Here is a 72089-nt window from a genome sequence, read left to right as displayed (position 1 = left end):
CCAACCCACACTTCCTCAACATAGATACATGGAACACATCGTGGAACCTAGACAACTCTAAAGGTAAGGCAAGCCTATAGGCCACAATGCCCACACGCTCAGTAATCTCGAAAGGTCCAATGAATCTCGAGGTAAGCTTGCCCTTTGCTTCAAATCAAATCATGCCCTTCATAGGTAAGACCTTGAGATATACCATGTCCCCAACTACAAACTCAAGGGGTCATCGCTGACGATTAGTAAAACTCTTCCACCGGCTTTGAGCTGTGCACATCCTCTGCCTGATAATATCTATAACTTCTGATGTCCACTGCACAAGCTCCGAACTTAGGAGACGACGCCCTCCAACCTCGATCCAATAGCTAGGAGATCTTCAGTCTACCATATAATGCCTCAAAATGAGTCATGTCGATAGTTGCTTGATAACTGTTGTTGTATGTAAACTCGACAAGGCGCAAATGCTCGTCTCAACTACTAACAAAGTCAATCATATAGGCTCTGAGCATATCCTCAAGGATTTGATTGACTCTTTTGGTCTGCCCATCCGTTTGCGGATGATAAGCAATACTAAAATGTAAAGTGGACCCTATCACCTGGTGGAAACTCCTCCAAAACTGAGACTTAAATTTGGAGTCTCGGTCAGATACGATTGAAACCAGAATGTCCTCGATAAAGATCCTCGCCAACTGATCCATAGTCCAGGAAGCACACTTCGGAATGAAATGCGCCGACTTCGTCAGACAATCAATGACAACCCAAATGGCATTGTGACCACGCTGAGTCCTCAGCAGGCCCATGATGAAATCCATTGACACATGCTCCCACTTCCAAACTCGAACGCTCAATGGCTGCAAGGGACCAGGGGGTCTCTGGTGATCGGCCTTGACACGCTGGCAAGTGTTACACTTAGCCACGAAGCCAACAATCTAGCGTTTCATCCCCAACCAAAGTACTGCCTCCTCATATCTTTGTATATCTTCGTGGAGCCTGGGTGGATGGTAAGTCTCGATCGGTGTGCCTCGGTCATCAAATCACGATGCAACTCTGATACGTCCAGGACACACAATCAGCCTTTGAAGCATAATCCACCATCGGAACCAATCTGTCAGTCTGATTACTCCACGGATGCCACCTCTGCTCGATACTCTTGAAGTGACTCATCCGTCTGCTGAGCCTCGATCAACCTAACAACCAAAGGGGGTTGAATCGACAAGCTTGAAAGTTGAACCATGGAAGAATGCAGACCGAACTCAAAGTCAAACTCCGAAACATCCTCGAACATCTGCCACTCTCAAACCATCATCTTTGCCACCAGGCCTCGTGGCTAACGGCTGAGCACGTCCGCCACCACATTCACCTTACCTAGGTGGTACTGAAGGTCGAAGTCATAATCCTTCAATAATTTTATGCATCACCTCTGTCGTATGTTCAACTCAGATTGCAAAAACAAATACTTCAAGCTCTTACGGTCCAAGAAGAGCTCAAACCTAACCCCATAAAGATAATGCCTCCACACCTTTAGTGAGAAGACAACGGCTGTTTGCTCCAGATCATGGGTAGGGTAGTTCAGCTCATGGACCTTGAGCTAGCGCGAGGCATATGCCACAGGCTTCCCGTGTTGCATCAGAACAGCACCTATGCCAACTCTAGAAGTATCAATAAACACAACAAAACCATCACTCCTATCAAGAAGAGTGAGGACAGGAGAGGACGTGAGGCAGTCTTTCAACTCCATAAATGCCTCCTCGCATGCGTCACTCCAGACAAACTCAGATCCCTTCCGCGTCAACAGGGTCAGCGGTACTGTAATACAGGAGAAACCCTCGATAAATCGTTAATAATATCTCGATAGACCAAGGAAGCTACGGATCTCAGACGCATTCGTGGGCTGGCCCCACTAACGCACTACATTAACCTTCGAGTGGTCTACAGCGACACCCTCCCTCGTCACCACGTGACAGAGAAAATTCACCTCCTCCTACCAAAACTCGCACTTTTCCAGCTTCATATACAACTAGTGGGCATGAAGGGTCTCAAACACAACCAGTAAATGCATCACATGTTCCTATCGGGTCCTCGAATGAACTAGAATATCATTAATAAACACAACCATAAACTGATCGAGGAAGGGCCGGAAGTCCTTGTCCATCAGCTGCATAAACACAGTGGGCGCATTGGTCAGTCCGAATGACATGACCAGAAACTCAAAGTGATTATAGCGCGTCTGAAATGTTATCTTCGGTATGTCCTCTTCTCAGACCCGAATCTAATGGTAACTGGAGCATAAGTCTATCTAGGCAAAGAACTGAGCACCCTACAGCTAGTGGAACAAATCATCTATCCTAGGAAACGGGTATCTATTCTTAATAGTGACCTTGTTTAGCTCGTGGTAATCCACATAGAGCCTCAACGAGTCATCTTTCTTCTTCACGAACAACACCGAGGCTCCCCACGGTGAATTGCTAAGACAAGTAAAACCCAACCCCCAGAGCTCATCCAACTACTCCTACAGTTCCCACAATTCCATCTGTGTCATTCAGTAGGGGACCTTCGAGATAGGCGCGATACCGGGCACCAAATCAATTTGAAACTCAATCTGCCGACGTGGCGACAAACCTACGATCTCCTCAAACAAGTTCGGCTAATTGCAGACTATTGGCAGCTACTCAATACACCCTGACACAGACTCCTCGGCAATACAAGCTAACAAACTGGACAACGACTCTCCTCTAGGCTCGCCAACGAACTGGAACACTGACAAGCTATGAATATGAAACATGACTGTCCTCGTAGCACAGTCTAAGATAGCATGATACTCAGCAAGCCAGTCCATACCCAAGATAACATCGAGCTCCGCCATCAGCAACACAAATAAATCGGCAGGCAAGAACATATCGCCAACCAAAACCAGGCAAGAAGGGCAACGACCGCACAAAACGACGGACTTCCCCAAGGGAGTCGAAATGGCCGAAGCCTCAGACGAGGACTTGGATAGAATACCGGTCGATCGATAAAACTACTCGACCATGAAAGAGTGGGAAGTACCAGAATTAAATAGAACATGAGTAATACAAGCAGAAATAAGGAGAATACCCTCGATGACTCCACCAGAAGAAGACTGCGGGTCCTGGCCCTGCGCCTACTGCACAGAATAGAATCCTTCCTGAGCTGGCAAAGGAAGCAAGCTCGAAGACTGTGGATCCTGACTCTACACCTACTGTGCGATAATATATACTCGACCCAGGGCCTGTGGGGGAGGTACAAGTCCCTTCTGCTGCTGCTATCTCTGTTGCTGTTGTGGCCGTTATGGAGGCTTGCCTAGTTGTCTCTGCTACTGAGGAGGAGGCTTAGGAGCAGGAGCCTAATGCTGTGTTCACTGCTGATGCTACTGTTGTTGAAGAGGATGGGGAGGAGGCAACTGCGGTGACCTCTGCTGCTACAAGGGAAGAGGGAAATCTCGCCTCCAATGCCCTGTCTGCCCACATCCATAGCAAACACCGAAAAATGGCCCGAAGGAAGGAGCGGCTAGCTGCGCTGATGATGATGCTGCTGACTGCACTGCAGACTGCCTAGACTTAAATTGACCTCTCCGCCTCTGCTGACGGTGCTGTCTGTAGCTCTAGGAAGGTGCCCTCCTCTTCCGGTCTCTGCCAGAACTCTGATCTCAGGTCCTCTGGGACATGGCCCAGTCCTCCTCATATAACAACGCTCTGTGGATGACCTGATCAAACGTCGTCAAGCAATGCCCTACCACGTGACTGCGGAGAGCGGGACACAAGCAGTTCTGGAAACGATGAGCCTTCCTCTTCTCATCGTTGGCGAGATAGGGAGCGAATTTGGAAGGCGCTACAAAATGGGCCTCATAATGAGACACTGTCATATCACCCTAGACTAGGGTCTCGAACTCCATAGCCCACTGATCATGAACATGCTCAGGAAAGAACTCCTGATCGACGTGAACCATGAATTCCTCTCAAGTCCATACAAAATCGGGCCCAGCCATCCTTGATACTGATGACCACCAATGTTGGGCCTCGCCCTACGGAAGGAAGGTAGCTAATGGGACTCTCTGCTTGCTGATACACTGAATAGTGTCAAAAATCTTCTCCACCTCAGTGCACCATAACTCGACTGCCAAAGGATCTGGCTCACCCTTAAACTACGGGGGATCATGCTGCCTAAACTCTCAGAGTAGCGCGCTCGCTAGCAACTACTGAGTCTGCACAGGGGCCTCAGGGACAGGCTGATGAGACAGAAGGGCAGCAGTGACGGCCTGCATCATCTACTGAAAATGCTCAATCCCTATAAGAACCGTCGAAAAAACAGGGGCGGCACTAGCCTCAGGTGGAGGTATAGGAGCGACAAGAGCCTCAAAAACTGGAATATCAGGCTCAGGTGGGGGAACAGGTGCCATTGGGGCTGGAATCACAACCTCAGGTATAGGATCAAGAGTAGGGTCCACAACAGGTGGAGCAAGATGTGCTCGGGTCGATCGGGTCGCTGGAGCAGAATGAGAACCATGGCCATGGGCACCATGGCCACAAGCACCACGGCCACGGGCGCCTCGCTTAGGCGGTATCACCTACAAAACAGCAATGACAATGGGCGCATAGGGATCAGAATCTTGCAGGCTCAGTGGAACGAAAGGAACGTTCTTAGGACACTACTTGTCTTAAGCTCGCAGTAGATATACAATGTTATCCCAAGTCATTCTGAGAATACTTGTTATACTTTGATACTAACTCTTATCATGCCCCGGACTTGGTGACTAGATTCACAAGGAACCTGATAGTCGGTTCCAGCCGCAACATCCTCCATAGTACTCCATTCTTGGTTCCTGGCTCAGGTTCCAATCTTGGGATCTCACAAGGAGAATTTTCATAGCATAAATCTAATCTGATAGAGCACACCTAAGATCATAACATAGTAATCTCAGAAAGTAACCATAAGAGCGTATTGCAAAATTCACTAGAAATTTAAACTTTTACAGGTACATAAGGCTCAAAAGAAAATACATAAGGTAAGAAAGAAAGAGAAAAGTCTGCAACGAGTCCTCAGCACACTCTAATACAATGCCCCACTGGTACTGCACCGACCTAGGATCACCTGCATGCATCAATCATGCATAAGCTTATAGAAAGCTTAGAGGGCGATGAAGGTGTGTGACAGTGGTGCTCAGAAGAATATGGGGGAGAATACAATAGGAAACATGAATGATAGAGGCCGTACCGAGGCTAAACTATCAATGTAGTAAGCCGTAACCAGGGCTATGCAATGTAATACGTGAGTACTGAGTGTCATACCAAGGCGATGCAACATAAGGCTTATACAGCTGAAGCCAATGCAATGCAAAGTAATGTCAGTCCTCATATCTAATCCATACATCAAGTACACTTTTATCATAAGGAATCCACCGGGGTCAAATACACTGTAGGATGACTACCACTTTCCAAGACTCACACAGTCAAACGAGTGTAGGAGACCTCATTACCCGCCCGTGGACAGCCAATCACCAGCGAGGTTCGATGGTAGTGGACCCATTTACAAGCTGGTCAGACTCAGCCTAGCTATGCCCCCTCACTCAAGCGAGTAAGGCCAAACCCCATCTCAACCGACCTTGCAACAGTGGGAGTCACGGCCTAACGGTATAAGGCACTCGGGTGCTCATGATTTCCACTCTGTCTCGCCATTGAGGCATCTCCTCGGTACCGTGAAGGTTTAGGGGCTTTCACCCAGGGACATCCTATGCACCCCAAATGCTCAAGTATTCTTTCGAGTGTCCATACACGGCCATCCATGATATATCTATGGAAGCTACAGCCTTGATGAAGCAAGGGCGAATATTCACATACTATGCAATGACAGATGCATGAATCACAGAATCACCCATGCATCAATCCCAAGCATCCATCGTGCTCAAGAGGAAAAACTCCATCCCTCGGGGAGATAACAACGTGTCCTACAAATGGCACAACCATGGCCAATCATACCTCAACTAAGCATGCATATGATACATATGAGAGTGGGCCATGAAGATGAATAGGGGTGTCAATGAGGTGAAGATGAACTATCTACCTAACCATGAAGGGTCTAGGTACAAGCTAAAGAATACGAGCATTTGGCAAATAAGTGTCTAAAAAGGGACAAGCTAAAGAGAAAAGGCATGTTGGCCACATGGGATGAATCATATTGCTCTGAAGCTTCTTCTAAGTCAGATGATTCTGAACCCGAATCTTCTAATGAGGTCAAGGCCTTAATGACTCTAGCCAGAGTCACTTCCTCAGAGAGTTGTGATTCAACTTATGATGAAAATCTGAGGAGTGACCCTGAAAACGATGAAGATTTACAAGATGCCTATAATGCCATATACAGGGAAAGTTGTAAGATAGCTGTAAAATTTAAACTTCAAAAAGAAAAGTTCTTAAAAGTTAAAAGAAGATTTTGAAAACCTGGTTTTAGAAAAATCGCGTCTTTCTAATTCTTTTGAAAAGACTAAATGTGATTTAGATTTCAAAACGTCCCAAGTTGAAAATCTAAAATCAGAAAATGAAAAACTAAAACTAGAAGTCTCTTCTCTCTTGAGTTTGAAGGATACTTGGAGGTATGCCCAGGGTGATCCTAAACTAGAAAAATTGTTAACTGAATCTAGGAAATGTGGAGATAGATCTGGTCTGGACTATGATAAGAATACGCCTCTAAAATGTAAGTCTACTCCTCCTAAGTTTGTTAAAGGGGGCTCCTCCAACTCAAAAGGGAAAAGTCTTAATCAAAATAGTTTTAAAAATCCTAAAACTTTAGAAATCAGAATTATAACCCCTTAGCTAAGAAAATTGTGGATCTACTCAAGGAGCTTCTGAAATCTAACTCCAATGGTAAAATGTATAACAACTACAAGCATAGAAAAACTAACATTACTCCAAAACCAAAACAGTAATGAAATGGGTCCCTAAGGTTACTTGTTTGGTTGCCAACACCACTTTCAAGCCTTCAAGTCAATCAAAGTGGTACTTAGAAAGTGGTTACTCTAGACACATGACAGGTGACAAAGATTTGTTCACCAACCTTAAAGATATGATTGATGGTTCAGTCACTTTCGGTGATGGTAGCAACTGTAAAATAATTGGCCAAGGTACGGTTCAACTCTTCAATCTTCCTCCTTTTGAGAATGTTTGGTTTGTAGAAGGTCTTAAACATAATCTCTCAAGCATTTCTCAATTTTGCAATAATAAACATAGTGTAAAATTCACTAATCAAGGATGTGAGATTTCTAATGAGAAAGTTTCTGTGATATTGATTGGTCGCAGAACATCTGAGAATTTCTATATAGTCAGTGACTATATCTTGTCTAAATTATCGTGCTACATGGTCTAAACTAATGAGACCGAATTATGATATAAACACCTTGGACATGTACACTACCATAATCTTTATAGACTGAGCAAAGGTGAATTAATAATGGGTCTACCCAAATTAAAGAAAATAAATAAAATTTGTGGCAAATGTCAAATCAAAAAATAAACTAGGAGTAATCACAAAAAAGTGAACTCCAGTGCCATAAATAAACCCCTTGAACTCCTCCACATGGATCTCGTTGGACCTACCAGAATGGAAAGAGTCGAGGTGGAAAGAAATATTTTTTAGCAATTGTGGATTACTTTACCAGATATTCATGGGTAGCTTTCATGAGAGAGAAGTCTGAAAGTCTTAATGAAGTGAAAAGGATACTCAAGCGTATCCAAACTGAGAAGGAATCAAATGTTTTGCAAATTCGAAGTGACCATGGATCCGAATTTGATAATAGCAATTTTGAGAAGCTTTGTAGCGATCACGAGATATGGCATGAATTTTCTACACCTAAGACACCTCAACAAGAAATCGTGTCCTTCAAGAAATGGCCATTGTTATATTAAATAGCATAAAATTACCTAAAAATCTATTGGATGAAGCTGTGAACACTTCATGTTATATAATAAATAATGTTTATACTAGAAAATCAAATGATAAGACTGCATATGAACTGTGGTTCAATAAGAAGCCCACAGTCAAATACTTTTGAGTTTTTGGCAGTAAGTGTTATATTTTGCATGACCGTGAAAATTTAGGGAAGTTTGACACTAAAAGTGACGAAGGGATTTTTCTAGAGTATATTCTAAATAGTCGAGCATATTGAGTTCTCAACAAGAGAACCGGTGTTATTTAAGAGTCCATTAATGTGGTTATAGATGATCACGTGAATGCACCTGTCTCTAGTTCAGAAGATGATGAAGTCTTTATATTTGATAAACTAGACTCTTCATCCAGTCAAAATGACACTGAACTGCGGTCAATTAAAGATCATCCAACTGATCAAATTCTTGGGAACCCTCTCACTGGTGTGCGTACTCATAAATCATTAGAAAACATATGTAATTATGTGTGCTTTGCTTCCCAGATTGAGCCGGCTAATGTAAAAGAAGCACTCACTGATGAAAACTGGTTTGTGGCTATACAAGATGAACTAAATCAATTTGTAAGAATGATATATGGTATTTGGTTCTTAGACCTAATGATAAATATATAATTGGAACTAAGTGGATCTTTAAAAATAAATCTGATGAATTAGGAAATATTATAATAAACAAGGCAAGACTGGTTATACAAGGGTACACTCAGATAGAAGGTATCGATTATGATGAAACCTTTGCCCCAGTAGCTTATCTTGAAACTATCAGATTATTTATATCGATTGCTTATTTCAAAAGTTCAAAATCTATCAAATGGATGTCAAGAGTGCTTTCTTGAATGGTGATTGACATGAGGAAGTATATGTAGAACAACCTAACGGTTTTAAGACTCTAAATACACCTATGGTTTAAAACAAGTTCCTAGGGTATGGCATGAGAAGTTGACTAAGTTTTTACTAAGTCATAACTTTATAATGGGGAGTGTTGATATGACACTATTTGTAAAGAAACACAATGATCACATACTTATAGTACAGATATATGTCGATGATATTATTTATGGTTTTACATGTTCTAACCTGTCTACCAAGTTTACAAAATTGATGAAGTCCAAGTTTAAAATAAGCATAGTTGGAGAACTGAACTACTTTTTAGGTAGACAAGTGAAACAACTTGAAGACGGGATTTTTATTTCTCAAACCAAGTATGATTTAAACTTGGTGAAGAAGTTTGGATTTGAGAGCGGCAAAAACTTTGATACTCCTATGAGTACGACTCTTAAACTCTCTAAGGATACAACAAGTAAAAGTGTAGATCCTAGGTTGTATCGCAGTATGATTGGTAGCTTATTATATTTAACAACGAGCCAACCTGATATAGCATTCAACGTAGGTATCTATGCTAGATATCAATCAGATCCTAAAGAATCTTACCTGATTGTTGTCAAGCAAATTATGAGATATGTCACAAGTTCGACCAATCTTGGCCTTTGGTATCCATATGATACTAATGTTTAGTTAGCTAGTTATATGGATGCTAACTGGGCTAGGAACATAGATGATCGAAAGTCTATTAGCGGTGGATGTTTTTTTGTCATGAACTATTTGGTTTCATAACATAGCAAGAAATAAAATTTTATTTCACTATCCACTGCTAAGGTTGAATATATTGCAGCCAGAAATGCATGCACTCAACTTGTGTGGATGAAAAGGATGTTAAATGACTATGGATTTGTGCAAGATACTATGGTTCTTTATTGTGATAACTCTAGCGCTATCAACATCTTTAAAAATCCCATCCAGCATTCACGAACTAAGCATATTGACATTAGATATCATTATATTCATGAATTAGGAGAAGATAAAATTATTTCATTGGATTATGTTCAAACTGAAAATCAACTTGTGGATATTTTCACAAAGCCACTTGACAGAAACAAGTTCGCTAAATTGAAAATGGATATTGGTATCTGTAATGTGATTTAAGATTATTGTGTCTTCTTATATCATATTGTATATTATTATTTTTACAAATTTATTACATTTCAAAAATTAATAAAAATTACACATTTTTAGGTCTACACGACCAGTCGAGTACACACTCGACCAGTTGTGGCACAACTGGTTGAGTATGTACAAGACCAGTCGAGTAGTGCATGTAGGGTGCCTTTGAGATGAGTAAAACCACTTTTCCTTCACTTTCTTCGTCTTCTCCAACAACCCCTTTCACAATGATTTGAACCAACCTTCGATTGTAACTTGGTTAGTGCGTCTTTTCCATTTTCCTTTCGAATTTTGGTTCTTTGCACTTCTATTTGCTTGATTCTAAGGTTTATTTTAAGATTTATAGTGGTTTTTTTCCATTTCTAGCAAAAAATTTGATTTATGTGAAACTTTTAAATCTTTCTTGCAATGGAAGTTAGATATAAGAAGAGAACCACTCATGGTCCTTCTTCTTCCTGTTCCACACTAATTTTGGTGCGTACTCTTCAACCACCCGAAGAGGACACAGAATATGTGCGGGATATTCATCTCTGCAACGTCATTGTTGAGTGTATTGTCAATTCCAACCATTGAGTCCTTTCAATATCATTCCTCTCCTTGTGGTTGTAGGATGGGCTAACATATTGAATTGGGGCGGACCCGCATATTGGTCCATTGCCCAGGCCATATATGCATGCATTAATGATGTGTCTATTGAAGATTTAACCTTCACTATTACGTTTAGAGAATGTACATTTCCAGTAGATTGTCACTTGATTTCTAACTTGATGGATATACTAGTTAATGATGAAGGAATACCAATATCTACATTGGTTGCAAGATTGACTGAATCTGAAAAATGAATGTTAACCAGAGATTTATGCAACATGAACTCGGATTGAAATTCTGGGATTGCGCTCTGATCCAATCATATGTTACCCAGATACAGAGTTCTTCATCGTATATTTATCTCGAATGTTTACCCAAGATCTGATAACAAGACTGAATTAACTTCTTTCATGGTGCACATTCTTCACTCTGTTATTTCTGGTACTCAAGTGTGTCTTCCATCTCTAATTTGCTATATGATAATTCAATTTCATCTCCATCCAGGCCATAGTGATATACCTTTCGCTTACTTGATGACCACCCTTGCTACTCATTGTCTTGTGATCATGCCAACTGGAAAAGCTCCTATTTCTCATCATCCCTTCAACAATTCCAACATTAACAAGATGAATCTGAAGTTGGCTCCTGGCCAAGTTGATAGGGATGCTGGAGGAGCTATTGAAGAAGTTGGAGAGGAAGAAGCACTACCCCCCTAATGATGTCACTATGGATAATATCTTTGATGAATTAGAATCTGATTCTGACGTTGATCCTGATTATCAACCATCTGATTTTGATGAGCAGTTGAGAACCTTAGAGGAAAAGGTGGAAGGTTTGCATGTATCCCAAGCGACTCAATTCAAATATATGCGTAATACCTTTGGTGCATTAACAAGGGATTACATCAAATTGAGCAATCTATTCCTACTCCATCTTCTAGCTCTAACTAGTTATTATTTATGTTGAGTTTGTAATAACTCCTAGCTTTACTTATGCTTAAATAGTACTTGGACGTGTTTGGTTTATTCTTCATGATGATCTTTTAATCTTGTTATTATGCTTCATGATGATATTTTGATACTAATCTACGGACATGTTTATGTTATTCCCTCTCTTAAATCATACTCTTCTCTTATATATTTTTTTAATCCTCTCATTCATTTTCTTTCCTTTGTCATATTGTGACAAAAAGGGGGAGAAATGTGGTATGATTCTTGATGGTATATGTATATGATGATCGTTGCGGATGTGCGATTGTAGAGATATATGGAGATATATATTTTTTTGGATATGTATTTGATTAATACAGGTACTTTACAAATCACTTCGCCTGGATTGAGAGGGAGTATTGGATTGTGGGGGATTTGTAGTGAGTTGTAGTAACATGGTTCTTTATTGAACTAGTGCATGATTCTTTATTGAATTGGTGCATGATTCTTTAGTTGGTTTTGTCACAAATTTGACAAAGGGGGAGATTGTAAGTGCTATATTGGAAATCCAGCACCTCGATTTGTCAAATTTTGTTGTGTCAAACCATTTAGAATTAGTATCATGTTTTGATAAGTTAGAAAGATCATTTTCATACATTTTAAGTTGTCCACGTCATCGTCGAACTTTTCTACATATTCAACTTGAAGAACGTTGACAAAGTTCAAGACTACAAGCTCAAGTACAAGAACAGAAGCTCGAAGCACAAGCTAAAGTTCAAGATAACTTCCTTAAGTCTAGCTCAAGTTCAAGACTTCAAGGACAAGCTTCATGTACTTCAAGTAATCGAAAGCGATCGATGTTTCGAAGTTTCAAACTCACAAACAAGGTATGGATGACCCTAGATTGACCATAGGATAGGTCATATTGATTGCATATTGAATTTGGATCAATGTATAAGTTTATAGGCTTTTGTTCGACTAGTCCTAGTCATTGTTCAACTAGTCCAAGCACTGGCTCAACCAGTCTAAAGTGTTTCTCGACCAGTCCAACATTTGTTGAGAATTTTTAATAATTTTTTTGGTTGTGGCTTGACCAATCATGGACACTACTCAACTAGCCAAGTGAATAGTCTCGACCAGTCGTGCAGTACTCGACTCAAAGTCCAGCAAGCTTTTCTATTCCCACTCGACCAATCGAGCAAGCTACTCGACCAGTCGAGTAACGGGCTTATCTTATCGCACCAAAAATTTTAAAAATTGGTTGTTGCTTTGACCAGTCGAACCGACCCTTAGACCAGTCAAGGGAACAGAATTTTAACCTATAAATAGATGACAAATCTCAGAGTTTTTCATTCATTCCAAACCTAATCAAGCCATCACTTTGAGAGATAAGTTCCTACATATTGTGAAGATATTACTTATTCATTTTAGATTCTATTTATAGCTTTTTATATTTGGTTTAGTAATCTCTATTCAACTTTATTATATTAAAAATGAAAATTATGATTTACCCTTTTGAGATCAAAATCAAATCAAGCTAGCCCAAGTTGATTTAATTTAAAAATCATTTAGACTTAGAATCTTTTCATTTGTGAGACTGGACATTGAATATCTACATCTACATCGAATTGGTTCTACCAAGCTACATCGGAATCTTCAGATAAGTATTTCAATTTTCTGCATTTTTGGTTTGTGAGATTTAGCTAGGAAAAACTCATTGTGGGGTTTTTGTGATTGTGTAAAGCCCATTTGAAAGAGAAAATTGTGAAGGCTTTAAGATGAACCTTGGAAAACCTTATTTCTTAGTAAGAGCCAATATCCCGTGGGTGAGGATATTGGGAGTGGAGTAGTTGTGTGGCTGTTCTTGAACAGATGGTGTACACACACGAACCACTATAATTCCTGGTGTTTTGTTGATGTTGATGGTGATGTATGTGTGGTGAATGTTGTAATTTCTTTTTATGCACTTGTGGTGAATGTTGTACTGAGTTTATTTCCTTTGCCCCTTTATTAGTTTGAGTTTTTAATACTTACCAACGTTCTAATAAGGTTGTCCTTCCATAAGCCTTTGGTTTTTGGTGTTAGGTTGTCCTTAGAACCTAGTTTGTATCAACCTCTCAAGACTAGTGTATTTGAGGTTGCTATTTACTTGTGTTATTTTATTATTTATTTGTGTTATCTATCTTTGTATTTTGCATTTATTTTTTATTTAGCATAGTCCTATTGACCCAACCCCCCCCCCCCCCCCCAAGGACTTAGAGCTCTGCCTTTTCAGTTTGTCACAACAAAATTTGACAACTAAGGGTGATAAATATACAATACAACACTTACAGAACAGATGCAGTAAGTTAAGAGTTTTCTGTGCCGAGGACTCATCTTATTAAGAAAGCTAGGAGGATTTTTACAACCATCTTTCCGACCTTAGTCACTTTTCCTTATATTTCCTTCTATGCATAGTAGATCTTTAAATGCTCGGCATTCCATGAGTGTGGCAAAGGTCGGCCCTCTAGGTCTTCCAGTCGATAGGAGTCGGGCTTGTTCATGCTGACTACTTGGTAAGGTCCTTCCAAGGTCAGTCCCAAGGTCCCTTCTCCAGGCACCGTAATGTTTCGGAACGTCCTGCGGAGGATGAGATCTCTTGGTCGAAACCACATGGTCTTGACTCTTGAGTTACAAAATCGAGTGACTTACCGTTGTCGAGTCATGATTTTGAGCTTAGCAGATTCCCTTATTTCTTCAAGGAGGTTGAGACACATGGCCATTTGCTCGGTGTTCTGATCCTCCAGGTAAGACTGTACTCATGCTGTAAGGAAGCCTATTTCGACCGAGACGACTACCTCAGCTCCATAAGAGAGGGAGAGCGGAGTTTCTCCTGTTGAGGATCGAACTGTAGTCTTGTACATCCATAGCATGAAAGGGAGCTCCTCGGCCCAGGTGCCTTTGTCTTTCTAAAGTCTAGTCTTGAGATGATTCTTGATTATCTTATTGATTGCTTTGACTTGCCCATTCGACTGAGGGTGTCGAGGTGACGAATACACATTTCGCATGGCGTACCTTTGGCACATGTTGCGAAACCTATCATTGTCAAACTGTCTTCGTTGTCTGACACGATGGTGTGTGAGATGCCAAATCGACAGACAATATTTTTCCACACGAAGTTGGTTACCTTCTGCTTGGTGATCCTGGCCACAGGCTCAGCTTCCACCCACTTCATAAAGTAGTCAACTGCTACAATTGCATGCCGAGTTTATCCTTTTCCTTGAGGTAACGGTCCAATGATGTCGATGCCCCACTGAACAAACGGCCATGGTCCACTCATGGGGATTAGCTCTTCGACAGGCTTCCTAAGGATGGCCGTGAATCATTGACACTTATCGCATTTTCGAGCGAAACACTTGTCATCCTCCTAGAGAGTCAGCCAAAAGTATCCTTGTTAGATGACCTTATGAGCCAATGCTTGGCCACCAGAATGGTTTTCACAGATCCCTTCATGAATTTCTTGCAAGACGTAATCCGCCTCTTCTTGTCGGAGACATCTGAGATAAGGCAAAAAGAATCCCTTTTTATACAGAGTATCATCAATGATCATGTACCGGGATGATCTAAGTCTCAGTCACCATGCTTCCAGCTTATTCTTGAGGAGTTTTCCTTCCTAAATGTACTCCACAATTGGGTCCATCCAGCTTGAGGTCATATGCACGGGCTGAATGACTTCATGGTCGATTGGATTGACGCTTAGCCCGATGATAAATTCTATTGAGATAGTCCTCAAAATGTCTCCGTTAGTTACAAAGGCTAGCTTTACGAGGGCATCTGCCCATGAGTTGTCTACCCTTGGGAACTGGCTGACACTGCACTTCTAGAATTTACTTATCAACTTTTGAGGTTCATTCAAGTATGCAATCATTCGAGCTTCCTTCACCTGGTATTCCATTAATATTTGGTTGACTACGAGTTGTGAGTAGCATCGGACCTCGAGTGCTCGGACTCCTATGGTAGCTACTAGTCTGAGCCATGCCAATAATGCTTCGTACTCAGCCACATTATTCGAAGAGGGAAGTTGAGCCTTATAGCATACTGGATGGTTGTCAGGTCAGGGGCTAGGAGGACGATTCCTGCTCCACCGCGCTTAGAGTTGGATGACCCGTCCACATAAAGTGTCCAATTGTCCGAATCCACCTCTTCTACTTTAAATTCCTCAGCTGACTGGATAGATTGGAGGACCCAGACGTCTTAATCGGATCTCTCAATGGGTTTAGAAGGTTCTTCCAAGTTGGTCATGCTGGCATCATTCCCTTGTGAAGAAAGCTCCATGATGAAGTCGGCCACTACTTGGCCTTTGATAGCATTCCTGGGCTAATATTTGATGTCGAATTCACTGAGTTAGATTGCCCATTTGGTCATCCGTCCTGGTACCTTGGGCTTCTGAAGCACTTGGAAAAGAGGCTGGTCGATGAGGACTACTATAGTGTGGGCTTAGAAATAGAGCCGAAGTCGTCGGGAAGAAATTATCAGGGCTAGAGAAAGCTTCTCCAAGCTCAAATATTGAGTTTCGACCGCAACTAGTGCTTTGTTGACGTAGTACACCGGGTGCTATTTCCCCTCGCATTCTCAGACAAGGGCTGAACTTACCACTAAGGCGGATACCGCTAAGTAGAGTAGTAGGGGTTGTCCATCTTCTAGTTTTGACAATAATGGGGGTGACCCCAAGTACTGTTTTAACTGTTATAATGCTCGTTCACAATCTAAGGTCCACTCTACCTTCTTATTACCCTTTAGTTGTTGAAAAAATGGAAGGCGCTTGTCAGTTGCTCTAGAGACAAAGCGGTTGAGAGTGGCTATCCTCCCAGTGAGGCATTGAATCTCTTTCATTATTCGGGGAGACCCCATGTCTAGCAGGGCCTTAATCTTATCAAGGTTTGCTTCAATTCCTCTCTAGCTTACATGAATGCGAACAAATTTACCTAAGCTAACCCCAAACGTGCACTTGGTTGGATTTAACTTCATCTTATATTTCCTTAGGATAAAGAAGGTCTTGCCAAGGTCAGTCAGGTGATCGGCTACTTTGACGCTTTTCACTACCATGTCATCGACATAAACCTACATGGACTACCCGATTAGCTAAGAAAACATCTTGTTCACCAACCACTGATATATGACCCCTGCATTCTTCAGTCCGAACGGCATGACCTTGTAACTATAAAGACCTTTATCTGTGACAAAGGTCATCTTCTACTTGTCAAAGGAGTGCATCACTATCTGATTATATCCTGAGTACGCATCCATGAATGTCAGGAGCTCGTGCCCAGCCATGCTTTCGACTAGCTGGTCAATTTTGAGGAGGGGAAAGATGTCCTTGGGGCAAGCTTTGTTTAGATCAGTATAGTCGACGCAAACTTGCCATTTCCTATTGGACTTCTTCACCAATACCATGTTGGCAATCCACTAGGAATTGTATACTTCCTCAATGAACCCCGCATCTAGGAGTTTTCTGACCTCTTTGATGAGTGTGGCATACCGCTCTGGCTTGAACATTCTTCTTTTTTTCTTGAATGGCCTGCAATTTGGGTCCAGGTTCAACTAGTTGACCATCACTTTGGGACCGATGCTCGGCATGTCTTGATGAGACCAGGCGAACACATCGGAGGAAGCACATCATTCGCGCATGGTGGTCGAGGGTCAATGATGACCCGACCTAAACTATTCTGGTCGGGTCAGCCTAGTCAAGAGGAATGGTCAGGAGATCTTCTATTGAAGAACTTCTCTTTGAGGAGTCTTCCCTGGGATCGAGTAAGTTGATCGTGAGGGCTTACTTGGGCATTCCTTTCCGCAATGCCATCAAGTAACACCGCCGAGCCTCCGGCTGATCTCCTCGGAGGTGGTCGACCCCATCATCGGTGGGGAACTTCATCATGAGGTGGTATGTGGATACCATAGCTCTCATGTAGTTGAGGGAGGGCCACTCGAGGATGATGTTGTGGGTTGATGAGCAGTTTACTACCAAAAAATCAACCATCGTGGTGACCTGATTCTGCCCTTCTCTGGTTGTGACGGGGAGGAGAATAGCACCCTCAAAAATGACCTTATCCCCTGCAAACCCATGTAGCGGGGTCTTGATGAGTCGAAGATGCGATCTGTCGACTCCAATCTTGTCGAATGCTTCGAAGAAGAGTATGTCGGCTGAGCTGCCCATATCGACTAGGATGCAGTACACCTTGCGGTTGGCTATGGTCATGGCTATGACTAGATCGTTGTCATGCGGGTGCTGGATGCCATGGGAATCTTCCTCAGAGAATGTCAAGCTGCACGGGTTCTTTTGCTACTCCTTGTGTGGTTTGTTTGTAAGGTGAACATAGTGGTTTGGGTTGGTACTCCGAGCATGAGCCTTTCGAGCACGATTTGAGTCTCCACCACTTACAGGTTCACCGCAAATGGTGCGAATTTCAAGACTAGTGTCTGTAGCTCTGCTCGACTGCTCATCCTTCCGAGTTAGGCATCCTTCCTTAACATACTCCCATAGATGCCCATTGCGAATGAGGGTTTTGATCTCCTCCTTGAGGTAGAAGCAATCGCTGGTGTTGTGGTCGTGGTCGCGGTGTAAGCGGCAATACTTTCGCTTATCCCATTGGTCTGCATTGGTCTTCATATAGCTCGGCCACCTCAGCAATCATTTGTCTCAGACTTCCAGAAGGACTTGCTCTGGAGAGGCATTGAGGGGGTGTGTATGAGCTGAACCAACTTTCGGGACGTCTGCTTAGTCATTAACCGCGCAAAGTGTCTTCATCTGATCTCTTCTTGTTAGAGGTCATCTAGGGTGGCGCTTCCTCTTTGCATTTTTTATCTTTTGTTGAGTTCTTGGTATTTCATGTGGATTTTCGGGAACTGAAGAGATCTTTGGCATTTGAGTACTTTTGAGCTCGGTTCATGAGCTCTCCCAAAGTGGTCAGAAGGTTCTTCCCGATCGAGAAGAGGAACCTTCCTTCCCTGAGACCAGATATCATTGCAGTCAGCTTAATTTTATACGAATAGTCGTTGACTTGCAGTGCCTCCCCATTGAATCGCATAATGTAATCCTTCAACATTTCTCCCTCCCTCTGCTCGATAGTGAGCAGATGAGTGAATGGTTTTCATCGTTCTTTCCCAATGATGAATTATGTCTGCAATGTTTTGTTGAGGTCGGGGAATGATCTAATTGACCTCAGCTTTAGTTGCTTACACCAGCTCCGAGCAGCCCCCGTGAGGGTTAGGGAGAAGGTGTGACACATGATTGATCTGAATGCTGATTGGAGTTCCATCCAAGATTGGTAAGATTCCATATACTCGGTCGGATTGCCAGAACCTGAATATGGGGAGATGGACGGCATCCGAAACCTCAAGGGCATAACTGAGCTCATGATCTTGCTGGTGAATGGAAGCTCTATCTCCTCCATCATTGCCTCTCTTATCGTTGGAGCTTGCACATGGTAAGCTCGGCGCATGGTGCCAATCTAGCCCAGCAATTCGTCAAGCTGAGCTTCCCAGGGGTCCCTATTCTCAGCGATAGTCTCAGGGGCTAGATCTTCTTCAGGTGCTTTCCCACACCTTCTCTTCTCTAACTCATGATGCAAGTCAGAGGGCACTAACACCGACGTCCCTGATATGTGGGACGGCGCCCGAGTACACATGGCTCGAGATGCTTGTCTCTTGGATCCAATGTGTGCAGAATCTTCGACAACTACTAGGACCACCACCTCTTGGTTAGGGAGGGGAAGTTGTCTTTCTAGTAATCGCCTCATTTTCCTGAGCTGCTTGGCTAATGTTTCAACCTAATTCTACAATGAAAGATATTGTCCTCCTTAGTTTCGAGATCATTGCATTGGTCCTATAGGAGCTGATTCAGCCTAAACCTGAGAAGATGAGTTATGTTGTCTAGCCGATTCGGGGCTAGTAGTTGTGGTTAGGAGTGTTTTGTTTCTCACTTTCGCCATTGCTTTCTCTTAGTGAAGCAGGAACGACTTTCATGTCATTTCCCACAGAAGGCGCCAAAATGTTGATGTAGAAATCCGGTTCACCCTCTCCCGACCTCCGAGCACTACATAAGAGGAAGATAAAGGAGACCTTGACTAGAGCAAGGGACTCTCCAATGCTAAAGTCAAGCTAGGAATCTGGGTCTAGTGGTGTTGAGGGGTTTTGGGTGAGAGATTTTGTGTACCTACCCTTGTAAATGGGTTCTTATTTTTAGTGTTCGAGGGACATGATGGTCCGTTATTATAGGCATGATCTCAGCCATTATGCAAGATGTACGCGAGTGATGATGTTGTCAGTTACTCTACGATCATGCGTAGGGTAGTTATTCTTATCGTGCGTTATTGGAGTGGATTCAACTTTCCTGGTCAGCCGAGGATTATCTGAACTGAGCTTGCCTAAACTGAGCTTCATTAATCTACTGAGGACGGCTCAAGCTGAGCTTATCTAAGCCGAGCTTCATCAATCAGCTGAGGATGACATGAACTGATCTAGTCAGGATGAGACTAGCTCGAAATTCAGCTTGGGCGCGGTTCTTTGTCTGACCTGCTCATTCTTGGTGTCCTTTCATGTAACACCCCAGATTTCGAGGGTCGAGCAAAGCTCAACTCCCGAGATCTAACGCATCACTTATGCAACATAGATAATAATGTTTAAATGTTATCCATATTAGTGCATTAAACATGAGAGGGATTATACTAAATCAGCATATCATACTCCAGAGTTAATATAATTAAGCAAGCAGAAGACTAAGATAGATATATAAGGTATATGTATGTGTTTCACAACCTCTAGAGTATGAGTATATTATCGAGCCGAATGTATACATGTTTTAACTCAAAATATACAAAATGACAAAATGTAAGTGTCCGACTTATCCATGTATTCCTAAAATCCCATCGAAGCAGCACGAGGTCTACATAGACCTGCCAGAGAGTTGAACATAGGAGAACTCTTCCTCCTCATCTGCGAAGTCCACCTCTTCTACATATACATCCTCATCACCTACATCAATAACAAAGTCTGGTTGATGTTTTAAAATACCATCTCAGAGTGAGAGTGAGTGATCAACTCAGTGATACTATAAGATAAAGGTTAACATGTTAGCAATTCAATCAAGTAGTAATGATAAAGCAGTACAACAATCATTCCTTAACTATTCTTATTAATGCAGGGATGGTATGTAGTAATGATGTATGCCCTCACATAATACTCCCTCAAGCGACTACATCAAACATTCGCGCATAGCAAACTCCCTAGAGTGCACTTCATCACCAAAGCACATGCAATGCGGTGCATGGTTGTATTAGCAAAGTATTTAATTGGGCTTATTCATACAGCAGATTCGAGAAGCTAAGTTACCTCCCTTTATATCATTTTCCCAACCGAAAGATCCATCTAGGGTCTTCAATCCTAGTTAATCACATACGATAAGTAAGTTGTAGGGCATCACTCCTAATGAAAAGTAGTGGATAGGTAAGTTCGAGAGTTTATACTCGTGATCACTACGGGGAGGCTCGTCACCTCAGCGCAGGCTGACAACTCGAATATAGTGTCCCATACCACCATATTCGGCTCATGAGTTTGGGTTGCTCACTGGTCACTACGGGGAGGCTCGTCACCCCAGCGTAGGCCGACAGCTTAACCATGGTGTCCCATACCACTATGCCCGGCTCATGAGTCTTAGTGGATTGTAGTACCATAGTTGAAACGGGTTTTTCATTAGTAAGTGGTACTTTAGATTCAAGCAATGATATCGATACATGGTAAACACACAATAGGCCAATCAGTTTATTAGAAAAGTTTGATTAGTGTGAGCGCACGCCGAATTAATCGATATGGAGCACATAAGCACTCCCCGTGGCCTAACCACTATCGACAATCGTCGTATGACCCGGATTCACCGAATGTATCAATGTGGCGAGACTAGTTCGGCTACTCAAATGGGAATCGTTACCGACTGCCTGGACTACGTTGTAGTCCCAATCTTACTCAGATATAGCATGTGGATACATGTGATAATCATGTAAGAATTTAATGAACAACCCAAATACAACACTTATTTAAGCATTTTATCAAACACATGGAACATGTCGCTAAGCACTTGCATTAAATCCATAAGTCGCATAGCGGCAATATGATTTCATGAAGAAGCCATACATATGATTAAGGAAATTAAGAATCTTATCTTATTACACATAATAAATACCAACCATCAACATTTCTCATTCAGGCATTTTATCAAACACTTAAACTACACCTTACTAAATACATAGACTAAATTAGTTACGACATTCACTACAATAATTCATTTCACAACATCAGTTATAAAGCATATAACACACATGGATCTTAGGTTAGAAATCATGACAAGTACAAATTAGGACTTCACATTCATTCAAACATTTCAACAAACACATGGAATGCATATTCATACAACATAGTTCATACATGTGTAATATATAGGACTCGACGTGTCTAAGACGACATGGCAGTAGTCAAGTCAAACATAAATCATTAGCTGACATTGAAAGTCTTGAAAACCATAACCTAAACGTTTATAGTCCGCACCTTTCGTCGAAAAGCTCGATTTGGACCCGGTTCAGACTGTACATTTCTGAAAACGAGACGACAAACACCTACATGACATAATAGGTTAGCTAAGTCGATAAACTACCAACCTGGATTTCTATAATGAGTTTAGGGTTAGGATTTCTTACCCAAATCATAGTTGAAAAATGATGGTGTAGCGAAACGGGAGCGGTGATTCAGCCCGTGGAGTAGTGGGAGTGAATCCCAGCAATGATCTCCCTATCCTCTCTCTTCTCCTCACTCTTTTCTCCTCTTTTCTCTCTTCTCTCTCCTAGGGTTAGAGAAATTCGTATGAAATGGGAATGGGGTGGTTTAAGGGCATTATATAGGCCCAAAACTGGTGTAAATGGCCCCAAGGCCATGGTATACTTAGGTTACAGCCAAAGGGTGCCTATTTCGGGCAAATAGGGCTCATATGGAGGTCCATTACTCACCTACGGCATGGAGAAAATTCTCTAACCATGGATCTATACCAGGTTATGATTTTGGTATGATCGGATTAGCGGATCAACCGTGGAGGACCCATGTCAGATCAACGGTCATTGTCGCTCGATCAGGGCATTAAGTATCAGATATGTGTAGGGAAAATTCCCTGATCTATGGGTGAAGTTCGGTTAAAAACTTACGGTCCAAAATCTTCAATTTTTCCTGCAAGCGAAAGGCCCAATTTACTTAAGTTTCAATGCATTTTCCAAAGGTATTCGCGTTTCTCACACACTTTTCTCAGGACTCAAGTTGTACATTTTTGGATACTATTTGGGCTCGATTCTCACATTGGTCATCAACCCTAATAAGGCGGTCATAACCCTATAGTTTCGTGGTCATCGGACTTTCGATGTGTGGTCCAGGTCTGATATGGAGTTTCAATGTGCTCCCGAGAGCAACTGATTTTTAGGATTACTCCTAGGTTTCTAAGTAGTGATGAGTTAGTGATTCTAACAGTTTTGGGTCTTGCCATTTGTATAGATAGTGGTTCGAGCCAAATCCATCGATTATTTAGTTTAGTACTTAACTAAATTTTTGTCTTATTTCTAAAGGGTACGGTTCTTAGGGATCTCTGCCTGAGGTGGTACTTAGGTCTTTATACGGATTTTTTTGAGATGTTACATTTCAATTCTGATGAACGACTTCGCCTTTGAGGGTAATTCTGAGTAAGAGCTTAGAATTACGTACTGCTCAGAACTGTTCTTGAGGGGTCGGATGCTGGCTTTACATTTCTTCCTCTAGTCGTGATATCATCAAGCTGACCTAAGAGTGGTCAAACTACATTCCCCATAACAATGATTAATATAAATTACAATTATTCAGTCACTCGTTGACCGCTGCGACCTTCACGTGGTATTCTAATTTTTCACTAGACTCAATACATAGCTGATAGGAATGGGAGGAAAGATTTCATGCTCAATTTTTCTTCAAAAATAGGGACATAACTATAGCTGATCGCACACAATTCCAACAGTTACCCGATGAATCTTGTCAAAGTTATATTATACGGTTCAAGTAGGCAAAAAGCTGTTGTAAGGTGGACATGATCGAGGAAAAAATCATGTAGCTTGTACAAATTGGTTTAGAGTACAAACTTTGTAAAATATTCATAAGCACGGAATTTGCTAATTTAGGAAGGGGCTACACAAGTAAATTCGTCAATAAGAACATATTACAACAATCCTAATTACGAGATTGCGATCGCAGAAGTGGTAACTAAGAAACCATTAGTCTGCTCGGCATTGGTCAAAGTAGAATCGACCACCCTAACAACCCAGAAGGCCCTGAAAGTATATACCTTTGATATTACTTGGGCCGAGGAAATTTTAGACTTTATGTTGGAGTCGAAGTTTATCAAAGCTCCTATTAATCATAAGATACCTTCGGCCGAGGAACTAAAGAAGGTCGATGTTGAGTGTCAAATATTGCATATTCTCCCCTATTTATATATTGGTTTTAAGAACATGATAGTTCTTAATGGTATACTTTATACATGTTTGTGTTGCAAGGTGAATCTGAGAGCTTGGATTGAAATGAATGCTAAAAGCATGGATTTGAAACTCAAGAATTACCTAGGCAAAGAACAGATCTTTGGAGACCAAGAGTGAAGAAATCACATGTCAAAGATCTAAGAAAACCTTGTACAAAAGCTAAAGAAAGGACTTGAAAGATCGCAGAATCTATAGCAGAAAATAGACAGGTTCGGTCTAACCAAACCCATGTTCGGTCCGATCGAACTTGCACAAAACAGTCCAACGACATACGATGGAATTCAGAAGCTAATTCGGTTCGACCAAGATAGACAATTCGGTCTGACTAACACCCAGTTCGGTCCGACTAAAAGGAGGATTCGATGTGACTGAAAGTGCACAAAAAGCTCCAGCAAAGAACGATGAATTTTTGAGTTAATTCGGTTTGACAAAAGATTAATTCGATCTGATAGACGACTTAAATTCGGTCCGACCGAACCCATCTCGGTCTGACCAAAATCGGGCAACTGGTGAAACAGAATCCTTTCTAAATTCGAACTCGACTTCAGATTCGACTTCAGTCCGACCGAAGAGTAATGCGGAAAAGCTGCAGATTGCATAATTCATGTCAGTTTGTAAAAATTCCAAGTCAGTGCGTAAGGTGGAGCTTCACAAGTATAAATAGGAGTCTCTAGGATGTTCCTAGGTATCATCTAGGGTTTAAGGAGTGAAACAAAAGGGCGGAGCCACCACTTGGGAGTTTTTCTTCTTCTTTCTTAGTTGGACTTTTTGTTTTGTTTAAGAGTTCTTAGTTCAATCATGTCTATGGTTGGCTAAACCTCTTAGCTAGGGCTAAGAGGTGAAGCTTCTAGTGTGATTAGGATGTTTACTTTGCTTTGATTCATGTTTATGTTGAACTTCATTGATTTCTAGTTGATTTTGAGGAATATTTTCAATGTTCAACGGTTTGTTATGACTCAAATTATAATTGATCTGCACTAGCTTTAGATATCTTCTTTTCTTAATTGAGATTGTGGGATTGGTAAATCCTATTGTTTGCGATTGTCTCCAGGGCATGGTTGGGTGAAGGAATCCCTTCCAAATCCTCACAATTCTCCTCCTTTGAGACTGGATCAATGAGTAGTTCAGAGATTTTATCATCTCTCTTTCCAATTGGATAAGATAGGACTCTGATTCCAATTGGATCTCTTGAATCAAATATGGTAACTTCCCAATATCTACAAGTGGATCCTTGGCACCCTAGTTCCCACCTTTAAATTCACAAGTTTTCATTACATCCTTCACAATTACTCTTCCAATTATTCATATTTAGATTTATATCTTCTTCTAGTTCTACTTCTAGTTATCTTTCAAAATTGTACGTGATTAGTCCCTGTGGATTCGACCTCAGTCTTACCGAGATTATTACTAGATCGCAACCCTACACTTAAGGTTGTGAACAGTTGACTATTGTAAATGGCATGGATCTCGTTCCCATTTTACTAACAAATGCATTATTTTTATGAATCTCATTCAAGATCATATTGACCACGGATTACTGAAATTTTCAAAAAAGGAAAAGGAAGCCATGTTGATTAACACTGATCTGTTCCCAACTGGCATGGAGATAAACACTATTACAACCGACTTGAGGGATCGACCTCGATTGAAAATGGAACTCGGTCCAGGAAGTCTGCATAGAGTGAACGGTCAATACGTTCCCAGATAGCGGTGGGCATCCCAATATCAGGACGTACACGGATAAAAGAATCATCGGTTATGTGACTGTTGCGCCTAAGAGATCCCTTGGCGACCTAGAGACTGTCTCACACCAAAAAATTACAACCGTAGCTCCAGTTGACATTGTCAGCGGTTGAGGTAGACAGCGTCTGATTGCCAATTGCAATGGGGACTGCCTTCGACTTGGATGGTCAAACCCCCTACTCCCCGAGGAGTATGGAAACAACTTACACATCCAAAATTTTTGGTGGTACCAAAGAATCTGACTAGAACTCAAAAATGTCGTTGGTAGAGAAATAGGGTCGTGATAAGAAGAGAAAGAAAAGAGGGTGAAGTCCCTTCTTAACCAGAACCCAAGTTACCACATCCGTTCTGGAAAGTTCTCTCACCGAAGGAACATGTAACAATAAATAGAGCTGGGCATCGAGTTGAGTCGATCCGAGTTAGGGATGACTCAACTCGATCGGGTTTTGAAATAGGCCTAACCCAAACTCGATCTAACTCAATACCGAGTCCAGCATGCCTGACTCGATCCAAGTTCAGTCTAGCCTGGATTGATCCGGACCGAGTCTGATCCGGTCAGAAGAACTGAGTAGGGTCGAGTTGGCACCGAGTTAGATTAAGAGTTGAGGGAGGGAGGGAGTGGAGAGGAGAGAGAGGAGGAGGAGGGTGATGGTGGTGGGTGGTTGTCGGGCTTGTAAGAGGAGGAGGATGAGGGAGGGAGGAAGGGAGTGAAGAGGAGAGAGAGAGAGGAGGAGGAGGAGGAGGAGGGTGATGGTGGTGTGTTGCCAGGTTTGGAAGAGGAGGAGGAGGGGGAGAGAGAGAGAGAGAGAAAGAATTTGGGATCGAGTCAGGGTAGGGTGCAGCGGGTAGGGTTAGTGTAACATCCTGAATTTTTGTGGCTCGAGTAAATACTTGTGCGCGAGAATTCTGGGTGTTAATAATGTAAAGATCTGGATGCTTCAAAATCTTACCTTGATTTTCTTTCCATTTAGATTACATCCAGTTACATTCACGAAGGTAACCATTCACGAGAGTAAAATCAACCGTATTTATTATTCCATTAGATTAAAAGAATTTAACAAATTATCAAATGCTCTCTCAATAGAAGCTTATTACATTATTGATTTTGCAGTGGAAATATAAATAAAATTAATCATAAAACTATCTTCTTATTCATTCAGTATAATCTTCCATTAGGAGATGGTCCTCTGGGTCTTCAATCTATATGGTTGGAGATGATCAACGCCCTACTCATAGTGATGGTTATCCTTTAAGATTAGAAATAATTCAAGAGATTCATAAAAGTAATGTAAGGGTTCTGATACGTCTTGTACTCCACCACTACGAGAGGTATTAGCATGTGCAACCAATATATATATATATGAATACATGCCTAGTAGAGTGTGTGTGGCTCATTATACGTAGTGATCATCACAATGTTAAATATAATTCATAAAAAACCTGACTCGCCTCGCATCTCATAACTACGAGATTTATCGGCGTGTCCAACGCTACCATGGATTTACGTGAACACCTCAAAGCGGCACAACACATAAGTCAGATGAATTAAGTGACATGATTTGTTCATGAAGCGACTATTTGTGACATCTAATCCCAAAATTGATGTAACATGCATTGCGAATTACTTACATCGATTTGTGCACTACTACCCAAACCCATGGAATTACGCATCGACCAAGAGGGTCTCTACCCAAAGCATATTATGTCTACGTTAAAATATTTGAATCACTAGCTGTGAGACCTCTAACACATCGCTTGCACTAAAGAAAAAATAAACTGAATCATGGGAGTTTTGAAATTCTAAGACAGATGCCCAAGCCATAAAGGGAGGTAGCACAAGGCTGACCTAATAAAGGAGAAGAGTAGCATTAAGCTATCTCAATAAAAGAGAAGAGTAGCAAATAAGCTATCTCAATAAGAATAAGGAAAGATGAGTAAAAGGCCAACTCCATATATAGTGGAAGCATGCGTCGCTCTCAAAATTGGCAAAGGGCAAGGCTTATATACATCGTCCCACATAAATTCATAAAGATCACGTATAATTAAAATCATCCATTAACCATAATTCCCAAAATGATAAATAATTGATAGTGGTAAATCAAACAATTACAAGGAGGATTCACATTAATATGGAAGCATGTAAAAATAAGATAAATCATATAAATTCAAATTAATGTAAACTTAAAGGAATCCCTCACCTTAGCCTTAGATCTAAACCCTAGGAAGATATATTCATGTAGGAAAGCTTCTACATGAATCATGATATCGCTTGAGCAAGAGGGAGATACCACATGTTTGGAGAAGGAAGTGGATGATGGACGTCTAGGCTTCTCTTTTATTTCTCTTTCTCTCTCTCTCTCCTCTCCTTCTCCTTCTCCTTCTCCTTTTCTTTCTCTTTCTCTTTCTCTCTCATCCTTAGGCATTGGGAGATTGAGCATGTGAGTAGAGAGGGGAACACACACCCCTTTTTAAAAGGAGAGGGCATGTGAGAGGGGTGTGTTTCACATCCCACTTGGATTGGGTTTCTCTAATTTTTTATTTTCTAACGATCTTTCTTTAAATCTAATTCATCTATTGTGTCAAGCTTGTCGAATAAAGCAAGGGTATATAATTTTCTTGGTGATCTAAAATTTAGATTAGCCTGTCTTGAAAATTCTCCTAACGGGTGCCAAAATAAACTTGATCTCAATTAACGATCCACACTTAATGATCAGGGCCCAATTTTGGGCAAAATGTGCAGTCAGGATAGGTAAACGGTTTGACAAAATTTGGTGGTTGATCGATGGTGGAAAAAGCTTAAATATAAAATTTCACCTTCTGTACCAAAAGGAATAAACTGGCTTCAACCTTCAACGGGGTAGGATCATAGGTTGGGGACTAAATTTTATGTAACCTCATAGTCATATGAGACCAAAGTATGGTCCAAATTTTATTTGTGATAGATGGAAGGAAGTAGTTAAATTGAAAGATCTAGATTTATAAAGAGTTGGTAGGCCTTGACAGGATAACTTCGCGCCTAAGGAAAAACATACCAAAGTAGGGTCTTCATATTTCACACTTGGTTTATATGATGGAAAATCTAAGTCTTTCATATGGAAAAAAAAAATCCTACTACAACTACCCACGAGGTTTCTTCACTCGATGGACACCAAAATCAATGATTAAGGGGTTGATTTGTCAATTGGGACACTTTTACAATGATCTAAGGGCTAAATTTTGACATGTATGGTTAATTTATGATACATAGGCATGGTATAAAATTTCACATCAAATGGATCGTGAGAACCATGTGATCTAGAATTCAAGGGTCTATGTTAATGGCATTTTCGTACTTATTGTTGATATGAGAGTTTTGAAAAATCTAATTGTTCTACATGGTTATATACATGTTTCTAAGTAATTCTTAAAAAAAAAACTTATATCTAAATTATTATGAATAAAGAATTATTCACCAAATTAATTAAGGGAATGTACATATATCAACCAACATAATGGATGGTCAGATGACATGTTAAGAATAGAAAAACTTGATGGTTAGTACTCTAACCATATACGTAAATTAGTATACGGTCAGTTTTTTAACCAGATGATCACAAGTGGGTTTTTGGAGTGATCATGAGGCAGAACATGTATACCGTTAGATTCAAGTAACTTGTTCATATGTATAAGTGTCTCAGATTGTATTTTTTATGATGGGTTAAGCATTTTCATAGGTGGTGAATAAGATGAATGGATCAGAATCTCAATTTGATATGTGTAGGACTGGATGCAAATATTAAGTAGTTAATTTACTATGATCGGGTGGTCCAAACTCAAAGTAGACGCTCAGATATCTTTACTTATCGGTGGATAATTGGCTGAACGGTTAGTTATGATAGACAAGTAGGAATACTTAGATATATGATGATCTTGTCTTAAAATCAACAGTTGAATGGCTTGATCTGTGGATGAAGATCATTCCCAACAGTCAAATTTGTGTTAGATAATAGATATACGGTTAGGATGGCTAAATTGGTATTGTACACATGTACATAATAAGCTAAATTTCATAGTAACACTCAAGAACTTTTAATACTCGAGTATTGAAAAGTTCAGGGTGTTACAATCTACCCCCCTTAAACAAAATTTTGTCATCGAAATTTAATTACTTCTATCATTCTCACTGATTCATTATGTTTAAGTTTTCAATGTACTCCTCAGAAGGTAGATATATATGTCTAGGTGCATGTATAATTGGCTACAAGAAATCGGGACGCTACAACTACCCCCCTTACATAAAAATCTTGACCCCGAAATTTATATGCGTATATTTATTTTATCTATTTAAATATTAAATTTTATAGCAATTCACATTTTATTTTCCCTCACATCCATAGTAACATATATACATACATACATACATACATACATACATACATACATACATACATATATACATACATACATACATACATACATTCATACATACATACATACATACATATATATATACATATATATATATACATATATATATATATATATATATATATATATATATATATATATATATATATATATATTGTTCATAGTGTTTCGGAGCAACACTGAAAAACGGTCATAGTATGGCTAATCTTGATACACTGAACTCTTGTCTAGCCAGGGTAGTAAGTTCTTTAGTATCATCCATTCCAAGTGAGTTTCGAACTTCTTTATGATCAAAGCATTGAGTTCATCGGAAAGCACCCGGGATTTGGTATATGGATCAAACCGCTTATCACTTGCTTAAATATGGTTCTGTAAGTCCATGGTCTTGATCGTTCAAGATTCTTGAGAAATATCATGTACTTCTCTCTCTTTTTTTCATCATAAAAGTACCCTAGGTTTCATAAAGGATAAGCCTCAATGGTCCATCACATGTTGAACCTAAGCTTTAGTGTTATCATTTATATGGATAGTTGTAAATTCCCAAAATTCTTTAATATTAACAGCCTATCACTCCCAGAATTTTAATTTCTAAACGATATATCTGATTTATCTGAAATTTTAAACCTAAGTCTCTGACTTATTTCTAAGACTTAGTAAAACTTTTCGAAGTAAGATTCCATAGTTTGGCAAGTCTTTCATCCCCATAAGCTGAAAAAAGACTTGCTGTCCAGCAGTATTTTTCAACAAATTTTGACACTATTGGAATTTTCTAGAATTTTTGTAAATCCAATAAAGCTAAAATTTTAAAGCGAGGTTTCTGGAGTGCTATTTAAGATACTAAAAAATTTTCAATTTTTTCCGATAAGTCTACCTACTGAGACCAGCGAAAGTTTTCTAACATGTTAATTTTCACCGAAACGACAAAAAATAGGAAAATTGGAAAATATCCAATTCCGGTTTGGGAAATTTGTTTTTCTTGATTAAGACTCCATTTAAAGATGAACTTTAGTTCATAACAAGTTTATTTGGAATTTTGAGAATTCTTTTTTTTTCTAAAGGTACCTAGATTCATAGTCTCTAAATTCCACATCTAACTGAATATTTCCAATGGGGAAGTGTTGGTACAAATACTCCAAAATGATGTCAGAGCTAGAAAAAGAGGAATATTGGGGAAATATTCAGAGAGAAAGCTTAATACATTTGAAAATACCGAGTTCTCTCCATAAATCCCTATGTTGGGCCAATACTCTATTAAACCAATCTTCCCATACAAGAAGGGGTTTCGGCCATAACCTCGGCATTTTAAATGTATTAATTGCATTAGGAATAACTCCAAATTGAATTACAATATTACTCCCTGGACATATTGGGAAGAATGGATCCAAAGGCCGCAACACTTCAGCAGAAACCTCTGGAGAAAATGAAGGACCTAGACCAAAAGCATCTTCATGAATCAGGGACCTGAAAATCATCTCCTGTGAACATTTTCCAAGAATAGATCCATCATAGACATGATATCTTTCTAGTAGAAAGTTGGTTCAATGAAGAAGAATCTATGATTGAAGAAAATGAGCAGAGTAATGGAAATCAAAATAAGAAAGAAGGAAAATATGAGTAGTAAGAGATGCGAATGTGAGGCCGCATATATATAAAGGTAATCAAGAGGCGGCATTAATTAGGAAATCATTCCTTTCTACAATAGAACAACTCTTTTTAAGTCGTGTGTCCATTCGGATTTCATCCGTCGTTTCAAATCGGCATAAATTGATGATGGCAATAGCGGTCAAAGATATTCTTTAGTTGGATGACACGTGAGTATTTATGGCAATATTAATAAAATCTCAAACATCACAGTCTTTTCTCCAAAAGGACAACAACGAGGGAGCAATGTTTGTACCCTATCCGACTAGGCCATTTTTTGGTCATTCAGGATCATATGCGTGTGAACTACGCATGCACGTGCTTAACGGTCACAAGGTTACTCTAGATATGTACAAATGTATTTCAAGAAAGGACTATAAGATGTCGAGCGCATTGGAAGTAATCGACAATGGTGCGACCGAGTTCGAACAGCTAAGAAACCGACTAGCAATGGATAAGTTCGCATGAGTGTTGATCACAGATGTCAAAAGATTAGAGAAACCAAGAATGTAGGAAGGATATGAAAGCAGAAAGCGTGAAAAAATTGTTGCAATAACCGGCAAAACGTGGGAAGCATATAGAATAACAAAGAAATAGTATAAATGAAAGATTAAGCAAGTTTAGAAAATCATCTCACACCAAACCAAATAAACCAGCAAATCAATTATCTTCAATTATCTTTAAATTATCCTGTCAAATTTACATTTTGTAGTGTAATCAATGTATTTATCAATATATTATTTCCCTTAGCGTAACTACTTACTTTCCGCATTTATTGTTTACATTCATTAGTTTAATTCATAGCGAAAGTATAGTAGTTGATAATCGTAGCTGTAATCAGAGCATTACAGTCGATAGCGATCGATCTTAATTTCCATTTCTTGTTCCACTTCCCCTGCATTAAAAAGTCATTTCGTACAGAAGGCAAGAAGAAACCCATCATCAGAGGATGAAGTACCCCACCCCCTGACTATCACTTAATCTATTTTTACACTTTGAGCGAGTGACTGAATAGCCGACTGATCTCCTCAGATATCAGTCATACCTAGTGCTTGCCTGCTTCGGTGCTTGGAGTCATTGTTGTTCAATTTGAATTGGAACCGTAATCCCAATTTTAGCACGTCCGCGCACTCAACACCCGTGTTAGAGAAAGCATCGACAAAACTGCGGCAAGCAGTGTGTACATGAATTTTTTAGTAGATTATAAAGGTTAATGGTAAACTTATAGAAAACTATATGAGATAGTGAAATCCAAAAGACTCGAATTTTAGCTCATCATCTATGAGTGAAGTAGGGATTTAGTCAAACTACTATAAATTATTGTGTTTGCGATTGTCAATGTGTATGCAATTCTATTTAAGGATGTGATTTGATTTGTTTATTGTATGGATGCAATGAATAGATTGTATGTTAAGTGTTTAGTTTAATGCATATACTCTTGATATTCACATCTCACATCATAGACCATTTTACACATGTAATTGTATCTTTTATAATTTATGATTTTGAACCCAATTCACTTTGTGGCTGAATTTGTCTATATTGGTAAATAATTTAAAAGGGTCCTGTTCACCACCCCGAAGACTTAGCCATACATTTAAGTTTCCTAAAGCTTCCGCTACACGCTACACGGTATCACGTTGGATAACCACGTAATTTCATACAATAGCGTACGACACTGTTTCCGTGCGGGCTTACACTTCTAATCATTGGATTTGACTCTTGGTCAAGGCCTAGTGTTCTAACGCTGATCATGTGGCCCATCTAATGGACGAATTAGATTTTCAAACAGCGTGAGATCAAGAAGCTACGATGGTCGTCCTTGATGAAGAAGATGATGAACGCTTTAATGGTGGATTCATCTTCCACAATTATTTCTTCGAACTGATTGTATTGGATGGCTCAGATGGGCCTCACGGAGCAGGTGGACGACAGAGTTCAAAGCTTCACAACTATTTAATCGATGGGTTCTCAGTAAAAACCATTTCAGCCTCCGCCACTCGCTGTCGTGTGAACGCAGAAAAACACGGAGAAGACAATGTGCGCAGTCTAGTTGGAGTCCATCTCAGATTTGGAGATCTATTTGTTATGGATAGGCTTCAATCTAGAGTTCAGAGGGTTCGAGTTTAGAAAGTTTCAGCCGTTCTGGAAGATCTTTGGGTTTTCAGTGCTATGCACGCACTCACGGACTAGCACTTGAAACTTCAGTTTGAAAGTGGGGCAGCTTAGGGATAATATAATTCAAGATAATTGATCACACTAACCACCAACCCACTCAATAATCAGGTTTGATAATTGAAAATGGATTTTGATTGTTTAAATCAAATTTGTATGGATTTAAAAGATGGAGTTCGAAATTCAATGGTCGGATGATTTTTAATTTACAGATTATTGGACTATGGGGCTCCATTAGGGGTGTTTAGGTGTAAATGAACGGTTGATCTTTCGACCAAAGGGTCGAATCAGAGTATTTCAAGTAATGGTGCGCTATGTACATTGTATATGCGACTACCATATCTTGGATTCATATTAATGGTCTTGAATCTATGGAAATAGATCCAAATGTATTCCCGCGTGAAATGATGTAAACCGATATATTCGTCGGGATTATCTATGGTTCGTATTGATAATCTTTTTCTGATTTTTGGGCGTGTCATTCAACAGATACGATGAGAAAATCTTTTCCTGATTTTGGGGCGTGTCATTCAACGGATATAATGAGAAATTTATTGGACAGTGGATTGGGTTAAAGTAGACGTTGAGATTGAAGATATATAGTTTAATTGAGATGAATAAGGATCTTTACTCTTGCTACGGTGGTAGACTCCCAGGAGTTTCAACACCCGGTCAAGGGTTCGACCATCCATGAGTAGTGAACTCCCAGTACGTCGTGAGTGCGTGTGCGCATGTGTATTTAAAAACTCAAACCATTATAAATCGGTTTTGTAAAGGGTAGCGTCGGGTGGGAACAAGTACACCGTAAAATATGTGAAAAGTATTTATAATCATTGAAATTGAATTTTAATGGTGCAAAACATCCCTTAGTGTATCAGAAGTAGGACATAAGGTTCAGTGACATTGATGAACGGTCATCAATGGTTGATTTGGTGAACGATCCCATATATGGGCAGATGTCAATATTAATAGATGAATAACCTATTAGTGATAGGATAAGGATTGTACACTTCAATTTGAGGTGAGAATGGAGAGATTAGTTCATCTTCATGGTTGGATGATTTTGAACGGTTTAGACATGTTATCATGTCTTATCGGGCTCATCTAGATCATAGGTTCAACATCTCTTAGTGATATAAGTCCATGTGAGGATCATTGGTCAAATGACGGCAGATTGATCTCTAACTCTACGGAATAGCTAAAATTCGAGATTAAACCGTTTAGAAGGAACCAATTTGATGTCCAAGTGAAAAGTCTACTTGAATAGATTTTGCGTAGTTAAAGAATCTTAATTGAGTGGTTTTGATACACGTATCCTAATCAGGCACGATTAGTGTGCTATCAACGGTTAGATTTAAGTTAAATTAAGGATGAACCGATATCTTGTGAGTGTAAGTGACAAGAGAAGGTTATGTGTGTGTGTGGGAAAGGGTTCCATGTGGTCCACCTCATGGGAACTTCCCATGAGGCCGAGCTGTGTGGGCCCCACTGTGATGTGTGTCGAACATCTACCCCATCACTTGGATGCACCATTCCATGGTAGGCCTCAGGCTTAAAAATCAAGTCAATCCATGTCTTGGGTGGGCCACACCACATACAACAGTTGAGAGCAGTTACCCTTCCATTAAAACATGCATAATCATTTTTTGAGCCCACTGAGATGTGGTTCACAAATCCACCCATCCATTGTGTGTGCCCCACTTGGATGAGGGTTCATACCAAGTTTCAGCCTCATACAAATTTCAAGTGGGCCTCACCAAGTGTTTTTATATGTTTTAGGCATGTCTTCACATGGTTTTAGATGGTATGGCCCACCTGAGTACCGTATACGGCTGATTTTTGGGATATCCCATAATCTAAAGGGGACCCATCAAATTCACGATGTTGATGTTCAATACACATCATGGTGGGGCCCACACAGCTCGATCTCATGGGCACCTTGATGCGTGTTGAACATTTACCCCATCACTCAGATGCACCATTCCATTGTGGGCCTCAAGCTTAAAAATCAAGTCAATTCATGACTTGTGTGGGCCACACCACATACAAAAGTTGAGAGGGGATACCCTCCCATTAAAACATTCATAATTATTTGTTGGGCCCACCGAGATGTGGTTCACAAATCCAGCCTATCCATTATGTGTGTCCCACTTGGATGAGGGGTTAGACTAAGTTTCAAATGCATTCAAATTTTAGGTGGGCCCTGCTAAGTGATTTTATATGTTTTAGACATGTCTTCACATGATTTTAAATGGTATTGCCCACCTAAGTTCTGTATACAGCTGATTTTTGGGATATCTCATAATTTAAAGGGGACCCATCAAATGCACGGTGTTGATGTTTGACACACATCACAGTGGCGCCCACATAGCTCGACCTCATGGGAAGTTCCCACGAGGTCGAGCCCTACCCCAGGCCCTGCCCATTTATAGCCCCCACAACACACGCTATCATCCATTTTTCAAGCTTATTTTAGAGCCGACCCGATGGGGAGGGAGACCCGTGGACCACATGCGGGAAACAGTTGGAATTGAACATCAACCATGGAAATCGTGTGGGGCCACTGATGTGGGACCCACCGTGTTTGCACGTGCCACCTAACCTGTGAAAAGGTCACATGGATCTGGACGTTAGGAAACATAAATTTCAGCTTTGATCCTAATGTTGGTGGGACCCACCACCTGAGCAACTAGGATAATGACGTCCAAGGTTGAAACCTTCCTAGAGTCCACGTGTGTATGGGATTCATCCCACCATCCATCTTGATGGGCCCTGTTGATGCAAGAATCTGGACCGCCCTCCTCCGAACTCCGAACACCAGCACAGGAAGAAGACAAAGGAGACCCTGTCTAGACACCAGCATAGGAAGAAGACAAAGGAGACCCTGTCTAGAGCAGAGAACACTCCAATGCCAAAGTCAGGCTAGGAATCTGGGTCTAGTTGTGTTGAGAGGTTTAAGGCAAGGGATTTTGCATACCTCTCCCTGTCGATGGTCCACTTACTTACAGTGTTTATAGTGTAGGACAGTCCATCAATTTAATGAATGATGTATGTTGATGTATTAGCACATAAACATGGGATAGATTAAGCCAAAACGAGATATGATTCAGGGATAAGTGAATAAAGCAAGCGGAAGACTTATAGTAAAATATGTGTACAAGTGTAAGTCCTTGAATTACATATACAACCAGATCATGTAAAGTGTTATTTATCAAAATTATAAGTACAAGTTACATCATTTCATTCCCAAAATAGTAATCCCATAGTTCCCACAGACAGAGGCTCGCTAGAACCCGTCCAAAAACTGCATATAACAGCCTCGTCATCATCCGGCTCCCGCTCTGCCTCAGACGCCGCATCCACATCTGCAACATCGGGGCCTAAGACAGAGTCTGGTGGTGTTAACACCGCCCCGAACGTGGGAGTGAGTGATCAACTCGTGGAATAATACCGCAAAAGTTAACATGTTATCTAATCAAACAGTAATGATAAAGCGGGACAATTAAATAAATCCTAAGTACTCTTGTTAATGCAGTATGAATGCAATATGATGCGTGCCCTCACGCGTACACCCTCGCGTCTTCATCTTACGTTACGCATGACATCGCCTCACAGTGCGCCACATCTACAAAGCACATGCAAATGCGGTGCATGGATATGATTACCAAGTTGTTATTAGTCCAATTCATACCGCAGGATTGGGAAGCTAAGATACCTTCCTCATATCACCATCCAACAGTGATCCATACTAGGGTCGTCAATCCTAGACATCTCATACGATCATATAGTTGAGGTCGTAGAAAGGGCTCGTCACCAATCAATGCACGCCTTTCATGCCCTTACTACCACGATCGGCTCGTCACCTCCTTGCGGTATCCGGTATGCTCGAGGTCACTACAAAGGGCTCGTCACCAATCAATGTAGGCCGGCAAGACGAATATAGTGTCCCATACCACCATAATCGGCTCACGAGTTTAGTTGCTCACGGTCACTACGGGAGGCTCGTCACCCGGCGTAGCCGACACCTCGACCACGGTGTCCCATACCACCATGTCCGGCTCATGAGTCTTAGCGGATCGGTACCATGGTTATTAGGATTTCACTGGTAAGTTCGGTACCCTAGATTCAAGCAGGAGCGTCCATACATGGTTAACATACACTGGACAATCGGGTTAGTTGACGAACTCGACTAGCACGAGCGCACGTTGAATTGAACGACATAGAGTGCGCAAACACTTCGCGTGGCCAAACCACTGCCGCCAACTCTAATACGACTCGGGTTCGTCTAATGCGTCTCACGTGGCGAAAGCAATCTCAACCACGACCAAAGGGTCAATTACCGATTTCCTGGACTAAGGCATAGTCCCAAACATCCTACACTACGACAAATATTCATATGGAATGTAAAACAGTAATGGAACAACCACTCAAATCATGGTGCATACACATCTGAAGAATATCAATTTAACATAAATGTAAGCATAGGAATGCTTGAATTTAAATAACTTGGAATGTAAATGCATAAGGAAATCATGCGCATCCATATCAGTATTGAGAATCACTTCTCAACGCCTGCATTTAGTGTAATCAGTTACACGTAGGTCATTCATGCATCTCTACAAACACTTAGCATCCATGGAACAACATACATGACGCATGTTGAAATACATGCACTTAGACAATTCCTTCTTCCAAGGAGTTGTCATACATGCATCTAGCATACATACATGACCAAAAATCATGGCAAAAATAAGAGCGTATTTTAAAAGTATACGGTACTTTATAAATACACTTAGAATAAACAAAAATCAACATAGCACATGCATATGAAGAAAGCAATGTAAACATAACATTTGACATGTGCAATCTCATCCATAACAAGAATAAATCACTCACTGGGATTGAAAGCCTTGAAAACCATAACCTATACACTTAAAGTCCGCACCTTAAGCGAGGAAAGAATAGCCGAACTGATTTAGACGAGTTGTCTTCGTCAACGGCGCAAGAATACCCTAAAATAAGGATAGAAATGAGATACAACAACACCAAGTCTAATCTAAGCTCTAACACAGGTTAGGGTTAGTTTAACTTACCCCAAAAGAACTCAGAATCTTCAGAGGATCGATTTAAAGTAAAGGTTCAAAGGTGAAGAACAACAAGGAACAATCAAGATGATTCACCAACCAATCTCTCTCACTAACTCTCTCTTTTCCACTCTCTTTCCAAGCTAGGGTTAGAGAAAATTCGTATGGAAATGAGAACTAGGGTTTAAGGACTATATATAGGCCTTAAATTGATGGAAATAACCCCGGGTCAAGGTATACTTAGGTTATAACCAAAGTACGCCTTTCTCGATCCAACGAAGCACTTCGTGGGCCTATAACCACGAAAGGTCGGACTTAAGCTCACGACCATGGATCTAGGTCAGCCTGAGTTTTCGTACCGCGGCTCTTCAGATCACCCGTGGCGGACCACACTCAATTCAACGGTCACAAAATCGATCCGGTCCACAAGCACTAGGATATGCCTGGGCCAACCATCCGGTCGAGGGTGAAATTGGGTCGAATCCAACGGTCGGATAGCTTAAAATCGTCGCGGAGACACGACTCAATTTCATAAAAAGCTTATTAAATTCCAACCGTTCTCACACTCTTCACTCCGAACTCAACCAAATCGACCAAGAACATCAGATCGACTTGATTTTCGAGGTGAAGACCAAGCCCAACTCAGTGACCGCAATAGCCTAAGATCATCGCCATCGGACTTTCGACGCGCGGTCCAGATCCGATCCAGATCTTCCAAAATTCCCCAGAACAACTGGATTTAGCGATGGATCCCAGATTTCCGAGTAACGTAGCGCTCACTAATCTACACGTTTAGAGCCATGCAGATACAATTTAAAGTGATTGATGCGAATTTCACAAGCAATCAAGTAAAGCGCTAATTACCCCAAAAACAACTACTTAAGGAAAGATTAGCACAAAAATTCCAAGGTCGTTACAATCTACCCCCCTTAAAGAAAATTTCGTCCTCGAAATTCATACCTTCATATAATCCTCGAGGATCGGAGGGTAGGTCTTCCCGACCTCACCGATTCCCAAGTAGCCTCTTCACGCCATGATGCGACCATAATACCTTCACAAGAGGGATAACCTTGCTACGCAGCACTTGCTCCTTTCTATCCGAAATACGCGTCGGTCGCAGACATAAGTGGCATCCTCACTTAACTGCACCTGCTCCCAACGATAATATGCGAAGGATCGGAACGTACTTAATAGAGATATGAAATACGTTATGCACGCCCAAGAGGTGTGGGCAAAGCAAGGCGGTAAGCTACCGCTCCCACTCGATCCAACTTGAAATGGACCAATAAATCTCGGCGTCGGCTTCCCCTTCTTACCGAACCGCAAAACTCCCTTCATAGGAGAGACCTTGGAAAAAACATGATCTCCCACTACGAACTCAAGCGGTCGACGCCTCGTATCGACATAACTCTTCTGCCTGCTCTACAGTCGACGTCGAATGATGTCGACCTTCTCTGAAGTCACCTGCACCAACTCGGGGCCAAGCAAACTACGCTCACCAATTTCGCCCAACAATGTGGTGCTCGCACGGCGACCATACAACGCCTCGAAGGGAGCCATGCCGATACTCGAAACTATTATTATACGCGAACTCCACATAAGGAAAATCATCCCAAATGTCTTTGAAATCCAAAACACAAGCTCGCAACATATCCTTCCAGGACTTGATTCACGCGCTCCGTCGCCCATCTGTTTGCGGATGAAACGCAGTGTTGAACAACTCCACACCCATCGCTTCCTGGATACGAGTCCGGAAGATAGATGTAAAACGCGTGTCTCTATCGGACACAATCTCCAGGGGATCCATGTCGACGCACTATCTCCTTGATATACAACCTAGCCAACTCGTCGCAGAGTAAGTGACTCGATCGGTAAGAAATGCGCCGACTTCGTTAATCGATCGACGATCACCCAAATAGAGTCAACTCCCTTTCTCGTCCTCGGCAACCCATAAATAAAATCCATAGAGATGAAATCCACTTCCATTCAGCTATGGGCATGGGCTGCAACAGCCCAGAGGTCGGCGATGCTCTGCCTTGACCTGCTGGCACGTGAGACAACGAGAAACAAATTCAGCAATCCGGACCTTCATATTGTCCCACCAATAAGACCTCTTCATATCCTGATACATCTTCGTGCTACCGGATGCATTGCAACTTTAGAACTATGGGCTAACTCGAGAACCTCACGCCTCAAGTCGGGATGTCGGGAACACATAACCGGCCACGAAAACGAGGCCCCCATCAGAACTAACACTCCGGTCGGAGCTCTCATCTGTACCAACCCGCCGCCTCATCTTCACCAAAAGCTCATCATCTGCCGAGTGCAACGATCCTCTCGTCGATAGCGGGGTACACGAATGTGTGCGATAACCTCATACGGCTCAACCACCGTAAGCTTCGCTCAAAATCGCGCACGAACTCCAACATCTCCCACTCGGCTATCATCAGAGCCGCAAACTTCAAAGCCTTCTTGCGACTCAACGCATCCGCCACAAGGTTTGCCTTACCAGGATGGTAAGAAACATCGAACTTGAAGTCCTTCAATGTTTCCATCCATCTGCGCTGCTCATATTCAAATCACGCCGCGTGAAAATATACTTAAGGCTCTTGTGGTCGCAAAAGAGCTCGAACTCCTCACCATAAAGGTAATGTCTCCAAAGCTTTAATGCGAAGATGACCAATTCCCGGTCGTGCGTAGGGTAATTCTCTTCGTGTTTCCTTAACGACGCGAAGCATAAGCAATCACCCCGTCCTTCTGCATAAACAAACCAGACCAACGCGAGAGGCGTCGGTATATATAATATACTTAACCCCTTGCTCGGCAATACTACAGAGGCGGACGTCAACTTGTCCTTCACAGAAAATAACGCCCGCTCACTCCAAGCAAACTTCAAATCCTTCCGTGTCACTGCGACACGGCCTGGCAATCTTCGAGAAGTCTGAATAAAGCGTCGATAATATCCTGCAAGGCCAAGAAAACTCCTCACCTCGAAAATCGAACCAGGCTGCTTCCAGTCCTGGTAGACGGCTATACCTTCCTTGGACACCACATGTCCCGGAACTTGACTTCCTCTTTCCGAAATCACACTTCTTGAACTGCGAAAAACGATGCTCCCTAAGAGTACCCAAAACCGCTCTTAAGTGCTCCTCGTGCTCTGCCGGCTCGCCGAATAAATCAAGATGTCATCAATAAATACAATGACGAATCGAAACAGAAAGGCCGAAATACCTGTTTCATCGATCCATGAACACGGGGCGCGTCGGACCAACGACATCACAAGGAACTCATAATGACCGGAGCTAGTCGCGGTCTTCTGCACGCCCCCATCCTTGACGCGCAACCGATGATACCTGACTGGAGATCAACCTTCGAAAAGTACCGTGCCCCCTTCAACCGATCAAACAGATCATCAATCCCGGGCAAGGGTACTTATTCTTCACACTTACTTAGTTCAACTGCGATAATCAATACACAATCGCAAGGAACCATCCTTCTTCTTCACAAAACAGTGCTCCCAAAGGAGAAACAATGGGCCGAATAAAACCCAATTCTAGAAAACCATCTATCTGCTTCCTCAACTCCTCCATTTCACTCGGAGGCATCCGATAGGTGGGTAAAGAAATGAGCGTCGCACCAGGCATAAGATCGATAGCAAAATCAATCTCATGCTGAGGAGGTAATCCAGGAATCGACTCAAACACATCTTCAAACTCCTGAACTACCGGCGTGCTAACCAACGCCGACTCGGCCGAACTCTCCAACAGAGAAGAATAAAAATCAATACGAATAGGGTAACTGACCTGAACTGGGAAAGTAACAATCTCGCCCTCAGGTCCATGGATCGTCACTGATCTCGCTTCACAATCAATCTCAGCTCGCATCCTCGTGAGCCAATCCATACCCATAATAACATCGTAGTGATAAAGCGGTGCGACTAGCAAATCAACACGGATCGATCCACTTCCCAGATCGACCAAACAATCCATACAACGCTTGCCCAAGGCAGAGGACATCCCCGTAGCGGTAGTAAGCGTCACTCCAGGCATAGGAACAGATCTCAAACCCAAACGCCTAACTGCCGCATAAGAAATAAGAGAAGTAGTGGACCCTGTATCCACTAACACAGAAACGGGAATACCTTCTATATGCGCTGTCACCTCAAAGGACCTCGGCACCAAGTCAGACATAGGGCTTCAGCTCAAAGCGCATGAACACGAGCCCGCTGACGATTCGGCGGAGGAACCATGGGCCACCGAGGTGGCCTGAAGCTAGGTACCGCATCTAAGGATGGATGAGCTGGCGCTGATCGAAGAGGAGGAGGAGAAATAACCGGAGGCATCGGACGGCTAACCCTCTGCGGTGGAGTAAAACCACCTGCTCGCATACGGGAAAAGCAGAAACGGTCCAAGTGCCCAACCTTCCCACAATAAGAACATCTCAGATCAGCTCTCATCTGCTGAGCGGGCGGCGCTGAACGCCTCGGAGGAGAATCAACATGCGGCCTCTTGCCAAGGAAAGGTGCACCCTGAAAATCCGGTCTCGGCCTAGGAAGCATCGGTGCTCGCATGCGGGACGCTCTATCTCCGTCCTGCTCTGCTCGCAAGGACATGCTCACTAGCTCCGAATATGAAGAAATGCCAGAACAGCAAATCTTCGATCGGATCTCAGGTCGCAGCCCATCGGAAAAACGCCGCATCCTCATCGGCTGATCACCCAGGATCAAAGGAATATACAGCCCCAACTCAGTAAACCGGTTCTCATACTCCGTCACCGACAACCCTCCCTAGGCGAAGGAACTCACTCTCCTTCTCATGTCAGAACGCCCGGAAATACTTCTCGTGGAAGCGCGCCTCAAACGCCTGCCACGACCACACGAAGTCCTCCTCGACAGTGCGAAGCACACTGTCCCACCACAAACCGGCCTCCTTCTCAAACATGAAGGTGGCAAGCTCAACCTGCTCGACCTCGGAGCAGTGCGGCCTCAAGATCTTAGAGATGCGGTCAATCCAATACTCGGCCTCCTCGGGTTGAGAACCCGCAAAGTAGGAGGTCTCAAGCGCTGGAATCGCTCGAATGCCGCTGGCACTAACACTGGCACTGGCACTCCCGGATGGAGGCATAGGTGAAACAGTGGAGTCGCCCCTACCGACTGAGCAAAGATGCCACCATGGAGGAGAGGAACTCCTGCGGCTGTTGCTGCTGCTGCTGATGCTGCTGAACTGCTGCGTCAACAACATCATCTGCTCAAACCTATCAACAGTGGAGCATAAGAAGGTGCATGGCTCGGCTCAGAAACCGAGGGTGTGACCGGAGGAGCCATAGGTGTCGACCCAACACCGGCACGAGATGGACCGGCCTGCATCTGAATGGCTATCGCTCAAGGGAGGAACCCCTGCAAGCGACTCAAAGGAGAGACGGGCCCAAGTCTTCGAACCCTTAGGAGGCATCCCTACATTAAATCAAAGGATGCAACCTGTCCGATTCTAAGTCACATAATCCATCCACACAACAACAACACAACACAACACCAAAACAAACCACATGCATTCCATTAACCAAAATCGTCGCAATACAAGTAGTGCAGGCAATACATGAATCACGACTAGGAAAGCATGAAACAACAACATCTAACACTACAAACAACCACAACTACTACAACCACTAACAACTACCACACTACAACAACTCCAACTACAAGCCAACAACGGCTACACACAGAAAGAAAACACAAACAAAGCAAAGACGGCTACGACGATGCTACTCGTCGGAGACGGAGGCGGAGCACCCTTATCCTGCAAGCAACACAGGATAGACTTCAAAGTCCGGGACATCTTCTTGAACTTGTGCTTAACCAAGCCTCGAAGATCCACCATCTCTTGGCGTAAAGCGCCTGCCCTTCCTTAAGCCGTGTAAGACGGGCATCTCTCGCAACTGCTTTGCGCCCTGCTCTGGCACCACGGGAGGAGAGCGATCACTCGAATCTTGTGCCCCAATCTCTTCCTCGTCTTGCTCTGTTTCTTCCTCGGACTCCGCACCACCTTCATAACTCTCATCATCACTCTCGACCCGGCCTCACCCTCGAGGCAAGCCGACGAACCAACCTCCATCGCCTTAAGGGTCCTCAAGTTGATATAACGAACAGGACCGGCTTCTCGGCTCCAAGCCTATAGCCAAACTCATGTGCGATCTTGCAAATGAGGCGGCCAAAGGGAAGAGACTCGGTCCGTCTACTCGAACGAGCGATGAGAATAATCTGACGCAGGACGTACGTTGGCACACACAACTTCGCATCTTGCCCCACCTAGAAAATCTACCATCAGGCGCGTACACTCACTGCGGTTGCTCCACCTGGGATACACATTGAACGTAAAGATGTGGTGAAGCAAACGGAAGTCGTCCGTCATGTGAGAAGCCAAAAGACTTCTATTCGGCTGCCATTCGACCAGACGACCATACAAGGAACGGGTGCGACGATCCATCTCGCGCACACTGTCCACATTCTTCTCGCTGGCATGCACTTCCCCAAGTGGCACCTTCAAGAGTCGGGATATCAAAGCAACATTGACAATTCCAACTCGACCGCTACCACAGGAAATCTTGAACTGCAGAGGATCCAGCGAAGGCTCCATGTTGGCATAGAAGGCCCGAACAGTGCTAGCATTCGCGCGATACTCGCCTTCGAACAAGGGACCCCAACCAGCCCCTTCTAGGCGCTCCAACAAAAAGAACTCACCAAAGAGCCGCGGATCAACATGAGCCTCAAAAAGGACTCTACGCCCCTCATAGACTCCATGCGACAATTCCGCCAACAAGGTCCTACTGACAGGAGCTCGAGGATCGAGGTCCCGCTCGTCTGGAACTCGCGCGTGGCGGACGTGCTAGCGGCGGCACCTCTCGGCCTCCGTGCACGGGTTGGGCGGCTCGGCCCGGCTTCATCCACGGGCGCTCTCTTCTTCCCCATCAAGGAAAGAAGGGAAGAAATGGAAAAGATGGGCCACAATCTCAAAGAGGGCCATGAGAAATGAGAGAAAGAGAGAAATAGGAAGATGGTGAAGCTTCCACACAACTATGAGCCAAAAAGGGAATGAAAGGGCTCAAATGAGAGGGAAAAATGGAGAAATCAGCAATGGAATAGAAGATTTGAGAATGGGGTGATGGGTTTGCACGAAAATGGAAGGAAGATGAAGATTTGGGAGAGATTTGGGAGAGTTTGGAGAGGTTGTTGAAGAAAAGGAGAGCTTGGAAGAGGGTTTTGTAAAGGAAATAGGTAAAAGGAGTGGTTTTAAAGTGAAACCCGTGGAGGGGTGGGCCACACAAGCCTCATGGACGATCGGCCCGCGTCGGCCCGGCCCGCCGACCGGCGATCCTCGCCGAACCGGCGATGGCATCGCCGGTCTCTGGACATATCGGCGATGCCTCGCCGATTTGGCGAGGTCCTCCTAGTCCTCCTTGGTCCAAATGATGTGGTTCCCCCCGGTCCCACGAAAAATGCCCCGATTGGCCCCTTGTGTAATTTGAAGTTTATCGGGTCATTCTGACAGAAATCTGATACAAACAGTGATTTCTGGAAGGTTTAAAAATGAATAATGGGAGTGTAGACCATCTACACTCATTAATAGAGGGTCTAGAACAGGTTTCGGGTCGCTGTGTGTGATCAGGTAAGGTACAGACTCGATCTCGGCAAAGGTTTTCAAGAAACTTTCGCCGATAGAAACTACGGAGCACAAACACAAAGCGATGATAGACCCGCACCCAATTACACTATAGTGGTGACAACGTGCGGTGTGTGACCATAACCCAGGTCCGGTTTAATCCAGATCATGCTCGGATACCAACTCTGTAACGCCCTGAAATTTGGGGGTCGAGCATAACTCAACTCCCGAGTTCCAAAACATCACTTATGCAACATAATTAATGAATGATGTATGTTGACTGTATTAGCACATAAACATGGGATAGATTAAGCCAAAACGCAGATATGATTCGGGATAAGTGAATAAAGCAAGCGGAAGACTTATAGTAAAATATGTGTACAAGTGTAAGTCCTGAATTACATATACAACCGTATCGTGTAAAAGTGTTATTTATCAAAATTATAAGTACAAGTTACATCATTTCGTTCCCAAAATAGTCATCCCATAGGTCCCGCGCATCCGACCGAGGCTCGCTAGAACCCGTCAAACCGCATATAGGAGAAGGCGGCCTCGTCGTCATCCGGCTCCCGCTCTGCCTCGACGTCGCATCCACATCTGCAACATCGGGGCCTAAGACAGTCTGGTGGGTGTGAAACACCGCCAAACGTGGGAGTGAGTGATCAACTCTGGAGCTATAAGGTATAGGTTAACATGTTATCGTTCAATCAAACAGTAATGATAAAGCAAGACAATTAAATAAATCCTAAGTACTCTTGTTAATGCAGGATGAATGCAATATGATGCGTGCCCTCACGCGTACACCCTCGGCGTCTTCATCTTACGTTACGCATGACATCGCCTCAAAGTGCGCCACATCTACAAAGCACATGCAAATGCGGTGCATGGATATGATTACCAAGTTGTTATTAGTCCAATTCATACAGGGATTGGGAAGCTAAGATACCTTCCTCATATCACCATCCAACAGTGATCCATACTAGGTCGTCAATCCTAGACATCTCATACGATCATATAGTTGAGGTCGTAGCAAAGGGCTCCACCAATCAATGCACGCCTTTCATGCCCTTACTACCACGACGGCTCGTCACCTCCTTGCGGTATCCGGTATGCTCGAGGTCACTACAAAGGGCTCGTCACCAATCAATGTAGGCCGGACGAATATAGTGTCCCATACCACCATAATCGGCTCACGAGTTTAGTTGCTCAGGTCACTACGGGAGGCTCGTCACCCCGGACCCCTCGACCACGGTGTCCCATACCACCATGTCGGCTCATGAGTCTTAGCGGATCGGTACCATGGTTATTAGGATTTCACGGTAAGTTCGGTACCTAGATTCAAGCGGAGCGTCCATACATGGTTAACATACACCGGACAATCGGGTTAGTTGACGAACTCGACTAGCACGGCGCACGTTGAATTGAACGACATAGAGTGCGCAAACACTCCGCGTGGCCAAACCACTGCCGCCAACTCTAATACGACTCGGGTTCGTCTAATGCGTCTCACGTGGCGAAAGCAATCTCAACCACGACCAAAGGGTCAATTACCGATTTCTGGACTAAGGCATAGTCCCAAACATCCTACACTACGACAAATATTCATATGGAATGTAAAACAGTAATGGAACAACCACTCAAATCATGGTGCATACACATCTGAAGAATATCAATTTAACATAAATGTAAGCATAGGAATGCTTGAATTTAAATAACTTGGAATGTAAATGCATAAGGAAATCATGCGCATCCATAGAAGTATTGAGAATCACTTCTCAACGCCCGCATTTAGTGTAATCAATTACACGTAGGTCATTCATGCATCTCTACAAACACTTAGCATCCATGGAACAACATACATGACGCATGTTGAAATACATGCACTTAGACAATTCCTTCTTCCAAGGAGTTGTCATACATGCATCTAGCATACATACATGACCAAAAATCATGGCAAACATAAGTGCGTATTTTATACGTATACGGTACTTTATAAATACACTTAGAATACACAAATCTCAACATAAGCACATTCATATCAAGAAAGCAATGTAAACATAACATTTGACATGTGAAATCTCATCCATAACAAGACTTAATCACTATATGGGATTGAAAGCCTTGAAAACCATAACCTATACACTTAAAGTCCGCACCTTAAGCGAGGAAAGAATAGCCTGATTTAGATGAGTTGTCTTCGTCAACGGTGGAAGAATACCCTAAAATAAGGATAGAAATGAGATACAACAACACCAAGTCTAATCTAAGCTCTAACACGGGTTAGGGTTAGGTTAACTTACCCCAAAAGAACTCAGAACCGTCAGAGGAACGATTCAAAGTAAAGGTTCAAAGGTGAAGAAGAACAAGGAAGAATCAAGATGATTCACCAACCAATCTCTCTCACTAACTCTCTCTTTTCCACTCTCTTTCCAAGCTAGGGTTAGAGAAAATTCGTATGGAAATGAGAACTAGGGTTTAAGGACTATATATAGGCCTTAAAATGATGGAAATAACCCAGGGTCAAGGTATACTTAGGTTATAACCAAAGTACGCCTTTCTCGATCCAACGAAGCACTTCGATGGGCCTATAACCACGAAAGGTCGGACTTAAGCTCACCGACCATGGATCTAGGTCAGCCTGAGTTTTCGCCGACCGGCTCTTCAGATCGGCCGTGGCGGACCACACTCAATTCAACGGTCACGGAAACTCGATCGAGTCCACAAGCACTAGGATATGCCTGGGCCAACCATCCCGATCGGAGGGTGAAATTGGGTCAAATCCAACGGTGAGATAGCTTAAAATCGTCGCGCAAGCGGCACACGACTCAATTTCATAAAAAGCTTATTAAATTCCAACCGTTCTCACACTCTTCACTCGAACTCAACCAAATCGACCCGAACATCGGATCGACTTGATTTTCGAGGTGAAGACCAAGCCCAACTCGGTGACCAGCTTATAACCTAAGATCATCGCCATCGGACTTTCGGCGCGCGTCCAGGTCCGATCCGGATCTTCCAAAAATTCCCGAACAACCGGATTTAGCGATGGATCCCATTTCCGAGTAACGTAGCGCTCACTAATCTGCACGTTTAGAGCCATGGAGATACAATTTAAAGTGATTGATGCGAATTTCACAAGCAATCAAGTAAAGCGCTAATTACCCCAAAAACAACTACTTAAGGAAAGATTAGCACAAAATTCCAAGGTCGTTACCTCTCCCTGTCGATGGTCCACGTACTTACAGTGTTTATAGGGTAGGACAGTCCATCAATTCAGGCACGATCTTAGCCCTTGGGCGAGACGTGCGTGAGTGATGAATATGGGCAGTTACCCTTGAATCATGCGGAGGACGAATACGCGAGAGATGTGCACTAGCGGTTATTTTCGAATCATGTGCTACTAAGGGGGATCCTAAGCCGAACTGATTTAAACCGAGCTTGCTGATCGACAGGAGATGATCCGAGTTGAGCTAATCCGAGCCAAGCACTACCGATCGACCAAAGATGTCCTAGGTTGAGCTAATCCGAGACGAGCTCCACTGGTCAATCGAAGACGACCAGAACTGAGCTAATCAGGACCAAATCAATTTGAGCCATATAACTCAAAACTGATCATTCGTCGAGTCTATCTATTTTCGATGGTCCCTTGGCCTTACTGAATTATCCAGTCCTTGGTGGGCATAAGCGGACAGAAACTTAGAGTCATGCCCTGCCGAAGACTGTACCCACAGGAGCAGATGTCAATTTCCATTCATGAGGTGACACGGGAACGGGTCGGGTGTTCGTCGAGCCGAGCTGACTTCAAAAGTGGTCGGACTCATTTTCCCAAAACAGAAGCCCCCTACTTCACGAGTTTACAGCGTGAGCTCGGGGAGTAAACTGGTGAAATTGAGATGGACGAACGGGCTATTACGCTTTAATTGACAGCTAGCAGGGAAGCAAAATTGAGAAAAAATATGCAATGATGGCCTGGCACCATCGAGGCGCCATACTTTGTGGCGGCAGCATTTTAACTGTGAACCTGTGGGGAGTGGACGCGTGGCGCAAAGCACGAACCGTCATGGCGAATGGGAAGTTGCCATGTGTAAAGTGGTGGGCAACGAAGCAACCCTTCACCTGCGACATTTAATGTTGCTCATCAACAATTTGGTGTGGCTCAGGGATTTGCATCGAAAGGGCTAATCAGGTGTTGCCACGTAAAAGGCAGTGCTCGGGAGGGCAACTCTTCGCCTTTGGCATTCAATGTCAACAATGATTACCCCCTACCAAGTAGGCTTATAAAAGCCACCGCCTCTCACATCTGGTCGACTATTTGCTTCTATGAGAGAATTTTTACTACAGATAGACTCCCATAGCAGGTGATTTCTGGTGAGTCCTTCCTCTTCTCCGGCCTTTTTTCCAGACTTTTTCACTTGTTTCATTCCCTTTTTCCATCAAGATCTCGATATGTCGAACGGTTAAGATGATGTGCGTGAAGTCTACACCTTCGAGGACCATACTGACCCAAGGAGTGCAAACTCCAGGACAGGGGCCTCAGCGGAACCACCTTCTCCAATTCCACCGCGGTCTATCAGGTCGACCGTCCGACCACATGTTGAGCAACCCTCTGAGGTCGTCCCTGTGGGGGTTGATTTTAACTAAAGCCAAGATGGTCGAAGTCCGCTCTGAATATCATATCTCGGACTCCATACGTATCTGAGCACCGGCAACCATTGACGTTCCCGAGGATCTGACAAAATTGGATGTCGCCATATTCATATGTTCACTCCAACGTGGACTCGAGCTCCCGCCTCACCTATTCGTGATGGCGATGACTGCACAGTTGAGGCTAGCTCTAGGGCAGCTCATTCTGAATGCTTGAAGGGTGCTATTCGGGACATACATCATCTCAGGAACAACAAGCTGACACCAGATGAATTCATTTACTTGTACCAGACTAAGCACAATCCGGTGGAGCCGAGCTGGTACTATTTTTCGTCAAGGACAAACCAAGGCCGAAGTCTCGTCGCCAAACTCCCTTCTTCCAACAAGGATTGGAAGAACAATTGGTTTTAGGTATCAGGAGAGTGGAAGGCGCCCGTTGCCGAGCTTGCTAGTCTTTGGGTCAGAGTGCCCACTAAATTTGCCATCCCAGGTTAGATTTCAGTGCAGCACGTAGGTCTTCTTTCCCTGTCGTTGAATTTTTTGTTGATCTGTTTTCTTTTAAAATTTTACAGTTTTTCCAAAGGGTTCACCCAACCTATCTCCCTTCCTCCGCGACCAAGTGGACAGAGCGAGGGTGTTGAGGGAGGAGCTCCGCATCTGGAGCAGACTCATTACTCCCGACCTGTTACACTGATTCAGGCTCTGCAGATTAATTCTTTTTCTCTCCTCCCTTGGTAAGTACTCGTCCGTCAGTTAGAATTTTGATGTTGGTGCTTGGCTGATTTGAGTTGTGCTACGCAGGTATGGCCAAGCCTCACAAACTTGGGAAGAGGAAGCGCCCTCCCATCGAGGAGATGCTTCAAGCGAAGATAACCGCGTGGAAGAGGATGAATCCCTCCTTTGTCCAGTTACTCTCCTCCATTGTGGAGACGAGGTTGGGGGCTAAAGCCGAGCAACCCTTAGTTGCACAACCATCTTCTGTCAAGGCGAAGAGGAGAAAGTAATGTAGGTGGCTAGCGAGTGGGACATCGCCGAGGAGACTCTTATGGAGAGGATGGCTGAGATCGAGGCCTTAAATAAGGCCCTTACGAAGAAGACGGTCGAGGCTGAGACCTTGAGGGAGGGGCTAAAGTCCAATGGGGAGGAGCGGGATGCTCTGAAGATCCTGTTAGCGGAGGCTTGGGAGTAGGAGGGCCTTGTGATGGCTTAGCTCAGTGGGACAAAATCCCACCTTGACACCACGAAGGGCGAGCTGGAGAGGGTGAAGGCTCATCTTTCATCCGTTGTAGCTGACGCTACTGGTTTGATGGCCGACCTGAAGAGGGTGAAGGCTAGTTCTGCAGCCGAGGTTGGGAATGCCTTGGCTAATCAACAAGCCAAGTTCAAGGCGTCTCTTCTGTCGATCAAGGCCGCTACCATTGAAGAATACAAGGCTTCGGCAGAACGATCTGCCGAGGTCAACGTCATCTACAACTACGGCTAAGATACTTGTATCGAGAACGTCAAGCGCTTATATCTCGACCTGAACCTGGACGCTCTCATCGACGATGAAGCCATGGAAGGACCCTCCGAGCAAGCTCCTCCATCCAAACAGACCCCTCCTCAGGCAAACTAAATATCATTTCTCCTTTCTTTTTTTTCTTTTTTTTTTGTTATGGTGAAGAAACTTTACAAAAATCTTTTGTTAATGGTTAGAGAACATTTTTACTTTATTCCATTACCCTTACATTCTTATCTGGTTGATATGTCGAGTCGTGCGTTCATATGTAGCAGTAGTGTAAATGGTTGCGTTGTTTGGCTTTGCTTGTCTGTTGACATTGTTAATGAACTGACTGCTTTTTTAAGGGTCGGGTCATTAGAGGAACTCTTCCCCTACATTTGAGGGGAGGTCCTCGGTGGAACGCGTAATTATAGTTAACGGTCCGGCCACTTCTTTAAGGGTTGGCCCATTAGAGAAACTTTTCTCCTAATATCGGAGATCCTCTGTAGCATGAGTAGGTGGATGATGTATTGAGGTGGAAATTTCCTTGCCAAGGAGTCTTTTTTCAACTTATTAATAACACCGGGGAGAATTTTACATAAAGCATAGGTAGTTCCTAACCTCAGTCACTTTTCCTCGCAATTTGTTTTACAAATAGTACATTTTTAAGTGCTTAGTATTTCATGGATGAGGTACAGGTCGATTTGCCATATCTTCTAGTCAATAAGAATCGGGCTAAGTTGAGCTAACTATCTGATAAGGTCCTTCCTAATTTGGTCCTACAGTTCCCAATTCAGGTTCTGCAGTGTTTTGAAATGTCTTGCGAAGGACGAGGTCCCCTAGTGGGAACCATCTAACCTTGACCCTGAAGTTGTAGAATTGCGCAACCTGTTGTTGCTAAGCTACGATCCTAAGCTTGGCCAACTCCCTTGTTTCTTCGAGGATGTCGAGGCACATGGACATTTGCTCGATGTTGTCACGCCCCAAACTCGGAAACCGGGCTCATAAAATTTTCGATCGTCAAATCCGATGCCGACAGCCTCCGTAGTACCCCATTCTCAACTCCTAGTATGCATACGGCAGATTCCGATCCTGGGATCCTACAAGGAGGATTTTCTAACGTACATTTATCTTATAAGAAGCATAACCACAAGTTTATCTAAATTACAAAAGCAACATCATTATCACATATCCACTAATATAAACTTTGAATACAATGCTGAAAGGGAAATACATATGTCAAATAAAATCAAAACTCCAGAAGACAGCTGCGCTCTCCAAGCTCAATGCTGCTGCGACCTAACGCCACCTGCATGCATCTATCGTGCATAAGCTTATAGAAAGCTTATAGGGTGGTGAAAGTGTGTGCGCAGATAAGTGCCAAGCACAAAAATACAATGCCATAATCATACGATGTCGAAAATACTGGCAAGATCATGAATCATATGATATTAGAGAAAGCATAAGTACTGATAAGTCCACGAGTCATATAATATCAGATTACGCAATGCGGATCATAATAAGCTAAATATCATATACTGAGGATGTAATGCAATATGCAAATCCTGTGAAGTCCGTTTATGCCATATAAGTGCAGAAACGTAGCAACCTAAAATGTCATATGTTGCGGATGTAATGCAATATACGATGCAAATGAAATGACCAAGCTGGAGTGTGAGGTCGGGATGATAGTACATAGTATTGCAAACTATGGGGTCCATCACAAGAGGCTTCTATCCAAACCAGTCCCATACCTAAATTTGGATAGCCAGACTCAATGTGGTAAACTCCTGATCTCAGGTTGGTCGCACGCCTCAACCGAAATCCTTGCCATTACGAAGATACACATAACAATTAGTTGTGCACCACCAGCCCGAGTGGATAATGAATGAATGAATGAATAAATATGCAACTCTTACTCAACAAGTCCACATATCAGTACTATACATATTTAGGATCATCACCGCGGTCTAGTACACTCCAAACCAGATTGTCGCCCCATCGCGCCCAACCAGGTGAGTGGAAGAGACCTCACTATCTGCCTGGCCAGTAGTCAGCCAATACCTACCCACCACATCGATAACGGATCCATTTATGAGTTGGTCAAACTCAGCCTAGTTTTGCCCACTACGAATCGGGTGAATAAGGCCACACCCCTTTTCAACCAACCACGACACAGTAGGAGACGTGGCCTACTAGTATTCGGCACTCGGGCGCTTATGTAATCCACTTAATCTAAATGTTGGAGCGTCTCCTGGCCAAGGAGGTTTAGAGACTTTCACCCACGGACATCTAAAGTGCCTAGATGCTTGAACTAAACATTTTCAGTGTCTCATCTGGCCATCCACGACATGCTTGTGAAGGCCATACCCCTGATGTCACTAGGGTGTACAGTAATCACAATCACATAATGTAAGATGCATGAGTCACGTGGTCTAATCATGCATCAATCCTACGCATACCGTGCACTCATGTGGGATAACTCCACCTATCAGGGAGTCCCATAAACCACCTGCACTATGGCATATGCAGTGGTCAATCACATCTCATAACAAACATGCAGATGATGCATATGGGTATGTATCATGATGTTAAGCTATCACATACTCATAATCGGTATCAATAACCAGCACCGATAATCAGCCTCGATAATTGGCCTAACAAAGGGCCTAAGGGAGGGTCACAATGAGGACATTTAACCATCATTGCCCATCAATGTGGACATTTAACCAACATTGCTCCCAAGGAGTGGCCCACATAGAGTCAAACATACAGTGGGCCCATGGCCTCACACAATGGCTCAATATACATCACCATGGGACTCTCTCAAGGGCCTAATACACATCATGATGGACTTCACTTGTGGGTACATATGCATCACAATGGGCCTCGCTCATGGACCTCATGTACATCACAATGGGCCACAATACATGGACCCCATATATGTTAAATGGGCCGCAATATATGCTCTAAAAAATACATCTCATTGGGCCTTACCGAATTAGCCAGAACTATATCACAATGGGCCTTACCAAATTGGTCGAAAATACATCACAATGGGCCTTACCAAATGGGCCAAAATATATCACATTAGGCCTCATCATATGGGCCGAAAATACATCACAATGGGCCTAACCGAATGGGACAGAAATACATCATAATGGGCCTTACCAAATGGGCCAGAAATACATCACAATGGGCCATAATTACATTACATTAAGGTAGGCCCTACACATTCCAAATGGGTCACAAATACATTAAGGTGGACCTTAATGGCATGGGCCACAAATACATCAAGGTGGGCCTTAACGGAATGGGCCATAAATACATGAAGGTGGGCCACATTAAAATGGGCCATAAATACATCAAGGTGGCCCTACACATATAGCAGGTGGGCCTGCACCTCCAAATGGGCCCACTAGATAAACAGCATGGATATACAACACATATATCAAGGTGGTCCCTACAGTCCAGATAGATGGTGCTGATGTACAACGCATACATTAAGGTGGACCTCATCCTAGAAAACAAATGGACAGTGTGGTTGAAACACATTCATCATGGTGCACCCCACACGCTAATGGACGGCATGTATAAAACACATACATAATAGGGGGGCCCCACTGTCCAAGGGAAGATGAACGATGTGCATATAGATTACATACATCAAGGTGGGTCCCATCCCACACATGTAGTACGTGTGGGGTGGGCTCCACACATCTGCCAAATGGGTGGGCAACAGGGATAAAATACATATATCATAGTGGCCTCACCCACCACCGTCCAAACAGATGGATGGCTGGAATAAACACGTAAATCATGAGGGGCCCCACGGATGGATGGCTTGGATGTACAACACATCATCCAGGGGGTCCACGTCCAGAAAGAAAAACGGACAGACGGTGTGTACAAGGCACATACATCACACCAGCCCGTAGAGCTTGCTGACATCAATCAGCTATATAGCTAGTGCGTGGTAGCCCAGCCAATCCATTTCCACGATAGGTGGGTCCCACATTTGACCCACCATAACGTTAATTTTCCATCCAATCTGTTTATAAGGTCACAAAGACCTAAATAAAGAGGAAAAACAAATTTCATATCAATCCAAAACTTCTGTGAAGCAAAAAGGAGTTTCAATGGTAGACGTTCAATCCCCTGCTACTTTTGGTGGTGTGGGCTACCTGAGTTCTGTTTATGTCTGATTTTTGGGAACACCCCATTTTTAAAGGGGACCCACCAAATGCACAGTGCAGATGTTCAACATGCATCATGATGGGGCCTGTGGTGGGCATCCCACTCTTCAAACAAGCAGCAAGGACGCTGCTTTCTGCAGCGTCCAGAGGATGCTGGTAGTAACAGCATCTCTGCATTTCTTTTCTTTTTTTCTTTTTTTATAGTTTTTCATAGGTGGGGCCCTCATCAGAAAGATCCACTCCATCGGTTGGGTCCCTGGGGTTCATGACAGGCCTAACAAGCCCAATATTGAATATATTTTGGTGTGTAGAAACATCATAGCGGGCCCTAACAGTTTAAATCACCCAAAACCACTATTTTCTACATTATGGCCCACCAGGGATTCGGATTGGCTTCATTTTTCAGCTCAATGCCTAAAATGAGCTGGGAAAAAGGGTGGATGGTGTAGATCGGATACATACATCAAGGTAGGGTCCATGTGAGTGTGACTCGCCAGCTTTTAAATTAAAGCTGATATTTGTTCCTTTTCAAGCAATCCAGCAGTCGAGGCTACTGGAAGATCCATTAATGGACAGTGGACACAATACATCCATCAAGGTGGGGTCCACATACACGTGGCCCACCAGCTACATCCATATAGGTGGGACCATACAGCTTTGTATGGTGGAGATCAAGTGGGCCACACCCATCACGAGAGAGGGAGACGGTGAGATAGAGGAACCCCGCCACTATGGGCCCCTCTTTACTTACAATCACATACATGAAAATGGGTCCCACCATATGTGGGCCCTCAAATATAAAAAATCAACAATTTAATATGCTATGAATACCCACCTTTGATCTTCTATTCCTTTTTCCACCTATAGCCTCTAGAGCTCCAAGGGAATGATTTCAACGGTCGAGATGATCTTTGGATGGTGGAGATGGGAGGTAAAAAGGTGGGCCACACTAGCTTCTCTCATGGAAGCTTGGATGTGGGTTGCTTGGAGAATGAGAGAGAGAGAGAGATGGGTGAAAGGTGATGGAAGTACTTGACATGTAAGGGATGTGTAAGAGAAAGAGTTGACTTTGGGGATGGGTATTGTACTTGGGGATGGATGAGAGTGATGGGAGTGATGGGATGTGTACTTGATATTTGATGTGATGGATTCTCTTGGGATTGCAAATGCGCGGCGTTTTCCTTGAACTGAATGCGGGCCCACATCTCATGGCTCGGGTATCGCCTTAGTGTGTGGGACGCGGCATCGGAACCGCAGCGATGGCACGGTCGCAAGGGTACAAGTCTTGAGACATGCCGACACTAAAATACGAGATATAACTTAGGATCGCGCACAACTGCTATCTACGAGTCACATGTTTCTGAAATTCGACCGAGAGGACGGCGGAAGCCTATGTAACAATACAAGCTAGGATACGAGTCTCATAGATATTCTGGTCCTCGGTGTAAGACAGTACTTGTGCTGTAGGGAACCCCACTTCGATTGAGATGACTACTTCAGCTCCAAAGGAGAGAGAGAACGGAGTCTCTCTAGTTAAGGACCGAGTCGTGGTCCTGTAAGCCAGAGCACATAAGGAAGCTCTTCGGCCCATGCACTTTTTACCTTCTCGAGCTTGGTTTTGAGATGATTCTTAATTATCTTATTGATTACTTTAACTTGTCCATTCGATTGAGGGTGCCAAGGTGATGAATAAGCATTCTGGATGCCAAACCTTTAGCACATGCCATAAAACTTGTCGTTGTCGAACTACCTCCCATTATCCGAGATAATAGTGTTCAGAATGCCAAATTGACATATGATATTCTTCCGTACAAAGTCGGTGATTTTTTACTCGGTGATCCTGGCTTCGGCTCGGCTTCCGCCCACTTGACCGCTATAATCGCGCATCGAGTTTGTCCTTCACCCAGATGTAATGGCTCAATGATGTCGATGCCCCACTGAGCGAACGACCAAGATCCGTACATAGGAGTTAGTTCTTTAGCGGGCTGTCTAGGAACGGCTACAAATCTCTGGCACTTGTCACACGTCCGAGCAAAGCGCTCGGCGTCTTCTTAGAGAGTTGGCCAGAAGTAACCTAGCCAGATGACCTTATGGGCTAAAACTCGACTGCCTGAATGATTGTCGCAGATTCCTTCATGAATCTCCCACAGAACGTAGTCAAGACCACTATCGTGTGAGCTTGTTAGTAGGGCAGAGTCGTCGAGAAGAGATTATCAGGGCTAAAGTCAGTTTCTCCAGATCTGGATATCATGTCTCGATCAGAACCAAGGCCTTACTGATATAGTACATCAGGCGTTGCTTCCCTTCAGATTCTTAGACGAGGGTCGAGCTTACCAATGTTGCGAAGACTGTCAAGTATAGCAATAAGGGCTCTCCCAATTCCGATTTCGATACTAACGGGGGTGATCCCAAGTATTGTTTCAACTATTGGAACACCTTCTCACAATCCGGGGTTCATTCTACCTTCTTATTACCCTTCAGTTGCTGAAAGAAGGGGAGACACTTGTCGGTTGCCCTAGAGACAAAGCGATTAAGGGCGACAATTCTCCCGATGAGGCATTGGATCTCTTTCACAGTCCGAGGGGACTCCATGTTTAACAGGGCTTTGATCTTGTTAGGATTCACTTCGATTCCTCTTTGGCTAACTTGAAAGCTGAGGAATCTGCCTGAGCTGACCCCAAATGCGCACTTGGTCGAATTCAACTTCATTTGATATTGCCTCAAGATTGAGAAAATTTTGTCGAGGTCGACTACATGGTCGGTGGCCTTGATGCTCTTCACTAATATGTCGTCGACGTAGACCTCCATGGACCGTCCGATCTTTCGAGCTAACATTTTGTTTATAAGCCACTGATACGTAGTTCAAGCATTTTTCAGCCTGAAGGGCATGACCCTGTAGCTGTAGAGGCCCTTGTTCATGGCAAAGGTCATTTTCTGTTTGTCAAACGGGTGCATTGCTATTTGATTATAGCCCGAGTATGCGTCCATGAAGCTTAAGAGTTCTTACCCAGCCATGCTGTCGACTAGCTAGTCGATCCTTGGGAGAGGAAAGTTGTCCTCGAGGCAGGCCTTATTCAGGTCGGTATGGTCAACGCAAACCCGCCACTTCTCATTGGACTTCCTCATTAGGACAACGTTGGCGATCCAGTCAGGGTAGTAGACTTCCTTGATGAATCCGCTGTCCAAGAGTTTGCCGACTTCTTTAGAAATTACTGCATACTATTTTGTCTCAAATGCTCTACTTTTCTGCCTGACCGTCCTATAGTCAAGATCTACATTCAACTTGTGAACCATCACCTCAGGGCTAATACCTAGCATGGCTTAATGGGACCAGGCAAACATGTCAACATTTCATCAAAGGAGGCTCATTATTCTTTCGCGGTGGTCGGGGGTCAGCAGCAACCCGATCTGAACCGTTCTGGTCGAGTCGGCCTCATTAAGGGGGATAGTCAGGAGATCTTCTATCAGAGAACTTCTCTCTAACGAGTCTTCCCTTGGGTTGACCGAATTGACCACTAAAGTCTGCATAGGGGTCTTTCTCCTCGATGCGGTTGGGTAGCATTGCCGAGGTTCGTGCTGATCTCCTCAGAGAAAGCCTACCCCATCTTCAGTGGAAAACTTCATCATGAGGTGGTATGTGGATACCAAGACTCTCATGGCATTGAGAGAAGATCACCTAAGGATGACGTTGTAGGTCAAGCAGCAATTTACCACTAAGAAATCGACCGTCGTGGTGATCTGATTTTTTCCTTCCCTAGCAATGACAAGGAGTAGAATAGTACCTTTGGAGATGACTTTATCTCCTGCAAAGTCGTGCAGTGGGGTTTTAACAGGTCGGAGACATGATCTGTCGACTCCCATCTTATCGAACACCTCGGAGAAGAGTATGTCGGCCGAGCTACCTGTGTCCACGAGAATGCGGCACACCTTTCGATTAGCTATGGTCATGGCTACGACCAGAGCATCATCGTGTGGGTGTTGGATGTCGCGGGTGTCCTCCTTAGAGAATGTTAAGCTGCATGGGTGCATCCGTTGCTCTTTGGATGTCCTGCTGGCAAGATGGACATAATGGCTTAGGTTAGCGGTCCAAGCATGAGCCTTCCGAGCTCGGTTTGAATCATCGCCCACCGCAGGTCCTCCACAGATGGTGCGGAATTGGAGGCTACCATCGATGACTTTACCCTGTTGCTCATCCTTCTGGCCCGATCATCCGTTTTGGACATATTCTCGCAAATGTCCATTGCAGATGAGGGACTCGATCTCTTCCTTGAGATCAAAGCAGTCGCCGGTGTTGTGGTCATAGTTGTTGTGGAAGCAGTAGTATTTCTGCTTGTCACACTGATCCGCACATGTTTTCATGCAACTCAACCATCTCAGCAACCGTTGACCTCGTACTTCTAGAAGGACTTGTTCTGGTGTGGCATTGAGGGGGGTGTATGAACAAAAGCTACTCTTAGGACGCCTGCTTGGTCGTTGTCCTCTAGTTGTATTCTCATCCGACCTCTTCTTACTTGAGGGCAGTGGGCAGTGGGAAACATAGTGGCCTCCCAGGTTCCGAGATCAATATGTCGGTCCTATAGGAGCCGACTCGGCCTAGAGCTTAGAAGATGAATTTTGAAGGTTATGTTGTCCAGCAGGCTCAGGGCTGGCAGCGACAATGGTGGGAAGTGTTTTCTTTCTTCCTTTCACCATTGTTTAGTAAAGCAGGAACAGCTTTGATGTCGTTTTACAGACGGCACCAAAATGTTGATGCAAAAATCTAGACTGCCCTCCTCTAACCGACTTATCTAGAGCAAGGAAGCCTCCGATGCCCAAGTCAAGCTAGGAATCTGGGTCTAGTCGTGTTGAGGGGTTTAGGGCGAGGGATTTTGCGTAACTCTCCTTGTCGATGGTCTGCTTACTTATAGTGTTTATAGGGTAGGACAGTCCATCAATTCAGGCATGATCTTAGCCCTTGGGCGGGATGTGCGTGAGTGATGAATATGGGCCGTTACCCTTGAATCATGGGGAGGATAGTTACGCGAGAGGTGTGCGCTGCTGGTTATTTTCTAAACGTGCACTACTAAGGGGGATTATGAGCTGAAATAATTTAACCCGAGCTCTGCCGATCGACAGGAGATGATCCAAGCTAAGCTAATCTAAGCCAAGCTCTACCGATCGACCAAAGATGTCCCAATCTGAGCTAATCCGAGTTGAGCACTACCGGTCGACCGAAGACGACCTGAACCGAGCTAATCAAGACGAAATCAATCTAAGTCGTAGCTCGGAACTAATCCTTCACCGGGTCTATCTGTTCTCGATGATCCCCTGGCCTTACTGAATTATCCACTCCTTGGTGGGCACAAGTGGGTAGAAACTTAGAGCCACACCCTGCTGAAGACTGTACCCACCGGAGCAGATGCCAATTTTGCATTCGTGAGGTGACGCGGGAACGGGCCGGGTGTTCGGGGAGCCGAACTGACTTAAAAAGTGCTCGGACTCATTTTCCCATAACGGGCCCACCACCAGAAACAATAGGGATTGAATCCCTACCGTTAAAAACCTTGGGGAGGCCCACCTTGCTCTATGTATTCTACATCCACGCTGACCGTTTGTTTGCTTGCAGCCAATCCCTAGACACGTGTACAGAGAAGAGGAAGATGCAAATCTCAGCTGGGCCCACCATGTAAGCGTGTGTTGCATCTTTGCACCGTCCATCCACCCTTGAAGGGGCCATGGTGATGTTTAATTATGAGAAATCCATTCAGTCCCTCCGTTTTTCCGGATCATGTTAGGATAGAGCTAAAAAATGAAGCAGATTCAAATCTTAGATGAATAGCACTAAGTAAATCAACGGTGATTGAATGCCTGCTGTTGAAAACTTTCTGCACCCACTGTGAGGTTTGTTTGTCACCCAACCATGTCTGAAGGTCATGGGGACCTGGATGAAGTGAAAGACAAATGTCTGCTTGTCTCAAAATAGGTGTGGCTCACCAGCACATGGGACCCACTGTAATGTTATTCGTCGTCCAACTCGCCGTGGGGCCTATGTGTGGACCACCGTAATGTATGTTGGATAACCACGTAATTTCATACAACAGCGTACAACCGACACTGTTTCCGTGCGCGTTTACACTTCTAATCATTGGATTTGACTCTTGGTCGAGGCCTAGTGTTCTAACGTTGATCATGTGACCCATCTAATGGATGAATTAGATTTTCAAACAGCGTGTGATCAAGAAGCTACGGTGGTCGTCCTTGATGAAGAAAGATGATGAACACTTTAATGGTGGATTCATATTCGACAATTATTTCTTCAAACTGATTGTATTGGACAGCTCAGATGGGCATCCCGGAGCACGTGGACAACAGAGTTCAAAGCTTCACAACTATTTAATCGATGGGTTCTCAGTAAAAACCATTTCAGCCTCTGCCACTCGCTGTCGTGTGAACGCCGAAAAACACGAAGAAGACAATGTGCTCAGTCTAGTTGGAGTCCATCTCAGATTTGGAGATCTATTTGATATGGATAGGCTTCAATGTAGAGTTCGGAGGGTTCCAGTTTAGGAAGTTTCAGCCGTTCTGGAAGATCTTTGGGTTTTCAGTGCTATGCACGCACACCGTACTAGCACTTGAAACTTCAGTTTGAACGTGGGACAGCTTAGGGATAATATAATTCAAGATAACTGATCACACTAACCACCGACCCACTCAATAATCAGGTTTGATCATTGAAAACAACCCACTCAATAATCAGGTTTGATATTGAAAATGGATTTTGATTGTTTAAATCTAATTTGTATGGTTTTAAAAGGTTGAGTTTGAAATTCAATGGTCGGATCATTGTTAATTCACAGATTATTGGACCATGGGGCTCCATTAAGGGTATTTAGGCGTAAATGAACGGTTGATCTTTCTATCAAAGGGTCGAATCAGAGTATTTCGAGTAATGGTGCGCTATGTATATTGTGTATGCGACTACCATATCTTGGATTCATATTAATGGTCTTGAATCTATGGAAATAGATCCAAATTTATCCCCGCGTGAAATGATGTAAACCGATATATTCGTCGGGATTATCTATGGTTCGTATTGATAATCTTTTCCTGATTTTCGGCCGTGTCATTCAACAGATACGATGAGAAAATCTTTACCTCATGTTGGGGCGTGTCATTCAACGGATATGATGAGAAATTTACTGGACAATGGATTGTGTTAAAGTAGACGTTGAGATTGAAGATGTATGGTTTAATTGAGATGAATAAGGATCTTTACTCTTGCTATGGTGGTAGACTCCCAGGAGTTTCAACACTCGGTCAAGGGTTCGACTATCCGTGAGTAGTGAACTCCCGCTACGTCGTGAGTGCGCGCGCGCGCATGTGTATTTAAAAAATCAAACTATCATAAATGGGTTTTGTAAAGGGTAGCGTCGGGTGGGAACAAGTACACCGTAAAATATGTGAAATGTATTTATAATCATTGAAATTAAATTTTAATGGTGCAAAACATCCCTTAGTGTATCAGAAGTAGGACATAAGGTTCAGTGACATTGATGAACGGTCATCAATGGTTGATTTGGTGAATGATCCCATATATGGGTATATGTCAATATTAATAGATGAATAACCTATGATTAGTGATGGGCTAAGGATTGCACACATTGATTTGGGGTGAGATTGGAGAGATTAGTTCATCTTCATGGTTGGATGATTTTGAATGGTTTAGACATGTTATCATGTATTATCGGGCTGATCTAGATCATAGGTTCAGCGACTCTTAGTGATATAAGTCCATGTGAGGATCATTGGTCAAATGATGGCAGATTGATCTCTAACCTACGGAATAGCTATAATTCGAGATTAAACCGTTCAGAAGGAACCAATTTGATTTCCAAGTGAAATGACTACTTGAATAGATTTTGTGTAGTTAAAGAATCTTAATTGAGTGGTTCTGATACACGTATCTTAATCAGGCACAATTAGTGTGCTATCAACAGTTAGATTTAAGTTAAATTAAGGATGAACAGATATCTTGTGAGTGTAAGTGACAAGAGAAGGTTATGTGTGTGTGTGGGAAATGGTTCCATGTGGTCCACCTCATGGGAACTTCCCGTGAGGCCGAGCTGTGTGGGCCCCACTGTGTGATACGTGTTGAACATCTACCCCATTACTTGGATGCATCATTCCATGGTAGGCCTCGGGCTTAAAAATCAAGTCAATCCATCACTTAGGTGGGCCACACCACATACAACAGTTGAGAGCAATTACCCTTCCATTTAAACATTCATAATCATTTTTTGAGCCCACCGAGATGTGGTTCACAAATCCACCCATCCATTGTGTGTGCCCCACTTGGATGAGGGTTCATACCAAGTTTCAGCCTCATACAAATTTCAAGTGGGCCCCACCAAGTGTTTTTATATGTTTTAGGCATGTCTTCACATGGTTTTAGATGGTATGGCCCACCTGAGTACCATATATGGCTGATTTTTGGGATATCCCATAATATAAAGGGGACCCATCAAATTCACGGTGTTGATGTTCAATACACATCATGGTGGCCCACACAGCTCGATCTCATGGGAAGTTCCCATTAAGTCAACCTCATAGTACCATTTCCATATATATATATATATATATATATAGAGAGAGAGAGAGAGAGAGAGAGAGAGAGAGAGAGAGAGAGTGTGGTGATCTTGGCACCTTGATGCGTGTTGAACATTTACCCCATCACTCATATACACCATTCCATGATGGGCCTCAAGCTTAAAAATCAAGTCAATCCATGACTTGTGTGGGCCACACCACATACAAAAGTTGAGAGGGGATACCCTCCCATTAAAACATTCATAATTATTTGTTGGGCCCACCGAGATGTGGTTCACAAACCCTGCCCATCCATTATATGTGTCCCACTTGGATGAGGGGTTAGACTAAGTTTCAAATGCATTCAAATTTTAGATGGGCCCCACCAAGTGATTTTATATGTTTTAGACATGTCTTCACATGATTTTAAATGGTATTGCCCACCTAAGTTCTGTATACAGCTAATTTTTGGGATATCTCATAATTTAAAAGGGACCCAACAAATGCACGGTGTTGATGTTCGACACACATCATAGTGGCGCCCACATAGCTCGACCTCATGGGAAGTTCCCACGAGGTCGAGCCCTACCCCGGGCCCTGCTCGTTTACAGCCCCCGAAACATGCGCTGTCCATCCATTTTACAAGCTTATTTTAGAGTTGACCCGATGGGGAGGGAGACCCGTGGACCACATTTGGAAAACAGTTGGAATTGAACATCTACCATGGAAATCGTGTGGGGCCACTTATGTGGGACCCACAGTGTTTGCACGTGCCACCTAACCTGTGAAAAGGTCACACGGATATAGACGTTAGGAAACATAAATTTCAGCTTTGATCCCAATGTTGGTGGGACCCACCACCTGAGCAAAAAGGATAATGACGTCCAAGGTTGAAACCTTCCTAGAGTCCACATGTGTATGGGATTCATCCCACCATCCATCCTGATGGGCCCTGTTGATGCAAGAATCTGGATCGCCCTCCTCCGAACTCCGAACACCAGCACAGGAAGAAGACAAAGGAGACCCTGTCTAGAGCAGAGAACACTCCAATGCCAAAGTTAGGCTAAGAATCTAGGTCTAGTTGTGTTGAGAGGTTTAAGGCAAGGGATTTTGCGTACCTCTCCCTATCGATGGTCCACTTACTTATAGTGTTTATAGGGTAAGACAGTCCGTCAATTCAGGCACGATCTTAGCCCTTAGGCGAGACATGCGTGAGTGATGAATGTGGGCAGTTACCCTTGAATCATGCGGAGGACGATTACGCGAGATGTGTGCATTGGCAGTTATTTTCAAATCGTGCCCTACTAAGGGGGATCCTAAGCCGAACTGATTTAAACCAAGCTTACTGATCGACAGGAGATGATCCGAGTTGAGCTAATCCGAGCCAAGCACTACCGATCGACCGAAGATGTCCTAGGTTGAGCTAATCCGAGACGACCTCTACCGGTCAACGGCAGACGACCAGAACCGAGCTAATCAGGACCAAATCAATTTGAGCCATAGCTCGGAACTGACCATTTGTTGGGTCTATCTGTTGTCGATGGTCCCTTGGCCTTACCGAATTATCCAATCCTTGGTGGGCGTAAGCGGGCAGAAACTTAGAGTTATGCCCTGCCAAAGATTATACCCACGGGAGCGGATGTTAATTTCCATTCGTGAGGTGACGCGGGAACGGGCCGAGTGTTCGTCAAGCCAAACTGACTTCAAAAGTGGTCGAACTCATTTTTCCAAAACAAAAGCCCCCTACTTCACGAGTTTACAGTGTGAGTTCGGGGAGTAAACTGGTGAAATTGAGATGGACAGACGGGCTATTATGCTTTACTTGACAGCTAGCAGGGCAGCAAAATCGAGAAAAAACTGCAATGATGACCTGGCACGATCGAGGCGCCGTACTTTGTGGCAGCAGCTTTTTGACAGTGAACCTATGGGGAGTGGACGCGTGGCGCAGGCTGAGAGCACGAATTGTCATGGTGAATGGGAAGTTGCCATGTGTAAAGTGGTGCGCAAGGAAGCGACCCTTCACTTGCGACATTTAATGTCACTCATCACCAATTTGGTGTGGCTTGGGGATTTGCATCGACAAGGCTAATCAGGCGTTGCCATGTAAAAGGCATTGCTTGGGAGGGCAACTCTTCGCCTTCTGCAGTCAATGTCGACAATGATTACCCCCTACCAAGCAGGCTTATAAAAGACACCGACTCTCGCATCTGCTCGGCTATTTGCTTCTGCGAGAGATTTTTTACTACTGATAGACTCCCAGAGTAGGTGATTTCCGATGAGTCCTTCCTCTTCTCCAGCCTTTTTTCCAATCTTTTTCGCTTGTTTCATTCCCTTTTTCCATCATGGTCTCGATATGTCGAACAGTTCAAATGATGTGTGTTAAGTCTACACCTTCGAGGGCGATACTGACCTAAGGAGTGCAAACTCCAGGTCAGGGGCCTCGGCGGAACCACCTTCTCCAATTCCTCCGCGGTCTGTTAGGTTGACCGTCTGACCACGGGTTGAGCGACCCTCTGAGGTCGTCCTCGGGGGGTCGATTTTAACTGAAGCCAAAATAGTCGAAGTCCGCTCTGAATATCAGATCTCGAACTCCATACGTATCTGAGCACCGGCAACCTTTGACGTTCCCGAGGATCCAGCTAAAGTGGATGTCGCCATATTCATATGTTCGCTCCAATGTGGACTCCGGCTCCCGCTTCACCCATTTGTGATGGCGATGACTGCACGGCTGAGGCTAGCTCTAGGGCAGCTCATTCCGGATTCTTGAAGGGCGCTATTCGGGACATACATCATCTGGTTCCAGCTCAGGAACAACGAGCTAACACCAGATGAATTCATTTACTTGTACCAGACTAAGCACAATCCGGTGGAGCCAAGCTGGTATTATTTTTCATCGAGGACAAACCAAGGCCGAAGTCTTGTCGCCAAACTCCCTTCTTCCAATAAGGATTGGAAGAACAATTAGTTTTGGGTAGCAGGAGAGTGGAAAGCACCCGTTGTCAAGCTTGCTAGTCTTCGGGTCAGAGTGCCCACTATATTTGTCATCCCAGGTCAGATTTAAGTGCGGCACGTAAGTCCTCTTTCCCTGTCGTTGATTTTTTTTTTTTTTTGATCTGTTTTCTTTTGAAATTTTACATTTTTCCAAAGGGTTCACCCAACTTATCTCCCTTCCTCTGCGACCAAGTGGACAGAGCGAGGGGGTTGAGGGAGGAGCTCCACATCTGGAGCAAACTCATTGCTCCTGACCTGTTACACCAATTCAGGCTCTGCAAATTAATTCTTTTTCTCTCCTCCCTTAGTAAGTACTCATCCGTCAGTTAGAATTTTGATGTTGGTGCTTGGCTGATTTGAGTTGTGCTACGCAAGTATGGTTGAGCCTCACAAACTTGGAAAGAGGAAGCGCCCTCCCATCAAGGAGTGCTTCAAGCGAAGACAACCACGCGGAAGAGGATGAATCCCTCCTTTGTCTACTTGCTCTCCTCCGTTGTGGAGGCGAGGTCGGGGGCTAAAGCCAAGCAACCCTTAACTGCACAACCATCTTCTGCCGGGGCAAAAAGGGGAGAGATCCTCGAGCCGGTCATCTCTCCTCGGCCAAGAGCTGAGGAGGTTGTCGAGGTGGATGCGGAGGGGATACCTCCCACCCTCGAGGCTCCAATAGCGGAGGGGCCCTGCCTGGTCTGACGGTCAAGGAGGTCGCGTTACTCACCTTGGATGAGGTCGGCCAATCGGCCAAGGGGGCCGAGCTGGTGGTGGTCAAATCCGATCCTCCAGTTGTTGCCAGTAAAGATGCTGGGACCATTGACCCGACCCCGCAGGGTTCCTAAGGGATGAAGACATATTCAAGTCATCATATGGCTTGTTTGATCAGTTGGGCAGCAAAACATGTTCCAGAGGCGAATATTGCCGACCTCATGACCTCCCGCCCAGAGTGCTTCCTCACTAACATTGCCGAACTCTGCTATAAGGTTTGTCCTCTCCCTTTGTCATTGACTCTTTTTTGTATCTTCATTCTCACTTATTCGTTACTCCTAGCTCAGATCGTCCCTATGCTATTATCTACTCATGAGAAAGTAATGCAGGTGGCTAGCGAGTGGGACATCGTCGAGGAGACTCTTAAGGAGAGGACGGCTGAGATCAAGGCCTTGAATAAGGCCCTTGAGGAGAAGACGGTCGAGGCTGAGACCTTAAGGGAGGAGTTAAAGTCCGTTGGGGAGGAGCGGGATGCTCTGAAGATCCTGTTAGCGGAGGCTCAAGAAAAGGAGGGCCTTGTGATGGCTTAGCTCAGTGGGACAAAATCCCACCTTAACTCTGTGAAGGGCGAGCTGGAGAGGGTGAAGGCTCATCTTTTTTTTCATTGTAGCTGACGCTACTGGTTGATGACCGACCTAAAGAGGGTGAAGGCTAGTTCTACAGCCGAGGTTGAGAATGCCTTGGCTATTCAACAAGCCAAGTTCAAGGCGTCTCTTCCGTCGATCAAGGCCGCTACTGTTGAAGAATACAAGGCTTCAGCGGAATGATTTGCTAAGGTCGACGTCATCTACAACTACGGCTAAGATACTTGTATCGAGGACGTCAAGCGCTTATATCTCGACCTGAACCTGGACGCTCTCATCGGTGATGAAGCCGCAGAAGGACCCTCCGAGCAAGCTCCTCCATCCAAATAGCCCCCTCCTCAAGCGGACTAAATATCATTTCTCCTTTCTTTTTTTTCTTTTTTTTATTATGGTGAAGAAACTTTACAAAAATCTTTTGTTGATGGCTAGAGAATGTTTTTTCTTTCCGTTTCCCTTACATTCTTATCTGGTTGATATACTGAGCCATGCGTTCATATGTAGCGGTAGGGTAATTGGTTGTGTTGTTTGGCTTTGTGTGTTTGTCGACATTGTTAATGAACCGACCGTTTTTTTAAGGGTCAGGTCATTAGAGGAACTCTTCCCCTGCATTTGAGGGGAGGTCCTCGGTGGAACGTGTAATTATAGTCAACAGTCAGGCCACTTCTTTAAGGGTCAGCCCATTAGAGGAACTTTTCTCCTAATATCAGAGATCCTCTGTAGCATGAGTAGGTGGATGATGTATTGAGGGGAAATTTCCTTGCCAAGGAGTTTTTTTTTCCAACTTATTAATAACACCAGGGAGAATTTTACATAAAGCATAGGCAGTTCCTAACCTCAATCACTTTTCCTCACAATTTGTTTTATGAATAGTACATTTTTAGGTGCTTAGCATTCCATGGATGAAGTATAGATCAATTTGACATATCTTCTAGTCGATAGGAACCGAGCTGAGTTGAGCTAACTATCTGATAAGGTCCTTCTTAATTTGGTCCTATAGTTCCCACTTCAGGTTCTGCAGTGTTCTGAAATGTCTTGCGGAGGACGAGGTCCCCTGGTGGGAACCGTCTGACCTTGACCCTGGAGTTGTAGAATTGAGCAACCTGATGTTGCTGAGCTACGATCCTAAGCTTGGCCAACTCCCTTGTTTCTTCGAGGATGTCGAGGCACATAGACATTTGCTCGATATTGTCACATCCCAAACTCGGAAACCGAGCTCACAAAATTCTCGATTGGCGAATGCGGTGCCAACAGCTTCCGTAGTACTCCATTCTCAGCTCTCAGTGTGCATACACCAGATTCCGATCCTGGGATCCTACAAGGAGGATTTTCCAACGTACATTTATCTCGTAAGAAGCATAACCACAAGTTTACCCAAATCACAAAAGCAACATCATCATCACATATCCACTAATATAAACTTTGAATACAATGCTGAAAGGGAAATACATATGTCAAATAAAATCAAAGCTCCAGAAGACAGCTGTGCGCTCCAAGCTCAATGCTACTGCGACCTAACATCACCTGCACGCACCTATCGTGCATAAGCTTATAGAAAGCTTAGAGGATGATGAAAGTGTGTGCGCAAGATAAGTGGCAAGCACACAAATACAATGCCATAATCATATGATGTCAAAAATACTGGCAAGATCATGAATCATACGATATCAGAGTAAGCGGAAGTACTGATAAGTCCACGAGTCATATAATATCAGAGTACGCAATGCGGATCATAATGAGCTAAATATCATATACTGAGGATGTAATGCAATATGTAAATTTTACTAAGTCCGTCTAGGCTATATAAGTGCAGAAACGTACCAACCCAAAATGCCATATGCCGCAGATGTAATGCAATATGCGATGCGAATGAAATGACCAAGCTAAAGTGTGAGGTCGGGATGATAGTACATAGTATCGTAGACTATGGGGTCCATCACAAGAGGCTTCTATCCAAACTAGTCTCATACCTAAATTTGGATAGCCTAAATTTAGATAGGTAGACTCAATGTAGTAAACTCCTAATCTCAGGTTGATCATGCACCCCTAACGAAATCCTCGTCATTGTGAAGATACACATAACAATTAGTTGCGTACCACCAGACTGAGTGGATAGTGAATGAATATGTAACTCCT

The sequence above is a fragment of the Magnolia sinica genome, chromosome 4, assembly GCF_029962835.1.
Source record: "Magnolia sinica isolate HGM2019 chromosome 4, MsV1, whole genome shotgun sequence".
Taxonomy (NCBI): domain Eukaryota; kingdom Viridiplantae; phylum Streptophyta; class Magnoliopsida; order Magnoliales; family Magnoliaceae; genus Magnolia; species Magnolia sinica.
Note: the sequence above shows the minus strand (reverse complement) of the source record.